Source organism: Magnolia sinica, chromosome 3 (genome assembly GCF_029962835.1).
Source record: "Magnolia sinica isolate HGM2019 chromosome 3, MsV1, whole genome shotgun sequence".
NCBI lineage: Eukaryota > Viridiplantae > Streptophyta > Magnoliopsida > Magnoliales > Magnoliaceae > Magnolia > Magnolia sinica.
Genome location: NC_080575.1, coordinates 32,537,497 through 32,609,585, shown reverse-complemented (window position 1 = coordinate 32,609,585; position 72,089 = coordinate 32,537,497). Strand labels below are relative to the sequence as shown.

At 38.4% G+C, this 72,089-nt stretch overlaps 1 protein-coding gene and 1 non-coding gene across 2 annotated transcripts; both read right to left on the bottom strand.

Annotated features, from left to right (window-relative positions):
• Positions 1-41,395: 41,395 nt before the first annotated feature.
• Positions 41,396-42,841, bottom strand: LOC131241499 (uncharacterized). The gene has a single exon (XM_058240279.1). It carries the CDS (start codon positions 42,345-42,347, stop codon positions 41,529-41,531), a length of 819 nt encoding a protein of 272 aa, XP_058096262.1. The 5' UTR covers positions 42,348-42,841; the 3' UTR covers positions 41,396-41,528.
• A 12,134-nt stretch (positions 42,842-54,975) lies between these two features.
• Positions 54,976-55,082, bottom strand: LOC131241858 (small nucleolar RNA R71). The gene has a single exon (XR_009169424.1). It is a non-coding gene; the product is annotated as a small nucleolar RNA R71 (small nucleolar RNA).
• Positions 55,083-72,089: the final 17,007 nt, after the last annotated feature.

The following is a 72,089-nucleotide window of genomic DNA, read 5'->3' as shown; positions in this document are numbered from 1 at the left end:
GTAATGAATAATGTAGGGCTTCTTTTCTTTTCTCTAGCCTAAAACCGTCCTAAAAGCATAATCAGATGCATCGCAAATAAGTTTAAAAGGAATGCTCCAGTCGGGTGGCTAGATGCTAGGTGCAGTAATTAACATGCCTTTGAGCTTAGTGAAAGTTTCCTGGCATGGCTTAGTCCACTCATATGACACATCCTTTTGAAGTAAATTACATAGATGACGAGAGGTGAGACTAAAGTCCTTTATGAATTGTCTATAAAACCTGGCATGTCCTATGAAGGATCGCACGTCTTGTATGTTCTTGGGTGGAGGTAGGTTAGAGATAAGATCGATTTTAGCCTTATCTACCTCGATTCCTTTGACGAGATGATATGTCCATGAACAATTCCCTTACGAACCATGAAATGGCACTTCTCCCAATTAAGTACTAAGTTATTTTCTTCACATCTTTTCAACACACATTTAATACTCTCTAAGAACTTGTTGAAAGATGGACTGAAGACAGAGAAATCTTCCATGAAGACCTCTAGATATTGCCCCACCATGTCAGAAAAGATACTCATCATACATCGCTGAAAGGTGGCAGGGGCATTACATAGTTCGAATGGCATCCTTTGGTAAGCAAAGGTGCTATAAGGACATGTAAATGTAGTCTTTTCCTAATCTTCAGAGGCTATCTCTATCTGATTGTAGCCCGAATACCCGTCAAGAAAATAGTAATAGGAATGACCAGCTAACCTTTCCAAGATCTAATCAATGAAGGGCAAAGGAAAGTGGTCCTTCCTCATGAAGGTATTCAATTTCCCATAGTCAATGCACATTCTTCAACCAGTAGTAACTCTAGTTGGCATGAGTTTATTGTTGGCATCGGCTATGATTGTGATTCCAGACTTCTTAGCAACCACCTGAGTTGGACTCACCCATTGACTATCAGATATAGGGTATATGATACCCACATTCAATAGTTTAAGAACCTCGGCCTTAACCACTTCCTTCATGAGTTTATGATTGTGGTTGCTGAGAAGTCTGCGCATTATCCTTAAGATAAATGCGATGAGTACAAATTGAAGGGTCAATTCCCTTGAGGTCCACAATCGTCCATCCAAGGGCTCCCTTTTGCTTAATGAGAGTAGATATGAGCATACTCTCCTATTCTGGCTCAAGGTGGGATGAAATCACCACCGGGTATGTCTCATCTTGACCTAAATAAATATATTTCAAATAAGAAGGCAAAGGTTTTAGGTCAAGCTTCGGTGCCTTGAGGTTAGATGGCAGAGACACTTCTTCGGTTTGAGGCAATTCTTTAAATTGTGGCTTCCACCAGTTAACTTCAAGTACCGGCGCAGAATCAAGCATGATAACCACCTCTGTAATCATGTCATCATCAAAATCATGGGAGTAGGCCAAGCACATCTTTAGAGAGTCAGAGGATAAGGTCAAAGGTGTCCTATCTTCCACAAAAGAGTCAATCTGTTAAATATCATATAAACGATCATCATCCTCTAACCATCTGCCTGTGTTGAAAAAGATGTTTAACTCCAATGTCATATTCCCGAAATACATACTTATGACACAATTATTGCAATAATAATTACATTTGAAGTGGCAAGGAATGGACGACCAAGAATGATGGGAATTTTAGTGCTCATGTTACTGACGGGTTCGGTATCCAGGACGATAAAATCTACAGGGTAGTGGAATCTATCAATCTGGACCAATACATCCTCAATTATCCCTCTTGGTATACGAACAGAGCAATCAGCAAGTTGTAATGTGGTTAAGGTGGGTCTTAATTCACCTAATTCTAACTGCTTATACACCGAGTAGGGAATCAAATTGACACTCGCTCCTAAGTTAAGAAGTGCATGCTCAATTCGATAGTTCCCGATTACACATGATATGGTTAGGCTACCGGGATCTTTGAATTTCTACGGCACATCTTACTTTACGATGACACTCACTTTCTAAGTCAAGAAGATTTTCTTTTGAATATTTTGCCGCCATTTGGTCGTGCATAACTCTTTCAGGAATTTGGCATATGAAGGTATTTATTTTACGGCATCAAGTAGAGGAATATTGACCTTCACTTGTTTCAACACCTCTTGAATATCCTGAGAGTTAAAGAGAGGTTTTGGTGCAACCAACCGTTAGGGGAATGGAACAATCAGCTTCCCTTGAGATTCTGGTTCCAATTCTTGTGGAGCAGTGCTAGGTCTATCATCGTTATCCTCTTCCAGGTCCTTAGGCTTTCCAGCCCTTATGGAATAGATTTATCAATTATCTTTCCACTCCTAAGAGTGGTGATAGACTTAGCTTGCTCCATCTGATTTGAAGAGTTTGGAAACTTATCTCATATTGCGGTTTAGGATTGGGGAGAGGTTGAGCAAGAAGCATCCCCTTTCCCCCAATTGGACTCCAAAGCCACTTTGATGTCTTGGCTGAGTAGCTCTTGATCTCGAATATGTTTTTGAACCAGATCCTCTTGAGGTTTCACTTGATTTGGAATTTGATTGAAGAAACCTCGAGGGGTAGTCATTTGTCCATTCCTCCAACTAAAGTTTGGATGATTTCTCCAACTAGGATTGTATGCATTGGAGGTAGGTCCATTGAAAGGTCTTTGATAATTGTTCACGACATTGGATTTCTCATTCAGTAACCCTCGGAAGGCAAGTATTGTTGGACAATTTTTAGTTACGTGAATGTTACCATCACAAATATCGCAAACAGTTTCATTAACCGTATCCTTCTTTAATTTCATGGCCTCGAATTTCCTTATGAGATTAGTCACTTTAGAATTTATATCATCGTCCTCTTTCATGAGATATATTCCACAGCTCTCCTTATATTGAGTCAGCCTAGACATGGTGCTTGATTTAAGATTTGTGTCCCATGATTGTGCATTTTTAGCAAGTCTATCCAAGTAGTCCCACACATCATCGATATTTTTATTCATGAACTCCCCATTGCACATCGTCTCAACCAGTTGGCACATGAAAGATGTCAGTCCATCATAGAAAAAGTGTGTAATGTGCCATGTTTCAAAATCTTGTTGTGGGCATGAACTGACAACATCCTTGAACATTTCCCAACAGTGGAAGAATGTTTCATCCTCCTTTTGGGCAAAGTTCATGATTGATTTTCTAAGGGTGTTCGTTTTATGATGTGGAAAAAATTTCTTTATGAACTCCCTTTGCATATCATTCCATGTGCCAATAGATCTACGACGTAGTGAATGCAACCACATCTTAGCTTTCTCTTTTAAAGAAAAGGGAAAGACTTTCAGCCTGACTGTGTCTTCAGATACGTTTGGAAAATATAAAGTGACTATGATCTCATCAAACTCATTCAAGTGTAAATATGGATTTTCTAACTCAAGCCCATGAAATTTAGGAAGGAGCTAGATCACCCATGGCTTGATATCTATGTGTTCCGTATTCTCAGGAAAAACTATGCATGAGGGCATGTTCACCCTCGCCGGTTGTAAATAATCTCGTAAAGTACGAAGCGGGGGTGCTTGATGCACCTCATTCTCATCCTGGATGTCCTCCACCCTAGGTTGGGGTAGAAGAGGTTGGTTTGCAGTCATCACTTCAGTTAACTCTGGGGATCTCGAGCGGTGTCTAGTCCTGCGATGGATAGTGAACCCCTCAATCAATCCTCCTTCAGTCAAGAGACGTCGAGTGTTATCACGAACCCACTTGGGCATGAAACACTCGTAGCCCTCAATCACAGATTCTAAACTAAACCTAGAAAATAAGAAACTAGATAAAAATCTAGAAATAAAGAAAAAAGAGTTGGAAAGAAGTTACCAAATTCGAAGTTCTTAAGTTAAAAACTTGCAAAACAAAACAAGTCAGTTTCTAAAAATAGAAAGTCTAAAATTAGAAAGTTCCTAAAATAGAAAGTAAACTAGTTTCTAAAAGTGGAAAAATTTCTAAAAGAAAATAGAAAATTTCTAAAACAAGTTAGGAAAGTTCTAAACCTAAATTAGAGGGTAAGTTTAAAAAGTTCTAAAATAAGAAAGTTTCTAAAAATAAAAATTAAAAAGTTGAGTTAGTCTCTAAGACTAGAAAAAGTTTTTTTTTTTTTTTTTTTAAAGAAATAACTAACCTAGTTTCTAAAAATTAATAAGGAAGGTTTTAAACCTAAATTAGAAAACAAGTTAGTTTTTAAAAACAAAAGAGAACCTTTAAAAAAAAAGTTTCTAAAGATAGAAATAAAACCTAATCCTAAAAATAAAAAGGAAGAAAATTAGAAGGACATTACCAATTTAGAAAGCTTATATCAGAGTCTTACAAAACAGGAAAATTAGGTTAGTTACTAGAAATCAAATAGAAAAAACCTAAATCTAAAAATAAAAAAATAAAAAAACCTAATCCTAACCCAATTCTAAAACTAGATAATTTCAGAAAAACGTAACTGTCAATCCCCGACAACGGCGCCAAAAACTTGTTCACACCCCAAGTATAGGGTTGTGATGTAGTAATAATCTCGGTAAGACTGAGGTCGAATCCACAGGGACTAAACCTTGTATATAATCTGAAAGTAACTTGAACTAGAACTAGGCGAAGATGTAATCTAAATCAGGAAATTTTAAGCGAATAAAGGTGAAATCTTAACTAAAACTTGTGAAATTCAAAGGTGGGAAAATAGGGATTCTAAGGATCCACTTGTAGAGATCAGAGAGATCTATGCTTGATTCATAAACACAACAGGATTCATAGCCCTATCATCATCTAGATGGAAGATACTTCATTAAAAATAATTATGAACGTCCTTTGATCTAGTCATTAATGGATAAGAGGTATAAGAATTGGACTTGATTCCATCACAAGGCCATGCCCATGAGACAAAGCAAACAACATAATCTAACCAATCCACATCCATCTGAGAGAGTTATGAACATTAGGAAGGGTTCCATCATCCAACCATGTCGAGGAGATGATGGTGAACAATAGGGCCTCCTAACTTCATAATCATAATAATGAAAAGGACATGCTCAAAGCTATCACAGATCCATTGTAATTTAAGTCACAACAAACCATTAAAAACTAAAGGCATTCCTTATAATCAAACTAGAATCAACATTAGTTCATCTTAAACCTAAATCAAAAGTCATAAAGAAAAATCTCCCATCTCACTACAAGCTTCACCTCTTACCCTATCTAAGAGGTTTAGCCCATCATAGACATGGTGAACTCAAATCTCTTAAAGGAAAACATCAAAGAAACAAACTAAGGAAGGAAGAAAAAGGAGAAGAAAAACTCTGGTTGCCGTCTCCATGATCTCTCTCTCTCTCTCTCTCTCTCTCTCTCTCTCTCTCTTCTCTTTTGCTCCACGGCTGATTGGATGCCTCTCTCATCCATCTCTCCCTCTCTTTATAGGGCTGGTAGGTCAGATAGAATGGTCGGCTGCGTAGCTTTTACGTAATAAACAAGGAGTTTCTTGAAACTCTTTCGCAACAAAATGCAAAACGACTTGTGTTTAGAGTGGCTTTGGGACAGCAGATCGTCCCAAGATCTTGTTTGACCTTCATGGATGGGGTCGTGGCCCCCTTCCTGAGCTTTTGGACGGTTCAGATCAAAGATTCAACCATCATCTGGGCCATACAACGCCTCGCAACATTCGAGAAAATTGGACATGCATAGGGTGCGAACCGTCCTGCTTTGAGATGCTCGATGGGCCCTACAGTGATGTTTTTAGATAAATCCACCCCATTCATTGGATTTCTAGCGCGATTTCAATTAGAAAGGAGTAGTTTTGGTTGAGTTTTGGTGTGACCCACTATATCAACTCACCTCGTCATTCATCATGCGGTTTTCATCGATATACATGTGTACATGTGCATGGGAGCGAAGGGAGTCCATGGGTATGGTCGGTTAGGCCTCTTGGATGCAATGGATGATCCTGATCGTCTGTGCGGTGGACGGTGGTGGCCCACTATCAATTTTAGTGGACGTCTGTCCATTGTTTCCGGAAGGAAGATGGTGAATAGTAGGAATTCGGTCGAGTCAAGGACCCTTTGACCAAATTCCGGGTTTGGTTTGCAGCTAGTGTATGTATGCTATGCACATGCATACTACTCAAAGTGTGGTCCATAGTGATGTCTTGATACATCTGCTCCATCCATCATCTCTCTCATCCGATTTAAGGGGTTGAGACCAAAATTGAAGCACATCTAGATATCAGGTGGGCCCCAGATTAGTGATTTATGGGCTAATTTATCCGTTAGGCCACTTTCACAGAGATCCAATAGCTAAAATTCAACGTGTATGGTTAATTTAGGGTCCTCAGGCCATGTATAAAGTTTCGAACCAAAAAGATGATGGGAACCTTGTGATCTTGCATTCAAGATGACTTTCAGGCCCCTTTATCATTGATCTCTTGATTTTCTCAGATCTTTTGCATGTAAATTCTTAGATCTTGACCTCCTACGATCTGTCCCTAACCTTGGTGATTTTTGAGCATTAAATCCATGCCTTTAGCACCCTTTTTCAATCCACGCTCTTAAATTCACCTTGCAATAAAAACATGATTAAAATAGGACGTTAAAGATTATCATGTACGTAAAATCAAATAATAACTGGGGTCTAATATGCAATATTTAACCCTCAACCTAGAACAATATTTTGATTACATGGTAGTGTTGGAACATAAAAAGGTGAAATTAGTAGCATTTAAATTAAAATCTGGTGGTTCTAGATGGTGAGAGCAATTACAACTCTAACGTGCCCAACAGAACAAGGAGCCCACCTGATCGCGGCCCTAAATGAGACTCCTTCTTCAATCATGATTCCTCCATAGTGATTACGAGCAAGTATTGTCCCAACAATACCAAAATTGCCGATATGGAAATCAAACCATCACAGATTGCACCCAAGAATTCCAGCAGTTAGCAATGAGGAATGATCTGTTAGAAACTGAATAGCAGAAGGTAGCACAATTTATAGGTGAGTTACAAACGACGATTTAGGACCAAGTTCAGATGAACCTAGTCAGGACTATAATTCCGGTGGATGATAGAACTTGAGCTAAAGGGATCCACATGGCTTCTAATTGCGACTGTTGTCCTCCTTCACTATCACCCCACATGAAGACAATCGACTATGTCTTCTCCTTAGAAGACATAGCTTCGAAGGCATGGGATCATTTTCAACCCATGTTTAACATTAATTCTTTGGCACATGACTCAAATTTTGGTAGAGTAATCAGGTGGTGGGCGTTAACTGCCCCATCTGACTGTTGGCATATGTTGAGGGGTCTCAACCCCGCTTTCATTTTTTGGGAAATTTGGATGTCTAGAAACACCACTTACTTTGAAGATTCCTTGATTTTCAGAGCCAAGATGATTGCTAGCGTCCATCACTAGATCACCCTACTCACCTCATCCCTTCCCCTCCCCAAGGTGGTTAAGTGTGCTTCGGCTACTGCCCTCTCAAATTTCTATATTGATGGGGTGAAAATGTATTTAAGGAGGGTCCAAGTAGTCAAATGGATAAGACCTAAGAGGGGCTGGGTTAAAATCAACGTTGATGGTTCTTCGCTTGGGAACCCAGGCCCTTCAGGGGGTGGCGGCGTCAGTAGAAGTAGTTAGGGTGACTTCTTGTTCACCTTCTCATCCGGTTATGGCTTTGGTTCCAACTCTCGAGCCAAGATCAGGGTGATCTGGGAGGGCCTCTCCCATTGCACGAAGTTGGGTTTCACCAAGGTGGAGGTTGCGAGCTACTCCAAATCTATCATAAGGATCCTCTCCATGAAATTGTCTCTCGTGTGCACCATGTGCTAGTGGTGGGCCAGGGTCAAGGCGCTCATGAAAATTATGGAGGTTTCAATTTCTCATACCCCTAAGGAGGCTAATGCCGTAGCTGATGACCTAGCTCAAATGGGTAGTGATGGCCAGTCTCGCAGATTTTTACAATCTCAGGTGGAGCTCCCCTCTATTACCAGAGGCCTTTTATTTCTGGATAGGGTGGGCTTGGGTACTGTGAGGGAGGGATAATTTTCTTTGTTGCCTATCTTTCTTTTCTCAAGATAGGTGGTCCTATCTGTTTTGTTGATAGGTTTGCCCGAAAGCTCTTTTATAAAAAAAATCATAGGAAATTATTGAAATTTTGAGATAAAAAAAGAAAAAGAATAAAAAAAGTATTTGGGAAAAAATAGAGAAGAAAGCATTTAAGAAATTCCTAAGCATCTACCATGCCCGGAGCAGACGATAGATCAAGGTAAATTAAAAAATACTTCTTTATTTAAACCATAAACTATGAATGATCTAACATGAAGATCATAAACTTAAATCAAAGTAAAATAAACATTAAAACAAACTACAAGCTTCACCTCTTAGCTCTAGCTAAGAGATTAGCCAACCAAAAACATGATTGAACTAAAACTCTTAAAGAAAAACATGAAAAACTAACTAGAAGAAGAAGATATTGGAGAAGAAGGAGAACTCTTTGAAGCACCAGAACTCATTGCTCTACTCTTCTTACTCTAATTCGTCCTTAGAAAGTCTTAAAAGATCCCTTTAGATAGGTTCGTTCAAATCGACTTTGAAACCACCTCAAATTTACGCACTCGAGTTACGCTTTGGATGCAGTTGACTGACTTTGGTCACACCGAACATTGCCTTCAGTCGCACCGAACTAACTTGCAATCACAGCCGAATTAACTCAATTTGTATCTAGACTCTCTATCTACCTTCAGTCGCATCGAACATCTCTTCAGTCACACTGAACCTGGCTTTGGTCGCATCGAAGTAATCTTCAATTGTAGATGAATTAACTTCGAAATCCATCATTCATCGCTGGACCGTTTTGTGCACTTTTGGTTGGACCGACAATTGAGCCAAACAGTCTGTTTTCTACTATTAAACTTGTAATTTTTCCAGTTTTTTTTCTCCTTTTCACTTAGTTTTCTTAGATCTTTAGCATGTAAATTCTTCATTAAGCGTCTCCAAATCTCCAAGCCTTCACTTGGTAATCTTTTGAGCATTAAATGTTTCCTTTAAGCGTTCTTTTCTCCTTAGCTCTCAAAATCACCTCGCAAGAGAAAACATATGAAAATATATCGATTAAGCGCATTCATGTGTTCATAAAACAAATTAATAATAAGGGAGAAATATGCAATATTTCACATCAACAGTTGGTCATGCCCTTCGGTCTTTCGAACACACCTAATAAATTCATGAGGTTGATGAACCAAATTCTGAAGCCATTCATTGTGTGGTTTGTAGTGGTCTACTTCGATGAAATTTTGATATACAATTAAGACAAAGCAAGCCATATGGAACATGTCAAGCAGGTCCTTTAAGTGCTCACCGAAAAAAAATTGTATCTCAATATGAAAAATGCAGCCTTTTGACCAATAACTTGATGTTTTTAGGCTTTGTCATGACATCTATGAGCATTCGGGTGGATGACGAAAAGGTGAAATCCATCAGAGAATGGCTGGTTCCAACAACCATCCATGAAGTATGGAGTTTTCACCGGTTGGCGACATTTTATTGTTGGTTCGTGAAAATCTTCAACACTACTGTGTCACCGATTATAGATTATATGAAGAAGGGACTACTTCAATGGACTAACGAAGCTGATAAGAGCTTTGCTGAAATTAAACACAGATTGTCCAAAACCCTAATTCTCATACTTCACAGCTTCGACAAACTATTTGAGGTCGAATGCGATGCTTCACATGTTGGAATTGGGGGAGTTCTGTCATAAGAAGGCATGCTGATAGCCTTTTACAATGAAAATCTTAGTGATGCACATAAAAAGTGGTTGACGTAAGGTCGAATTATATGTAGTGGTACTAAGCACTACGACATTGGCGACATTACTTAATTAAGGAGGAATTCATTCTTTATACAGACCATTAAGCTCTCAAATTCATTAATAGTCAAACTAATGTGAATTGTGTGCATGCTAGTTGGATTTTATTCTTACAAGAATTCACATTTTTGTTAAAGCATAAGTCTGGGCAACATAACAAAGTGGTTGATGCACTTAGCTGACGTACAACTTTGTTAGTCACCATGAGCAATGAGGTTAACAGTTTAAAATGCCTCAAAGACCTGTATGTTGATAGCGACGACTTTAAGAACATGTGGACTAGATGTCAGGAAGGTCAACCCAGCAACCAGGATAGATTTCTCTTTAAAGGAAATAAATTATGCATTCCCCGGAGTTCAATGCGAGATCGTATCATCCAAGAGCTATATGAAAGTGGCCTCAGCGGTCATCTAGGGCGAGACTAGACAATAGATCTCTTGAAAGAATGTTATTATTAGCCACAGTTAAAACAAAATGTGGGAAGAGCAGTGCAACGGTGTCACATGTGTTAGGCATCCAAGGGGCAGTCACAAAACTTGGGATTATACACTCTATTGTCTATCCCCTATGACCCTTGGGAGGATTTTTCTATGGACTTTGTGATAGGTCTCCCATGGACCCATAGTGGTGTGGATTTTGTCTTCATCATAATCGACAAATTTTTTTAAAGATGAGATATTTCATACTATACAAGAAAATTCTCGACGTTACGTATGTTACAAATCTGTTTCTCTAAGAAGTTGTTCGGCTACGTGGGGCCCTAAAATCCATTACCTCATATCATGACACTACGTTCCTCGGTCATTTTTTTGATGGCTTTGAGGTGATGATTTCTAATTATAGTTTAGTAGTGCATATCATCTACATACTGATGGATAGCCTGAGGTAGTGAATCGTACACTTGGAAACCTTATACGATGCATTTGAGGTGATAAGCCCAAACAATGGGACTTGGCCTTGGCTGAAGCAGAATTCGCGTTCAATAACATACTGAATAGTTCCACTAGAAAGTCCTATTGAGTGTTAAATATTGCATATTCTCCCCTATTTATATCTTGGTTTTAAGAACATGATAATGTGTAATGGTATATTTTATACATGTTTGTATTGCAAGTGAATCTGAGAGCTTGGATTGAAAAGAATGCTAAAAGCATGGATTTGATGCTCAAGAACTACCTAAGCAAAGGATAGATCTTAAGAGACCTAGAATGAAGAATTCACATGGCAAAGATCCAAGGAAACCAAGTACAAAGGATGAAGGACTTGAACGACGTTAGAATCCGCAATAGAAAACAGACAGGTTCGGTTCGACCAAATTGGCACAAAACAGTCCAGCGATAAACGATGAAATTCAGAAGCTAATTCGGTTCAATCGATGGACAATTCAGTTCAACCAAAACCTAGTTCGGTCCGACCGAAGGGAGGATTCGGTGTGACCGAAAGTGCATAAAAATCTTTAGCGTTGAGAAGAGTTAATTCAGTTTGACCGAAGATTAATTCGGTCCGACCGACAACTTAAGTTTGGTCTGATCGAACACAACTCGGTCCAATTGAAATCGGGAAACTGCTGAAATAGAATCATTTCCAAATTCAGACTCGACTTCAGATTTAACTTCGGTCTGACCGATGCGTAACGCGACTGCACAAATTAAGATGCTTTTGCGATCGAATTGTAGAAATTCTAAGTCGGTGCGTAAGGTGGAGCTTCACAACAATAAATAGGAGTCCATAGGACGTTTCTAAGCATCATCTAGAGTTTGAGGAGTGGAGCCAAAGGGTGGAGAGCTGCCACCAAGAGTCTTTTTGCTTCTTCCATTGTTGTTTTTATGCTTTATTCAAGAGTTCTTAGTTCAATCATGTCTATGGTTGGCTAAATCTCTTAACTAGGACTAAGAGGTGAAGCTTGTAGCGTGATTGGGATGTTTACTTTACTTTGATTCATGTTTATGTTGAACTCCATTGATATCTATAAATGCTATTCTATCTAACTCCTATGATTGTCAAATTTTGTAGTGCTAAAACCTCTTGGAATCTGTATCTTGTGTAACTCATCTTCATATTCAAGATCAAGCAATTCAAGTACAAGTTCAAGATGTTCCAATCCAAGATTCAAGCAACACAAGTATAAGAATAAGAGATTCTTATACAAATTCAAGTAGTAGATCAAGTTTTCAAGCTTCAACTATATCAACACAATGTGCATTACTTCAAGAATTCAAGCTCAAGTAATCTTCTCAAGCTTAAAGCTCATTTACTCAAGATGAAACACAAGTCACAAGTACTTCAAGTTCAAGCTTCAAAATACTTCAAGATGTCAAGCTTCATGTACTTCAATATCAACTATCAACTGAAGCGAATGATGTTTCAATATTCAAATATCACATATAAGGTATGAATGACCCTAGATTGACCATATGTTAGGTCATATGGATTGCATACTTAATTTGGGTCATTATATAATTTTATAGGCTTTTTCTCGACTAGTCTTAGCCTATGTTCGACTAGTCCTAGTACTAGCTCAACCAGTCTAAGAATTTCCTCGACCAGTCCAAGGTTTGTTACTAAATTTCAGAATTTTTTGTTGGACCCTCAACCAGTCTTGGAGATTGCTCGATCAGTCGAGTGAACAGTGATCGACCAGTCGAGCAGGCTCGACTCAAAGTCCAGTAGCCATTTTTGGTCCCACTTGACCAGTCGAATGTAGGTCTCGATCAGTCGAGCATGCCACTCGATCAGTCGTGGAACGGTCTTATCTTATCGCACCTAAAATTTTGAAATCTTATTGGTCCTTCGACCTGTCGAACTGACCACTTGGCCAGTTGAGTGAACAGTAATTTTACTTATAAATTGAGGACGATTTTCAGAGTTTTTCATTCAATTCCAAGATAATCAAGACACCACTCTGAGAGATAATTTTGTGATATTCTTAAGCTATATTGTGTTCATTTAATATTTTTTTAATTTAGCTTTTTGCATTTGATTTTAAATTCTTTATTCCAATCTTAATTGAAGAAGGAATTTAAGTTTTCCCCTTTCTTGAGATCAAAATCAAATCAAGCTAGCCCAAGGTGATTTAATCTAAAAATCATTTAGAACTTAGAACCTTTTCATGAGTGTGGACATTGATCATCTACACCGAATTGGTTCTACCGGGCTTCATCAAAGAAGAATATTCAGATAAGTATATTTACATTTTTGTAAATCTTTTTTTGGTTTTTTTGAGATTGTGGTAGAAAAATCTCTCTTTCTTTTTTTGGTTTGTCTGAAGTGATCTAGAAAATCTCAGTGTGTGGGGTTTTTGAATTGTGTAAGCCTACTAGAAAGACACAATTGTGAAGTTTTTAGGTGAACCTCAAAAAACCTATTTTATAGTGAAAGACAATATCCACTGTGTGAGGATATTGGGAGTGGAGTAGTTGTGTGGCTGTTTTTTTAACAGTTGGTGTACACACAAGTGAACCACTATAATTGCTGAAGTTGTGAATGGTTGAATGTGCCTAAGTGTGTGAATGTTGTAATTTATTTTTTCATCATTTCTAATGAATGATTATAATTTACTTTCAGTACATGTGGTGAATGTTGTAATAACAATAAAATTTTATTTCTGTTTTATTCTTTATTCCTCTGTATCGGTTTGAGATTTTGATACACAGACCGTTCTAGAAATCAGGTTGTCCTAACATAAGCAATTGGTTTTTGGTGTAAGGTTGTCCTTAGAACAACATCTGCATCAACCTCTCAATACTTATGCATTTGAGGTTGCTATTCATTTTTGCTATTTGAATCGTTAAGTGCTATCATTGTTAATTTCTTTCTTATTTCACATTTAAAATTTTAATTTGGTATAGTCCTATTCACCCCCCTCTAGGACTCTTAGCTCGGCCTTTTCAAGTGGTATCAAAGCCTAATAGTTCACTTTAATTTTTGAATTAATTTGCTGAGCTAATCGATCTGAGCTTTTTAAGATGTCAAATTTTGATAGTCTTTCAGTCACTAGGCCTCCACCTTTTGATAGCTCCAATTATGCCTATTTGAAAGCCAAAATGAGGATTTTTTAAAAAATCCATGGATGAGAGCGTGTGGCAAGCCACAGTGACCAACTGGATCCCTCCTACCATTGAAGTGACTGGTACTGATAGATCTAAAACTGTAAAAGTCACACTTTACTTTTCTTGTACCGCTCTTCAGAAAAGTGAGAGTAGTGCCAATGCAAAGGCTTTAAATGTAATTACTTGCACACTATCACCGGATGAATTCAAGAGAATCATATCCTATGATATTGCAAAGAAAGCCTGGGATATCTTCAAAATGACACACGAGGGTACAACAATTGTCAAGAAATCTAAAGTTCAAATCCTCACAACTAAATTTGAGGAAATACGTATGGAAGAAAGTGAAACGTTCATGGACTTCTATACAATATTGAATGACATTGTCAACTCTATGTGGGGTCTTGGTGATAGGATCCCATAAAGTAAAGTCTGTGTAAAGATACTGCGCTCATTGCCTGAACGGTTCAATTCAAAAGTAACCACGATCCAGGAACTTCGTGATACGGATAATATGAGGGTAGAAGAATTAGTTGGTTCTTTATAAACATACGAGTTAAACTTTAAAGCTCCTAAAGGTAAATCCATCACCCTTAAGTCTTCTAAAATTATTTCTTAAGAAAATAGTAATAATTCTAATTTAGAAACTTCTGAAGATGATATGGCTCTTTTAGCTAAAAAGTTTTACAAGATTTTCAAATGTAAAAAGAGGGTTAATTTGCAAAAACCTATTGAGAAGAAAAGATCTAGATCTAAAACTTGGAAATCTTTAAAAGACAGCCAATGCTACAACTGCCATGAATATGGGCATCTAGCAAACAAATGTCCTAAGAATGACATGTTTAAAAAGAAAAGTACGTTGGCTACATGGGATGAATCTTCCTCCTCTGAAGTCTCTTCTGAGTCAGAAGATTCTGAAATCGAGTCGGCTAATGATGTTAAAGCCCTAATGACACCAAGTTCACTTTTTTAGATAATGATGTTTCAATCAGTGAAGAAAATCTGAATAGTGACCATGAAAATGAAGAAGATCTTCAAGATGCTTATGATGCCCTATATAAGGAAAGTTGCAAAATTGTTGTAAAGCTAAAACTTCAGAAAGAAAAGTTTTCAAAACTAAAAGAGAATTTTGATAATCTAGTCTTAGAAAACTCACACATTTCAGATTGCTTTGAAAAAAATAAGTGTGACTTAGATTTCAAAACCTCCCAAGTTGAAAACATAAAATCTGAAAATGAAAAGCTAAAACTGGAAGTCTCTTCACTTTTGAGTTTGAAAGACACATGGGGGTATGCCCAAGGTGATCCTAAATTAGAAAAAATTTTATTTGGATCCAAAAAATGTGGCGATCGATCTGCATTGGGCTATGATAAAAATATTCCTCCCAAATATAAGAATACTCCACCTAAATTTGTTAAAGGGGAGTGTTCTAACTCAAAAAGGAAAAGTCTGAATCAATATAATTCTAAAAATGCTAAGACCTTTCAGACCTTAAAACCTAAAAGCAACCATATCAACTATAAAAATCAGAATCGTAATCCTTTAGCTGAGAAGATTATTGATTTACTTAAGGAGCTCTTAAAATCTAACTCAGTGGGTCAAACTTATAAAAATTATAAACATAAGAAGACCAACTATACTCCTAAACCCAAAACTGTAATGAAATGTGTCCCTGAGGTTTCTTGTTTGGTTGCCCACACCGCTTTCAAAGCTTTAAGCCATTCAAAGTGGTACCTAGACAGTGGTTGCTCTAAACATATGACAGGTGACAAAGGTCTGTTCACTAATCTTAAAGACATGACTGATGGTTCAGTCACATTCGGTGATGGTAGCAACTGTAGAATTATTGGCCAAGGTATGGTTTAGCTCTTTAACCTCCCTCTATTTGAGAATGTTTTATATGTAGAAGGGTTAAAACAAAATTTATTATGCATCTCTAAAATATGCGATAATAATCATAGTGTAAAATTTACTAACCAAGGGTATGAAATTTTAAATAAAAATGGTTCTGTAATATTAACTGGTCGCACAACTTCTGAAAACTGCTACATTGTTTGTGATTCAAGCTCATCTAATCTATTGTGTTGCCTGGTCCAAACCGATGAGACTAAATTATGACACAAGCACGTAGGACATGTACACTACCGCAACTTGTATAGATTGAGCAAAAGAGAATTGATAAGAGGTCTACCTAAAATTCAAAAAGTGGATAAAATAGGTGGCGAGTGCCAGATTGGTAAACAAACTAGGAGTGTTCACAAAAAGGTAAACTTCAAAGCCACATCTAAGCCACTCGAACTTCTCCACATGAATCTCATTGGACCAACTAGAACGGAAAGTCGAGTCGGCAAGAAGTAGATTCTAGTGATTGTTGATGACTTTACCAGGTATACTTGGGTAGTCTTCTTAAGAGAGAAATCTGAAACTCTTAATGAAGTAAAAAGGATACTTAAACGTATCCAAATGGAAAAAGAATCAAAAGTCTCTAAGATCCATAGTGATCATAATTCTGAATTTGAAAATAGCGGTTTTGAGAAATTTTACAGTGATCAGGGAATATCACATGAATATTCTACGCCTAAAACACCACAATAAAATGGGGTAGTGGAAAGGAAAAATAGAGTGTTTCAAGAAATGGCAAATGTAATGTTAAACAGTATAAAGCTTCCTAAAAATCTTTGGGCTGAAGACGTAAATACTACTTGTTATATAATTAACCGTGTTTATACTAGAAAATCAAATAGTAAAATGGCTTATGAAATATGGTTTGATAAGAAGCCTACTATCAAATGCTTTCGAGTTTTCGGCAACAAGTGCTATATTTTACATGACCAAGAAAATCTAGGTAAATTTGATACCAAAAGCGATGAAGGGATATTTTTAGGGTATGCTTTGAATAGTCGAGCGTATCGGGTTCTTAACAAGAGGATTGGTGTAATTCAAGAGTCCATTAATGTGGTTATAGATAATCACTTAAATACACCTATCTCAAGTTCAGAAAATGATGAAGTTCTTTTAACTGATAAACCAGACTCTTCATCAAGTCAAAATAACTCTAAACTAAGGACAGTTAAAGACCATCCATCTAATCAAATCCTTGAAAATCCTCTCACTGGTTTGTGTAATCGTAAACAACTTAAAGATGTGTAACTACGTGTGCTTTACATCTCAGATAGAACTGGCTAATGTAAAAGAAGCTCTTACCGACGAAAACTGGATTGTAGCAATGCAAGAAGAGCTCAGTCAGTTTGTAAGAAATGATCTTTGGTACTTAGTTCCAAGACCAAAAGATAAACACATTATCGGAACAAAATAGATTTTTAAAAATAAGACTGATGAACTTGGTAATATTATGAGAAACAAGGCTAGGCTGGTTGTACAAGGGTACGCTCAAATAGAAGGCATTGATTATGATGAGACTTTTGCCCCAGTAGCTCATCTTGAATCAATCAGACTATTTATATTCATTGCGTGCTTTAGAAATTTAAAATATATCAAATGGATGTAAAGAGTGCGTTCTTAAACGACGATTTTCATGAAGAAGTGTATGTTGAACAACCAACGAGTTTTGAAGATCCTATGCATGCTAATCTTGTCTACCGCCTGAAGAAGGCAATCTATGGTTTGAAACAAGCTCCCAGGGCATGGTACAAAAAATTGACTAAGTTTCTACTAAGTCATAACTTTATAATGGGAAGGGTTGATAAGACATTGTTTGTAAGGAAGCACAATGATCACATACTAATAGTACAAATCTATGTTGATGACATTATCTATGGATCTACCTATGCTAACATGACTGTTGAGTTTGCGGATCTTATGAAGTCTAAATTTGAAATGAGTATGGTTGGAGAACTAAACTAATTCATAGGGTTGCAAGTCAAATAGCTCCCTGATGGTTTCTTTATCTCTCAAACCAAATATGCTTTGAACTTAGTTAAAAAGTTCGAATTTGAGAGTGGAAAAAATTTTGATACTCTCATGAGTACTACTCTAAAACTCTCTAAGGATTCAACAGGTAAGAGTGTGGATCCTAAGTTGTATCGCAGTATGATAGATAGTTTACTTTATTTAACTGCGAGCCGACCTGATATTGCTTTTAGCGTAGGAATTTGTGCCAGATATCAATCGGACCCTAAAGAGTCCCACTTGATTACTGTTAAGCGTATTTTGTGATATGTCGCTAGTTCAACTAATCTTGGTCTCTAGTATCCACATGATACTAGTGTGCAATTAGTTGGTTACACGGATGCTGATTGGGCTGGTAATATTGATGATTGTAAATCGACTAGCGGTGGTGTTTCTATGTCGGGAACTATTTAGTTTCTTAACTAAGTAAGAAATAAAGTTCCGTGTCACTGTCCACAGCTGAGGCTGAATATATTGCTGTTGGTAATGCATGTACTTAGCTTGTGTGGATGAAAAGAATGTTAAGCAATTACGAAATTGCGCAAGAATCCATGGTTTTATATTGTGATAATTCAAACGCAATTAATATCTCTAAAAATCCAATTCTGCATTCACGAACAAAGCATATTGACATTAGATATCATTATATTCGTGAACTGGTGGAAGACAAGATAATTTCATTGGATTATATTCCGACTGAGACTCAACTTGCAAACATATTCACAAAATCTCTCGACAAAAACAGGTTTGCAAAATTGAAATTTAATCTTGGTATGTGCAATATGAACTGATGATTTGTGTCTTACTATATCATAATGTATATATTTATTATTTTAAAATTTTAAAATTCAAATTAATGAAAAATTGTAAAATTTCTGTGCTACATGACCAGTCAAGTACACACTCGACTAGTCGTGGCTCGACCGGTCGAGTATGTACTCGACCAGTCGTGAAACTGGGTTTTGCTTTTTATTTAAGAAAAATCACTTTTTTCTTCATTTGGTCCTTCTACAACAAGCCCTACCACGACCGGTCGAACCCATCTTCAATTCCTCTATGCTTGGTGCATTATTTTCAATGTCCTTATAGATTTGAGTTATTTGATTTTCTATTTCCTTGTTTGTGTTGTTTATTTCAAGGTTTATGGTTGTTTGGTGGGTTTTCTAGCTATAAATCATTTTTGCTTGAAACCCTTCTTACCTCTTTTGCAATCCTTATATTTCTTGATTTCTTTGTTGCAATGGAAGGTAGAAACAAGAAGGATCTCATGGTCCCTCTTCTTCTCGTCCGGCTTCTATCATGGTGCGCCATCTTCAGTCACCTGAGGACGATCCTAAGTTTGTGCGGGATATTCTCTTACATAATGTGATAGTAGAACTGACTGTTAACATTGATCATTTAGTTCCTTTTAGTATTCTTTCTCTTCTTCAATCTGTAGAATGGGAAAACATTTTATATTGGGGTGGTCCTGCATTCCATTCTATTGCGCAAGCCATGTATGCTTGTATTACTGACTTCTCTACTGAAAATCTTACATTTACAATTTCTACTAGAGAAGGTCCAATTGATGTGGACCGTCACCTCATTTCTGGATTAATGGACTTTCTAATAAATGATGACGGTATTCCCATTAGTTTGCTTGTAGCAAAATCTTCTGAATCTGAGAAGCGAATGCTCACTAGAGTTTTATGTAATATGGATGCGGAATGGAGTACTGGGGATGAGCTCGATTCCAAGTTTATGTTACCCAGATATAGAGTTCTTCATAGATTTTCATTTCAAATGTCTATCCTAGATCTGGTAACAAAACTGAGCTTACTACATTTATGGTTCGTATTCTTCATTCTATCATTTTTGGAGTCCCTATGTTTCTTCTCTTATTTGTTATATCATGATTCAATTCTGTCTCCACCCATGTCACAGTGATATACCTTTTGCTTATCTTATGACTGTATTAGCCACCCATAGTCTAGTGGTTAAGCCTGTTGGAGAAGCTCTCATTCATTATCTACCATTCAACAACTCTAACATTAACAAGATGAATTTGAAGTTGGCCCCAGGCCAAGTTGATGTGGGTGCTGAAGGAGTAGCTGAAGCAAATGAAGAAGAAGATTCTTTACCTCCAGATGATGTCAATATGGATGAAATTTTTAATGAAATTGAATCTGATTCTATTGCCGATCCTGATTATCAGCCATCTGATTTTGATGCGCGTTTGTACTCACTTGAGGAGAAGGTTGAAGGTATGCATGTTTTCCAAGAAATGCAATTTAAATATATGCGCAAATATCTTAGGCGCATTAACAAGGGACTTCATCAAATTGATCCTTCCATACCTGCTCCTTCTTCTAGTTCAGATTAGTTTTGAGTATCTGATATGTAATAACTTTTAATACTTGAATTTTTTCTTGTGATTGAACATGTTTTTAATAGTTATCTTGTCTCTGTGTTATCTTAACCTTACCTCTCTCATTACTCTTGTATTTCCATCATCATTTATAGGTTCTTTCCTTTGTCATATAGTGACAAAAAGGGGGAGAATTAATCCTGACATGCCTATTTCATTATGATAAATGTGGAGAATGAATGTGGAACTGTGGAGAATGTGGTTAGGTGATAGGCAGTAATTTTTTTTTTGTAGCAATTTTTTCCTCTTAGATTCTATGCAGTAAGGTATTAAGAGTATTGATTTGCTATTTGTAACTAGTGCATGATTCTTTGACCAGGTTGTAACTGGTGCATGATTCTTTAACCAGGTTGTAACTGGTGCATGTTTCTTTATTGTGCATATATGATATTTTTATTTTTATTATTTTGTCACGAAATTGACAAAAGGTAGATTGTAAATATTATTCTATCTAGCTCGTATGATTGTCAAATTTTGTAGTGCCAAAACCTCTTGGAATCTGTATCTTATGTAGCTCATCTTCATATTCAAGATCAAGCAATTCAAGTACAAGTTTAAGATGTTCTAATTCAAGATTCAAGCAGCACAAGTATAAGAATAAGAGATTCTTATACAAGTTCAAGTACTAGATCAAGTTTTCAAGCTTCAACTATATCAAGACAATGTGTATTACTTCAAGAATTCAAGCTCAAGTAATCTTCTCAAGCTTAAAGCTCATTTACTCAAGTTAAAACATAAGTCACAAGTACTTCAAGTTCAAGCTTCAAAATACTTCAAGATGTTAAGCTTCATGTACTTCAAGATCAACTACCAACTGAAGTGAATGATGTTTCAATGTTCAAATATCACATATAAGGTATGAATGACCTTAGATTGACCGTAAGTTAGGTCATGTGGATTGCATACTTAATTTGGGTCATTATATAATTTTATAGGCTTTTTCTCGACTAGTCTTAGCATATGTTCGACTAGTCCTAGCATTGGCTTGACCAGTTCAAGAATTTCCTCGACCAGTCTAAGGTTTGTTACTAATTTTCAGGATTTTTTGTTGGACCCTTGATCAGTCCTGGAGACTATTCGACCAGTCGAGCAGGCTCGACTCAAAGTCCAGCAACCGTTTTTGGTCCCACTCGACCAGTTAAGTGCAGGGCTTGACCAGTCAAGCAAGCCACTCGACCAGTAGTGGAACGGTCTTATCTTATCGCACCCGAAATTTTGAAATCTTGTTGGTCCTTCGACCTATCGAACCGACCACTGGGCTAGTCGAGTGAACAGTAATTTTACCTATAAATTGAGGATGATTTTCAGAGTTTTTCATTCAATTCCAAGATAATCAAGACACCACTCCGAGAGATAAGTTTGTGATATTCTTAAGCTATATTGTGCTCATTTAATATTCTTTTTAATTTAGCTTTTTGCATTTGATTTTGAATTCTCTATTCCAATCTTAATTGAAGAAGGGATTTCCAGTACTCGGGTGTTGCCATTTAATTTAATTTAATATAAATACAAAAAAAATAATACAACCTGAATATATATACTATGGAATGTTATTTATACATTTTATAAATATTTAAAGTTTCGTAATAAAAATATATAACTATAATTCATGTTATATGCATATACTTACAACAGCATTAATATAAATTACGAACTATAAAATCTGTAATACATAAAAATGAAATATACTGGAAAAATTTAATGACTTATATAAAATTTAAAGCCTAACACATACATGACCATACAAATCAAATACAAATAATATATATATATATATATATATATATATATATATATATATATATATATATATATCTTTACTTACTGATATTCATATAATTTATATATATTAACAATTTGTGGTAATATAAAATATATATGACAAAATATATAAAGAAAAATAATAATAATAATAATAATAATAATAATAATAATAATAATAATAATAGTAGTAGTAGTAGTAGTAGTAAACATTAAAACTTATTCTAGTAATAGCATTTAATATTCTAAATCCATAATGTAGGTGGTCTCGATTGCCTGAATAAATCCCTTAGACCCTTTTAACCGTTGTCGTTCAAATTCGATATGATCCGACCGTTGGATTGGCAGGAATCCACCAATACGACCCAAATCGAGTTTTGAGCCCCATCTAGACCTTAGATCTGCCTCACATTTGGTCTAGGGCCCCTAACTGGACCCGTAAAACCAAATGAACGGTGTGGATTTCATCGAATCCACTTGTGGACCCCACATTCCCTTACACGTGTACACAGTGCAGGAGCACCAGCTGTGCACTGAGCCAAGGGGCTCGGTCAAACGCCACTGACCCGACGGTTTCCATAAATGGGAAACACTTCCCACCTGCAGCCGTTTAAAATGACTCATTTGTGTGTTTTTCCTCCCATGTTTGATTAGTACGTGGGCCACCATCTCATCCCAATTGAGAAATCCAAACCGCCCATCTGACAGAGGGTCCACGCCTAACCAAAACCCCACCTATTTCACACGATTTCGACACACGTGCAGGCACAAACCTAGATGCAAACATGCTGTGTGCTGTGAATTCCTTCCAAAAATGGAAAACTTCCGTTTCCATTTCAGTTCGCCAGGAGGGTGATCCGTGTGAGGATTTCTCGTCCAATTAGAGACCTCTATTTCGGAGGGGTCTTGACCACCCATGCGCCACTCACATGTTAGGGTTGTCGGTGGAGGACCGATGCCAAAACCACCTACCCGCTAGCTGTTTTCCATGAAACTAGAAACCAGGATTAGATCCCAGCCCTTCGTTTGCATCCAACGGACCTAACAGCGTTGGTATCCCTACAAAAAGGGAGAGAAAGCGTCCCTTCTTCGATCCTTCTACAAAACACCATAGAAACCAGCCGTTTTCCTATCCCTTTGAACCCACTAGCTAAAACCCCTCAAAGCTTCGACCTCTCCATTTCAGAAGCTCCCCACTGTCAATCCAGAGCCTCCACTGGAACGGGATTCAAAGAAGATCCCTCCATTTGAAATCTTCCATTGTTGGCATGTCATCTTCCCCACCGTTCAGCCGCACCGAGTGTGAGTCAGGCCGACCCTGAGGTCCCTTGCTGAACGTTCCATTTGGAAAGGGAAGTGAATGAAAGAAAGAAGAAGAAGGAAGAAGTAGGTGCGTGGGTGCGGTTCGTCGCACTACCTCGGCCCAACCGAGTCGCTGGCCATGTGCACAAGTTGCTGCCAACTTCGAACTGAGTTGGGACTGATCTAGGGCAGCGACCCTGGTGCCATATGAGATTTGGGTCCCCATCAGATGGAAGGAGAGAGAGAGATGGGAGCAGGTAGACAGGAGAACGGTTCCTGTTTGTGTCGGCCAATACTGCGAGTCCAGCAGTTTGCTGGCTGTGACTCTACCTCGAAGGGAAGCAAGGAAAGAAAGAAAAGAAAGGAAGGAAAAGAAGAAAGAAAGAAGAGAGGAAGGAGAAAGAGAAAAGAGAAGAGAGGAAGAAGAGAGAGAGAGGGAGAAGTCGGGTTGCGTCTGACTCAGCTGAGTCAAGTCGGAAATGGCCGAGTCTGGCTTATGACAAGCTGCCTTGCCATCAAAACATGGGTCGGAGTGTCCAGCAACGTCACAGAAAGGCGGGTTTCAATCACTGTGTGAGCCGAGTTAGATGTCGTCGGTTCACGGATCGTGTTTGGGTTCGAGATGAGCTAACTCTCTCTCGACGTATGGAGATGCCGAACTGACTGACCGTGACGCCGCTGATTTCAACTGATGGAACCAACCACTCCCATTTAAATCAGCTTGCGCACCATTCAACAATCCGAGATGCCAGGATGCATATATTCCACTTCAGCCGCACCCTAGAGACTGTCGAGATTTAACGCAGCTGGGTCTAGTGTCGTGTTGGGTCGTGAGTAGCCAAGCAAGGTAAGGCCTAACCAATTCAGTATATTCCATAAGTCTATTAAATGTAGGAACATAACTACAACATCTTTATCCTAGCTAATACTAATCACAATACTAATATTATCAATTATTTTCTAATGATTACATTAACATTGTTACCATTTCCAATGTTATTAGGATTATTAATATACTATATATGGTTGGACATTAGTAGGTTGTTATACTAAAACTAGTCATTATAAGCAGATTTACAAGTATTAAGTGGTAGTATTTTATCAACCATTCTTAAACATTTATCATGAATAGTGGATTTTACTAAATGATATCATTACAAAGATTACTATTGCTACATTAGCTAATGATAATTATAACACCCATGTTAATAAATACTTTATAATTATTGAACTAACTCTAATGATATTAGCATGCTACCCATCACCTGAGAAGATTATCTTTAATAATAGACTACCTTATTTTGTTCCCATTATAATACTTATTGATACCAGGGGTGCAAATATTAACCATATCATTAACATCAAATTTCGATTAACCATATTATTACATTGTGTTTAAACCACACATACGTCATAGTACAACTCCTAGGACTAGACCCTAGGATGAAACCCAAAAAAAACTAAGTAATCAAAGCCCTAGGTTATAATAATCTAGACCATGGGCACTTTGTAGAACATTGAACTTATGTACAACTTCACCATTCATGGTAGGATTCGATTCTAAGGGTGCACGCGCTTCCTAGCAGCCCTAGTTGGCGTTGGCAATTCAACTCGCAAGGTGATGATTCTTCCCCTTGAGCTTTCCATCTTCTCATTAGCTTAAGTTATAGTTTTTATTAAAAATTATAATTGACATCTCTCTCTTATAATCACATGTATTAGCTGGTGGAAATTGAATTGCTATATTGCCTGCTTAATGTTCATCCTGTATATTTGTTCATGCTTTGAATTATTTGTGTATTGCTTATGGACTTTAAACTGGTACATTAGTGGGAAACCCCCACCTATAAATGTACACCCATACTTGGGATGTAACTCGACTGGTTGTGATTAAAATGGACCTTCGACTTAGTAGTTATTGAGTAATGGTCTAAATGAATCATTGACGTGGGCCTACCATCCAGGTTTATTGTGTCCAAATGGTTTTCAAGGATGGTCTTTTATCGCATGGTTTTGACACTCGCCCTATGAGGCCTATTTTGATAATTGCCCTATGTGGCTTGTTTGATATCGCCCTATGTGGCTTTGTTCTGATATTTTCCCTATATGGGTTCGATGTTTTATACTGTGTAACCATACGATGGTAAGCCCCATATGTTGTAATATGATTGGCCACTAGTCGACGAGTTTCCATTAAACATCCTAAGATGGTAGCCTCATGAGCCGGGGATGGTGGTAATGGGACACTATGCCCGAGCTGTCGGCCTATGCGGGCCATGTGCTCCCCGTAGTGACCTTTGAGCTTATCTAAATTGGCTGGTTGTAAATGGACTAATAATGACTTGGCTAATCATGCATGCATGACATACTACGACGGCTTGGATCATTATGCCCATGCGATTACGCTGCGAGTTGCGCTAATGACCAGCCGATCGATTTATGATGATGACTTGGATCACTCATGCCCATACGATTACGCTGCGTGTTGCGCTGATGACCACTCACATCTTTGGGTGACGACCCCATTGCCTGTCTGGATGTTTTTCCTGGGGCACCGACCGTCCGGATGATTTACCCGGGTCGATGATTGCATTCATGCATCCATGCACCTAATAAGACTGCATTTACTCTGTTTTGGTTGTCTGGATGTTTTATACTATTTCTTACCTAATGCGGCGGTGTGTAATCTTGAGGGAAATTCACACTGAGTTGGCCACTCATCCATTAAATATAAAACCGTACAGGTAGTACAGGTGGCTTAAGTGATATGCATGTTCAAACTTGATAAGAAGCAGGGTACGATCACCAGGAATGCTTGACTGTATACTTGGAGGAGCTGTGTGATCTTGCGGCTTATACTTATATGCTTTTTATTATTTCTCATCTATTAGATTATGTAATTCTTGTACTTGTTAAATTCAGAAACATTGGTTTGTATAAGTCATTATGGGCAGCTTCTTGTAAATTTGAATGATAATGAAATTTTCCTTTATGTCGATTTGTCCACACTACGCTCATTTGCTTACTCTGATGAAGGAAAAAAAAATGTACATTCGAATTTGACCATCCTTTAAGGTTAACACTCAGGTTTTTGCATTTGATTTTGAATTCTCTATTCCAATCTTAATTGAAGAAGGGATTTAAGTTTTCCCCTTTCTTGAGATCAAAATTAAATCAAGCTAGCCCAAGGTGATTTAATTTAAAAATCATTTAGAACTTAAGAACCTTTTCATAAGTGAGTGTGGACATTGAACATCTACATTGAACATTTACACCGAATTGATTCTACCAGGCTTCATCAAAGAAGAATATCCAGATAAATATATTTACATTTTTGTAAATCTCTCTTTTTTTTGAGATTGTGCTAGAAAATCTCTTTCTTTTTTGGTTTGTCTGAGGTGATCCAAAAAATCTCAGAGTGTGGGGTTTTTGAATTGTGTAAGCCCACTAGAAAGACACAATTGTGAAGGTTTTAGGTGAACCTTGAAAAACCTATTTTATAGTGAAAGCCAATATTCACTGTGTGAGGATATTAGGAGTGGAGTAGTTGTGCGACTGTTTTTTTAACAATTGGTGTACACACAAGCGAACCACTATAATTGTAAGCCCCGTATTCTAGCTCGTACCGTCCCGTAGGCTTCCGTGGTCCTCCTGGTGGAATTTCGGCAACCCACAATGTTTTATTGGGAGTTGCGCGCGACCCCGAGTGGTATCCCGTATTCCAGTGTCAGCTCGACCCGAGACCTATACCCTTGCGACCGCGCAGTCGCTGCGATTCCGACGCCGCGTCTCGCTCGCCGAGGCGATACTCAGGCCAGGAAATGTGGGCCCGCGTTCGGTTCGAGAAAACACTGCGCGTCGCAATTTCTAAGAGAATCTCTACCTTAAATGTCACATCAATCCATTAATCAAGTTTAAGTACACAACCTTACTTAGCCATCCCCTTTTCACCAACAAGGCATGACACCCATTCTTTTTTTCACCCAAAAGTCAACATGCACCATCCCTCTCTCCCATCACCCATCTCTTTCTCACTCCTCTCTCTCTCATCTCTCTCTCATTCTCCAAACAACCCCCAAGAGCTCCAACGTCCATGGCTTCCATGGTGGAGCTTGGTGTGGCCCACTCTCTACCACCCAATCCCACTCTCCAAAATCAATCTCCACCGTTCAAATGCACCATTCGGAGCTCTAGGATGCATTGATGGAAGAAGAGGTCCAAGCAGATCAAATGTGGGTGCCCTTTCTTCCTCCTTCTCTTTTTTCGTGTGATGTGTGGCCCACTTGGATGGACACCACCTTGAGGTATGTTTCACCCAAACCATCCAAATCATGTGGACCTTACCTTATGGTGGTGGAAACACACAAACATTAATTGATTTAAGAACGGTGGGCCACGCTCATGTGGGACCCACCCTGATGACACGTGGGCCACCTATACGTGGGACCCACCATGATGATTGTGTTATATCCATGCTGTCCAGCGTCCAGGGGACGCTGGACAGGGAGCGGCCATGGAGTGCATGTACTGTTACGGTGGTGTAAAAAAAAAAAAAAGAAAAAGAAAAAGGAAGAGTGCTTTGGGGTGGGCTGCTCATGCAAACCCCACCTTGATGTATGTATAAAATCCACGCCGTCCATTTGACTTCTCAGCTCATTTTAGGCATTGAACCAAAAGATGAGGCTGATCTGATAATCAAGCGGGCCATACCATAGGAAATAATAATGTTTACCGTTAAAATCCGCCTAAATGTTTTTATTCGCCAAAAATATGCTACATTTCGGGCTTGTTTGGATGGTCTTGGGGTATGGAAGCCAATGAATGGAGCGGATTTTTCTGATGAGGGCCCCACCTGTGAAAATCCGTAAGAAAACGGCATTCAAAAAAAAAAGAGCCAACAGCAACAGCAGCGCTGCCACTGTCAGTACGTGCAGGCGCTGCCTGCGGCTGGCGGGCGGGCGGTCTGGCAGGGCCGCACGGCCCTAGTTGTGGGCCCCACCGTGATGTGTTTCGACCATCAACACCATGAATTTGATGGGTCCCCACAATCCAGATGTCCATCCCAAAAATCAGCCTTATACGGGACTCAGGCGGGCCACACCATCTAAAATCATGTGAAAACATGCCTAAACATATAAAATCATTTGGTGGGGCCTACCTGAGTTTTGGATGTGATTGAAACTTGATTTGGACCTCTAATTTTATGGGACACATATAATGGACGGAGTAGATCTGGTTAATGTGGGTCCCACCTAGGATAAAAGAAAAAAAAATATGCATGCATGTACATTGACGTCCAGACTCTCTGGACGTCCAACGTTAAGTAGGGAGGGTCCCATTGGCCCCAATGGTGGACCCTACCATGATGTATGTTCTACATCCACGCCATTCATTTAATAGGTCCCCTTTTTTGATACGTTGGTTTTAAAAATCAGTTATAAAAAGTTCTCGTATGGCCCACACCATCATCTTTCATGCGGTGGTATGTCAAGCCACATGGAATCAACTGCTGGGGTCCACATGCAGCTTGGATCCACCTGAAACTCTGTTTGGACCCTTAAATTGGTGGGACACACACAATGAATGGGTTGGATTTGTGAACTACATCATGGTGGACCCCAGGATCACATAACCGTACCAAAAGTTTGGTGGACAAATAAATATTACAGTGGCTCAGTCCACGTGACTTTATAAAGAGGTTTTATGGCAAGTAAACATTACGGTGGGCCCCTGGCCCATGTGACTTTATCAATAGATTGGATGCAAGTAAATGTTGTAGTGGGTCCAATGTCATGTGACCCTATCAACAGGTTAAAATAATAATAATAATAATAATAATAATAATAAATAAATAAATATTGTAGTGGGCCCCAGGTCTATATGACCTTAGTAACAGGTTGGGTGCAAATAAATATTACAGTGGCCCAGGTTGAATGCAAATAAATATTACAGTGGCCCAGGTTGGATGCAAATAAATATTATAGCGGGCCCTAGGCCCATGTGACCCTATCACCAGACTAGTTTGGATGGAAAATAAACATCATGTTGGCCCCAGTTTGGATGGACAGTATGTTGGGCCCTTGTTTGGGTGGAAATTAAAAATTTTCGTGGGTCTTACTTAAGACCCATTTATGTATGTGTTGTGTCCACAATTGTGGACCTCCATAACGGGATATGTGACTTATCTATGCCTTCCATCCCTATGGGACTCACCACGATGCATGTGTTTCATCCAACCATCCAACCATTTTTGGAAAAATGATTTTAAGGTTTAGGATGAAAATAATACAGATTTATTTATCAAGTGGACCATAGTGTACGGTGAGGATTGAACGGCTATCTTTAAAATCTTGAGACCTTATGATTAGATTAGATGGGAAATAAATGTTATGGCGGGCCTTGAAAATTTTAGTAGTGGAAATCATTATCACCACTTATATTTGAGTGTGGCCCATTTGATATACATGGGGCCCATTGGTGTGGTCCATTTGATGTATGTATGACCATGTTATGAGGCCTACTTTGATGTATGTTGTGGCCCATTTGTCAGGCCCACTTTGATGTATTTTTATCCACGCCATCTAGGGTAGGCACCCCATTATGATATATATCAGGGCTCATGGGTCGAGGCCCATTAGTGCTGCCTATTTGATACAACCCACTTAATGTGTACGAGGCCCATTAGTGCGGCCCATTGATGCAAGGCCTATTGTGACATGTATTGGGCCCATGACGCGTGACCCATTTGATGCGTATAAGACCCATGGGTAGGGCCCACATATTATGTATTTGAAGCCCATGAGCAGGGCCCACCTGAGGTTTATATATGGGCCCCATTAATGTGGCCCACTTGTATTTGAGGCCTACAGGTAGCGGCCCATGGGTCGTGGCCCATTGTGATATATACTCGGCCCATACGTTGTGGCCCATTGAGATGTGTTTCTGACCCATTTAGTGAGGCCATTGTGAAATATTCCTACTCATGTGATGAGGCCCATCGAGATGTATTTCTGGCTCATTGATGCGGCCCAATGATGCCACCCACCGTGATGTGCATATTAGGCTAATGGAGCGGCCCAATGTATCGACCCACGGTGATGCGTAGGCCCATGTGCTGCGCGTGCAAGGCCCACCTGTGATGACTATTTGAGGCCACCTGTCGGATATTTGGGCCCACCTTATGTTTGACTCTACATGGGCCACTACTTGGGAGCAATGTTGGTTAAATGTCCACTTTGATGGGCGATGATGGTTAAATGTTCATATTGTGACCTTCCCATAGGCCATGTTCGACCAATCAACGAGGCTGATTATTGACCGATTCTGATTGACGTGACTGATTTGCCGATTCTGATATTCGACTACCGATTATGATTGTTGTGGTCGATTGGCTGATTATCAATCAAGGCCAATCATCGTGGCCAATTGTGGATTTCGATTGTGATGTATATTCTGCCCGTAGGTTCAGGTCCACTATGATGTATAAAGGCCCATGGACGTGGCCCATTGTGATGTATATGTAGCCCATGTGATGCGTATTAGCCCCATGTGACGCAGCCCATTATGATTGTACGAAGCCCATTGTGGTGTGTTTGAGGGCTAGGCTATGAAGCCATTGTGATGTATGTTAGGCCCATGTGAAAAGCCCATCGTGATATGTATTAAGCTCTTGAGTAAGGCCCATGGTGTTCTATATTTGGCCCTTGTGTGAGGTCATGGGTCCACTATATATTAGGATCCATGAGGGTCATTCCTTGGGGGGCAATGTTGGTCAAATGTCCACATTGTCGGGGTCGATTGTCGATGCCAGTTGCTGATACCGATTATGAGTATGTGACAGCATAGCATCATGATACATGCCCATATGCATCATCTGCATGTTTGTTATGAGATGTGGTTATCATTGCATATGTCATTGAGCATGTGGTTATGAGACTCCCTGATAAGCGAAGGTTATCTCACATGAGCGCACGGTATGCATAGGATTGATGCATGACTGGATTGTATGACTCATGCATCTCGCATTATGATTACTGTACGCCCTAGCGACATCAGGGGTGTAGCCTCCACAGGCATATTGTGGATGGCCAGACGGGACACCGAAAATTTATTTTAGCATCGGGCTACCATAGATGGCCCTGGGTGAAAATTCCTAAACCCTCTTGGTACCAGAGGATGCCCCAACGTCAAGACCGAGTGGATATATGAGCGCCCGAGTGCCGAATACCAGGAGGCCGCGTCTGCCACTGTGTCGTAGTCGGTTGGGAGGGGGTGTGGCCTTACTCGCCCGAGAGTAGAGGGCAATACTAGGCTGAGTTTGACCAGCTCGTGAATGGGTCCGCTATTGACGTGCCGGATAGGTATTGGCAGACTATTGGCCAGGCAGATAGTAAGGTTTCTTACGCTCACTTAGATTATGCGGTTGGGAGAGCGGCAGTGCCATTTGGAGTGTACTAAACCCCGGTGATGATCCCAAAGATGAACTGTACTGATATGTGGACTTATTGAGCAGGAGTTGCATAATCATTCATTCATTCATTCACTATTCACTCGGGTTGGTGGTGCGCAACTATTTGTTATGTGTACCTTCGCAATGGCCATGATTTCGATTGCGGCGCGCGACCAACCTAAGATCAGGAGTTTACCACATTGAGTCTGACTATCCAAATTAGGTATGTGACTGGTTTGGATAGAAGTCCCTTGTGATAGACCCCATAGCCTGCGATACTACGTACTACCATCCCGACTTCACACTCCAGCATGGTCATTCCATTCGCACCGCATATTGCATTACATCCACGGCGTACGACATCTTGGGTTACTGTGCTTCTGCATTTATATGGTCTAGATATGGCTGACGTATTTGTGAACACATAAGGAATTATATACCCCATTGCATTCTCGGCATTTGATATTTGGCTCTTTATGACTCCTCGTTTGCGTAGCTGTTATATATTGCGTATTCTGATATTGATTGGCTCATGGACTTGCTCATATTTCCGCTTACTCTGTTATCGTATGATCTATGATCTTGTGAGTATTTCTGTTTACTCTGATAATTCCTACTCTTGTCAGTATTTCTGCTTACTTAGATAATTCATGATCTTGCTAGTATCTTTGCTTATTCCGATATTGTATGATTTATGGATTACCAGTACTTCCAGTTTGTATGATAATGACATTGTATTGAATACTTGGCACTTACCTTGTGCACACACTTACACCACCTTCGAAGCTTTCTATAAGCTTATGCACGATAGATGCGTGCAGGTGTTATTAGGTTGCAGCAGCGTTGAGCTTGGAGCGTGCAGTTGTATTCTGGAGCTTTGATTTCGATATATATATTTTCCCTTTCAGCATTGTACTCAAATGATTATATTAGTGGACATGTGATGATGATGTTGCCTTTGTCAATTGGGTAATCTAGTGGTTATGCTTATTATGAGTTAAATGTATATACAAAAAAAAAAAATCCTCCTTGTAGGATCCCAGGATCGGAATCTGGCGTATGGACGCTAGGACTCGAGAATGGGGTACTACGGAGGCTGTCGGCACCGGATTCAGTAATCGGGATTCCTGCGAATCCGATTTCTGGGTTTGGGGCGTGACAATAATTGTTGGAGTTGTGAATGGTTGAATGTGCCTAAGTGTGTGAATGTTGTAATTTATTTTTTTAGCATTTGTGGTGAATGATTGTAATTTACTTTCAGTACATGTGGTGAATGTTGTAATAGCAGTAGAAATTTATTTCTATTTTATTCTTTATTCCTCTGTATCGGTTTGAGATTTTGATACACAAACCGTTCTAGGAATCAGGTTGTCCTACCATAAGCCATTGGTTTTTGGTGAAAAGTTGTCCTTAGAACAACATCTATATCAACCTCTCAATACTTATGCATTTGAGGTTGCTATTCATTTCTGCTATTTGAATTGTTAAGTTCTATCATTATTAATTTCTTTCTTATTCCGCATTAAATTTTTTAATTTGTCATAGTCTTATTCACCCCCCTCCTCCCCCCCTCCCCCCCCCCCCCCCCAGGACTCTTAGCTCGGCCTTTTCAATATCTAGTTAATTTAAGGAATATTTTCAATTTTCAATGGTTTATTTTGACTCAAATTACAGTAGACGTTGCTATAGCTTTGAGTATCTTCTTTTTTTATTTAAGATTGTGGGATCGGTAAATTCTGTTCTTTGTCATCGTCTCCTGGGCATGCTTTGGTGACGGAATCCCTTCCAAATCTTCACAATCCTCTTCCATCGAGGCTAGATTAATGAGAAGTTCAGAGATTTGATCATCTCTCTTTATAATTGGATAAGATAGGACTCTGATTCCAATTGTGTCTCTTGAATCAGAAGGTAGCATCTTAATAGCTACAAGTGTATCCTTGGCACCCTAGTTCCCATCTTTAAATTTATAAGCTTCAATCAACAATCATTCACAATTACTTCCTTTATTCCAGATTTCTAATTTAGTTATTCTTCTAGTTCTAATTCTAGCTACTTTTAGAATATGCACGAGTTTAGTCCCTGTAGATTCGACCTCTGTCTTACTGAGATTATTACTATATCACGACCCTACTCTTGGGGTTGTGAACAAGTCCCCATTTGAAATGTGTACGGATGAGTACCTCGACACACCTTTGATTTGGTTCCCTTGCCCAAACTCTCGAGCATGAGCAACATCACAGAACATATGGCAGACCAAATCATAAGAGTACATGCTAATGTTCAGGACCACTTGAAGGCATCCAATTACAAGTACAAGGAGAAGGCTGACATGCATCGGTACTTGACGGAATTTAATATGGGTGACACTATGATGGTTCATTTGCGTGAAAAGAGATTTTCGATTGGGACATATAATAAGATGAAGAACAAGAAGATTGGACTGGTACCCATATTCTGTAAGATCAATGACAATGCTTATATTGTTGATCTTCCTGAAGATATGTAGATTTCAAGTACTACAACATGGCGGACATGTACGAGTATCATGAACCGAATCTGATGAACAATTGGAGGACGAGAACTTTTGAAGTGGAGGGTACTGATGTAGGATGGGTCGTGGACTCATTCATGGCTAAGATGGATGAAAGAAAAGAAGCCAAGAAGGATCGAACACACCCATTGTAGTTCACCAATCAACAAATTCTGTTGATATGTCAAAATTCTGGCAAAAATTCCAGATTGATTGTTGTTTGATTTTTGCCTGTTTAGATAGGTCGATAGATCTTCTTAACAGGTCAAAATCTAGTTTAATAGGTGGAAAAATAGGGTTGATAGGTTGAAAATCTCTGAATTTTGGTTTAAATCATTGGACACTTTTTAGTTGTTTCAACCTGTCAACTCGACCGGTTGACGACAGGTCGACAGGCCTGGGAAATTTGTGCGATTTTCTGAATATGTTTCCTAGTTTGATTAAAACTCTTTGATTACAGTTTTAGGGTTTTCTTAGGTTATTTCAAGGGTTTTAAACTTGTTTTTATGATTCATTCTTTTTTAAAAAAAAAAATAAAGATTCTTTATATATTATATAGAAGAGACAATTTACAAACATTTGGCTAAGGCCACAAGGCAGGAAGAAACAAGCGGGCCCTGACTATCATCTAGCAAAGAAAATTATAAAAGGAAAAGGAAAAGAGGCTGAGGCAGGGAGAGGAGGATTGGACGGAGGTAGACTCGTCAGCAGGAAGAGAATAATGGGGCTTGAGGGGGGTTGGGTGGAGTAGAAAGGGCAATTACCCAGCACCTTTCCTGATTTTGCGCTGCCTAATCTGGCCCATGCCAGCTTTGTCTAAGATGTGATTGCCTCTAATTAGACGGGGAAGGTCAGAAGACCTGAGATAAAGACGATTGGAGGAGCCGCTGCTAGCGAGATTAGCAAGACCATTCGCCACAGAGTTCCCTTCACCGAGCGAATGAGAAAAGCAGATGTTCATGGCTTATGTTTGCCGATGTATGTAGCCAAGGAAGTACCAGATGCTCAAGCCGCAAGAAGAGCAGATGTTCAGGGCCTGGGTTTTTATGATTCATTCAATAAATTAATTTCTTAGAAAATTTTCTTATTTCTCTCGTGAATTCAAGATTTTCTATCGTGGATTCAAGGTATTTATCAATCGAGGAAGATGGTGATCGACCTCATCATGTTCTGTCCTACGCGACTTGATGATGCAATCGTTCAATACAGACTAGTTGGAACTGAGTAATGTGGCAAAAATATGTCATTAGATGTGTGGGGCCATTTTGGCTAAGTACTAAAACATAAGTGTCAAAAAGTATTTGATACAAGTGGGTGGTGATCAAAGAATGTGAATTCCATGTCGTTTTCAATCAGTAATACCTATAAAGAGAAGAACACAGTGATAAAAATATTAACAAAAATGTGTAGTAGTGAGAGAGGTAATCATTTCTCTTAATTCTCAGGGGAGCTCCAAGAGAAACTTGAGGATGCTTGGTGTTAGATGATGTTGGAGTTAAATTTCACCTTTTATTGGCAGGCCAAGGTTTGTCAAAGAGGAAGTGCAAGAGAGTAGAGAGACATCTTCGATCAGATTCCATAAAGATAAGGATATATAAAGACTAAATTTATTCGCAAAGACCTTTCTAAGACACAGTTGACTTGACTCAAAAAAATTTAAAAGCACTCCACACAACATGACTTGAATTACCAAAATAAAAATATTTACAAATTTTCCTTCCTAAATATTAAAGCTGTTCAAAACATGGTAGTACTTGTTGGAATTCCAAACCAATCTGGTGCATCTTCCCCACTATCCATTGGATTCTCAAGGAGAGTAATTGTTGGAAGAAGCTTCCAGCAACCAAGTGCATTCCTTCATGTGGCTGTTCAGTTCCAGATGCCTTGAAATAAAGAATCTTTTAATATATTTTTGGTGTCTGTTATAGAAGTTAATACCATGCCCCTATAGTGTAATTTAAAAGGGCATTTTTGTCTTTTCACCTTGGGAAAAAATGTCTATATAAGGGAGCTCCTATAGTCCATTTGTAATCAAGTCAGTAAGCTTGAAAGCAACAGTAAAGTAGCAAAGTTTCTCTTCTCACTTTTCTTTGTTTATTGAGTTCAAATCTAAGGCATAGATAAAGCCAATGTGTGTAAGGCCCCCCTCTGCCAACAAACTGGTATTAGAGCCAAGTTCTTCTTCTACAAAAAGTTTCTAGCAGTTTTCAATCAAGTACAGATTTTTCTGAAGAAAAAAATTTATTTATGAAAAAAAATCAAATTGCAGAGCCAAGTTTTTTTTTCTTTTTAAGTTCCTTGGTTGAAGTTGCTAACATTTTTTTTTTTCTAGCCAAGAAAAGAAAAATTCTGTTAAAAATAAAAATAAAAAATAAAAAAATCAGATTTCTGCATCTTTTTCAGGCAAGAAAAATCAGATTTCAAGAAAAAAAAATTCTGTTCAAGGAAAAATTAGATTTCAGCAGATTTTTCAGCTAAAAAATAAAAATAAAAATAAAAAATCAAATTTCAAAAGTTTTTCCAGCTAAGAAAAAAAAAAAAAAATTTAAAAATAGATCTTCTATTCTATCCTTCTCTTCCTTCATTTAAAAAAAAAAAAAAAGTCATTCCTTCTTTAAAAAATAGAAAAGATGGCTCGCACAATTCAGCCGCAGGTTCCTAAGTTGTCAAAGGACAACTATGAAAAGTGGTGCATCCAAATGAAGGCATTGTTCGAGTCGCAAGAACTATGGGAGATCGTCACCGATGGGTATGTAGAACCCACTATGGAGGAAGAAGCCACCTTCACCAACGAAAAAAAAAGACCGCTCTAAAAAATCAAAGGAAGAAAAACAACAAGGCTTTGTTCCTCCTCTATCAAGGGTTGGATGAATCAACCTTTGAAAAGATTGCTGAAGCAACATTAAGCAAGCAAGCTTGGGATACCCTTGACACCATCTTTAAGGGTGTTGATCGAGTGAAGCAGGTTCTCTTTCAAATACTAAGAGCTGAGTTCGAAGCGGCGCACATGAAGGAAGGTGAAAGTATCTCCGACTACTTTTCACATCTAATTGTTATTATTAACAATTTTAAAAGAAATGGTGAAAAATTTGAAGACATACGTGTCATAGAAAAGGCCTTGCAATCTCTCACAACCAAGTTTGAGCGTGTGGTTGTGGCGATCGAAGAATCAAAGGACTTAGAAAAACTATCCATTGAAGAACTGATGGGATCGTTGCAAGTGCATGAGCAACGAATGTAAAAAAATGATGGTTCAATGCTTGAACATGCCTTAGAGTCTAAGTTGACTCTAAATGAACAAAAGAATGGCCATACACAATGAGGGGGTCATGACACTAACAATCGTGCAAGAGGTAGAGGGCGTGGATATCATCCAAGCCATCAACAAAATCAACAAAAGTTTACCAGTTTTCGTGGAAGATGAAATAGTAGAGGCCGGTTCATACGTGGTCGTGGAAACACAATGAACGTTCAATGCCACGATTGCAAGAAATTCGGTCATTATGCCTCTGAGTGTTGGAGCAAAGTGGATCAAGATGAACGATCTAACTATGCTGAAGTATCACACCATGAACAAGAAGACTCCACACTCCTCCTCGCACAAGAAAAGGCATGTGAACGACCAGATGTGTGGTATCTCGACACTGGTGCAAGCAATCACATGAGTGGTAATAAAGAACTGTTCGTGGAACTCACAGAAAGAGTTCGTGGCGACGTGAGTTTTGATGAGTCATTAAAGGTATCCTTGATATGCAAAGGAAAAGTTAAAATCTATGAGAAGAATGGTGAGCCAAATTACATCTCTAATGTGTATTACGTACCAAATATGAAAAATAACATCCTCAGTATCGGCCAACTCCTTGAGAAAGGGTATGTCCTACACATAGAGAACTATTCTCTCTTTATAAGAGATGCTCACAGAAGACTTGTGGCTCAAGTCCAAATGGCAAAGAATTGCATGTTTCCGCTTCATATTAACACAAAGGCTAAGAAGTGACTCTATGGAATCGTGAAGAATGATTCATGGAGATGACATCTTCGCTTTGGGCAACTCCATTTAAGTGGCCTTAAACTCTTATCCTCATTAAGCATGGTGCATGGCTTGCTGGCTATTGAAGCTCCAGAACATATGTGTGAGCCGTGCACACTCGGCAAGCAACAAAGAAACTTCTTTCCAAGTGGAGTGTCCAGAAGAGTAAGGGAACCACTTCAGTTGGTTCACACTGATATTTGCGGACCACTTGAAACACTCTCTCTTGGAGGTAATAAATACTTTATTACATTCATTGATGATTTCAGCAGAAGACTTTGGGTGTATTACATCAAAGAAAAATCTTCCGCTTTCACTATCTTTAAAATTTTGAAAGCTCGTGTTGAAGTTGAAAGTGGTCACAAAATTAAAGTACTCAAATCTGACAGAGGTGGAGAGTACACCTCAAATGCATTTCGAGATTTTTACAGGGAACAAGGCAACACACAACAACACACTTCAGCCTACACGCCACAGCAGAATGTCATTGCGAAACGGAAGAACTGCACCATCCTCGACATGATAAGGACCATGTTCAAGGAGAAAAGTTTGCAAAGAATTTTTGGGCAGAGGCAATTGCATGTACTGCCTATCCGCTCAATAAGTGTCCGACCAAGAGCGTCAGAAACATGATACCACAGAAGGCTTGGAGTGGCTACAAACCAAGCGTGGCGCACCTAAGGATCTTTAGGTGTGTCACCTACGCTCAAGTTCCAAAAGTAAGAAGAAGGAAGCTTGATGATCGTGGCGAAAAATGCATCTTCATCAGCTACAGTGAAGGATCTAAAGCCTACAAGCTCTACAATCCACTAACCAATAAAGTAGTGGTGAGTAGAGATGTAGTCTTTAGTGAGGAAGAAGCTTGGAAATGGAATGATGAAGAATCGACCAAAGATATTCAAGTCGAAACAGAAGAACATGAAGAAAGACATGACTATTAAGAGAAAATGCCCGCAACACCTTCTTCGGCTACATCATCAGTACACAGAAGTCCAGAGTATATTCCATCACTCCTGGAAGAACTCCATTAAGTTAAAATTCATCCAGCTTGTCCTCACCCATGGCACCTATAAAAATGAAAAGCTTAAGCGACATCTATGAGCAAACTGAAGAGGTCAATCTTTTGTCTACATGCAAATCATGTGCCTCTGACGTTTCAGGAGGCCATAAAAGAAGAATGTTGGAGAATCACTATGAAAGAAGAAATTCATGCCATTGAGAAAAATGACATATGGGAGTTGACTACACTTCCTAATGGCTAGAAAACTATTGGCGTCAAATGGGTGTACAAGATCAATCGAAATGTTAATGGTAAAATTGATCGCTACAAGGCAAGGCTCGTAGCAAAGGCCTATAAACAGAAGTACGAGGTGAACTATGAAGAAGTCTTCGATCCTATTGCTCACCTTGACACTGTGAGGATGATTATCTCCCTTGTAGCCCATCACAGTTGAATGATCTACCAACTAGATGTGAAATTTGCATTCCTAAATGGAATTCTAGAAGAAGAGGTCTATATTAACCAGCCTGAAGGCTTTATTATGCAAGGGGAGGAACACAAGATGTATCGACTGAAGAAAGCCCTCTATGGGTTGAAGCAAGCTCCACATGCTTGGAATGCACGCATCGACAACTATCTTCAAGAGAACGGCTTCACCCAATGTCTATATGAGCATGTAATTTACATCAAGAAGAATGCTCATGACGATATGCTTATAGCATGCCTGTATGTTGATGATTTGTTGTTTACAGGAAACAACCGATCGATGTTTGATGAATTCAAGAAGGCCATGTTTAAGGAGTTCGAGATGACCGACCGAGGTCTGATGTCCTTTTTTCAGGGCATTGAAGTAAAGCAATAACATGGTGGCATCTATATATCTTAGAAGAAGTATGTCAAGGAATTTCTTGAAAAGTTCAAGATGGCCGATTGCAATGCCGTAAACATGCCTGTAACAACGGGCTTAAAACTGACAAATGACGGAGAAGGAAGAAGCGTTGACTCGACTATGTTCAAGAGTTTGATTGGAAGCCTAAGGTACTTCACAATCACAAGGCCGAATATCGTCTATAGTGTTGGGCTTCTAAGTAGGTATATGGAAGCACCAAAAGAATCACACTGGCTAGCCGCAAAAAGAATCCTCAGGTACGTCAAAGGAACAATAGAATTCGGTCTTTTCTATCCATACGATGAGAAGCAATGCTATATGGATACTCAGACAGTGATTGGGTAGGTGACCAAGATGAAAGAAAGAGCATCACTGGCTATGTATTCTATCTTGGAACGACTACTTTCACATAGAATTTGAAAAAGTAGAGTGTAGTCGCCCTGTCCACATGTGAAGCAGAGTACGGGGCAGCATCGTCCACTGTTTGTGAGGGAATTTGGTTGAGAAACTGCTAAAGGAGCTGAAGCATCCGCATGAAGGATCCACAGTCATATATGTGGATAACAAGTCGACAATCGAACTAGCCAAAAATCCAGTGCAGCATGGAAGAAGAAAACATATTGATACCTAATACTATTTTTCGAGAGATCGTGTGAAGCAGAAAACGATGAAATTAGAGTATTGTCATACTACGGAACAAGTGGCGGATATTTTCACAAAGGCATTGTCAACAAATGCATTCAAACGACTAAGAACAATGCTCGGAATGAAGCCGGTTTTGGTTTGAAGGGGAGTGTTGGAATTCCAAACCAATCCGGTGCATCTTCCCCACTGTCCGTTGGATTCTCAAGGAGAGTAATTGTTGGAGGAAGCTTCCAGCAACCAGGTGCATTCCTCCATGTGGCTGTTCAGTTCCAAATGCCTTGAAATGAAGAATCTTTTAATATTTTTTTTTGGTGTTTGTTACAGTAGTTAATACCATGCCCCTATAGTGTAATTTAAAAGGGCATTTTTGTCTTTTCACCTTGGTGAAAAATGTCTATATAAGGGAGCTCTTATAGTCCGTTTGTAATCAAGTCAGTAGGCTTGAAAGCAACAATAAAGTAGCAAAGTTTCTCTTCTCACTTTTCCTTGTCTGTTGAGTTCAAATCTAAGGCATAGATAAAGCCAATGTGTGTAAGGCCCCCCTCTGCCAACAGTACTCAACTGAATTACTAGACTGGTTGAAAATTTTTGAGTTTTAAACCCTTGCTACTGCTGTTTATACGTATAGTCCTTGTCTACTAACAGCAAAAACTACACTAAGAAAGACATGAAAAGAGTACACACATACATCATTACACCACATAAAATCTATAGACTTCAAGCACGCCCTTGTCACTCAAGCCATCATCTCCTTGTGATGGAATTTATGGTCAGCTGATGTTTCTTTCTTCTCTTGGTCACTGGTCATGTCCTTCTTTATTCCCAGCATTATCATTATGTCCACCCAACACTTCTTGATTTTATCCTCCAAACAGACTACAAAGATGACACAGTGGTATAATAGAACTAGGACAATGGTTCCCAACCAACTATATAGAACATAAGGTATTTTTTTAAGGGCGTCCTTATGAACGACGGTCAGTGTGCCAAATGCAAAAGCCATACCCATAGAGAACAGTGTAGCCCACATGCTGATCACCATGACCCAAGTTGTAAACCGGCGCCTAAGTGAAAACCCACTCAGAAGAGATAGAATGATTGACAGAGCTGCAGAGAACGCGATGGTGTCGAAGTACATGAATATTTGGAACAAAGTAAGGTTGATGTTATTATGAATGGCTGTCCCAAGTACAACACGAGACGGATCAATGGAATGCTTGGGAGATGGCGCTGGAGAAGCTGAATTGGTATCTGGTAGATCCTGCCAGACACCTCCAGGAGGGTTGATTGCAGCCTGGAATGTAACTGCTACAATCAGTGTCGCCACCACCATCAATGTGTTGTTCATTTCATTTGTCCAGGCTTGGTCTTTCGGGTACCAAATGTTCCAGTTCAATGAAAAGCTTCCCCTGCCTCCTGCATTTTGAATCTTATCGCTGATTATGGTGTTAGGGGGGCTGTTTCTTTGTGAGATATCAAAGGCAGTGTAGCCATATTTATTTTTTACGTTCAAGACATCCTTCACGTCTTTCTTCTCAAGCAGAAAATCCAACATCTGAAAGAGAACAAAAGAGTTGGGATCAGTCAGATCTGATATCAATACTCGAGCAGCAAGCTGTTTCCTTCTTTCCTTCTATTGAAATAGTACATTTTGCCCCATAGGGTAATATGATGGGGTGGCCAGAAGCATCGATGTTCTTGATAAAAGTTATGCGGAATGGATGATTCTCGCCATAACTACATAGTATAGTTGAACGTAGAACATTAAAAAAGAAAATTTTCAATGGCTCTGCAACTCCAAAATCCAATGCCAGTACTATCACTGAAGCGTGATTATTGTGCCGTAGCTTAGGGGAGAGGATTAGGTGCGGCCCAGCCTCACACAAGATGGTGCCGCCCTTACCGTGGGGCCCACCTTCATGTATGTATTCTATGTCAACACCATCCATCTGCTTTTCCAGATCATTTTAGGGCATGAACCCAAAACTGAACCAGATTGAAATCTCGGGTGGATTATACATACCATAGGAAACAGCAGTGATTGACCATTATAAGCTTATTATGTGCCAGGGAAGTTTTGGATCAAATTTAAGTTTTTTTTTTTTCATCCAGGTTTGTGTGTGACCTTATTAAGAGGTTGGATGGAAAAACATTACGGTGGGTTACAGGAAGTTTTTAATGGTAGGGCATACAATCACCACTGTTTCCTATAGAACTGATACACCTGAGATATGGATATGCTTTTTCGGCTCATACGCTATAATAATCTTGCTAAACGGATGAAAGGCGTAATATAAAATACATTGATGGAGGCAAGGCCCAAGGGAGGCACCTAATCTGTTCCCTAGCTTATTTACTGTAGCACCATGTGAGATAAATCGTTATAACTGTGGAATCATCTAGACGGTACTTAGGCGCATTGATGACAGATGCCTGAAATCCTCCGTGCTACTGACAATACTCTGTGGGCCCCGCATGGTGTATTTTTGTTTTATCCAATCCGTTCATATATTTTTAAAGATCATTTTAGGCATTATAATAAAAATTAGAGATATAATATCTCCAGTGGACCACACCACAAGAAAACAGTGGAGATTGAATGCTTAATATTTAAAAATTTCTAGGGCTCACTGTAATGTTTATTTGTCATCCAACCTGTTGGTTAGGTCACGCACACCTAGTAGAATAGAAAAAAAAATATTAATCTAAAACTTTTGTGGCCTTTAAGAAGTTTTTAATGGTAAGTGTTCAATCACCACTCTTTCCTTCGGTGTGGTCCATATGAGATTTTGATCAGCCTAATTTATGGTATTATGTAATAAAATAGTCTTAAAAAATAGATGAATGGAATGGATAGGAAACATACATCATTATAGGCCCCACAGAGCACTGCCAGTAGCCAGCTCGCTACGGACGCTGTCAGTACGCAATCCGCGTCTGTCGATTGTGTGTTGTGCCACGCTCCACGGGCTTCGGCAGTGTGTTGATCGTCTTTGGTCCTTAGTCATGACTCAGTATCCATTGTAGTGTGAATGCGGGGTGTGTGTGAGTGCATGTGTAAAAAACGTTCAATAAATCTCACTATTATGTATGTGTTATATCCACACCGTCTATCTATTTTTTGAGATCATTTTAGGGCTCCACCAAAAATGAATCAGATACAAAGCTCAAGTGGACCACACCAAAAAAACAGCGGGGATTGAACCCTTATTATTAAAAACTTCTCAGCAGCCATAGAATTTTTGGATCAAGCTGATAGTAGTGTTTTCCTTTTCATCCAGGTCTGCCTGCCCCCCACCACCTTCCGCTTCCACAAAAGGGGAGCGGAGAAAGAGAGGGGATCGCCAACATACCCTGTTGTGTGTGGCACATCACACAATCAGCTTCCAAAAACAGGGGAGCGGAGAAAGTGAGGGGATATTTTCTGGAATTCATACTTGACTACTTACAAAAGTAGACATACCACATGCTATATGCAAAAGAAGAAAATAATACTGGTTTCTTGACAGGCAGGGTAAACTTGTATGAGGAAAATAGAATTTGGGAAAGGTAGATCTCGGCATATCATATGAAGCGTGAAGGATATACCTACAAAGGAGAGGGCCCTACAAAGGAAAATAACCCATACGGTGAGAAATGTAGCTCAATTAAATTAGTGCACTAGCCTGATATTTATTTCATCTCATATTCCCAGGGTAAACTACATGATGAATGACCTGACATGTAAGCCATCTAACAAAGCCAGCTGTTGAGAAATCCATTTCATGGAATCTCTTTTCTAATTAGGGCTCTCTCTCTCTCTCTCTCTCTCTACTTCTAGGGTTTGGGTTCTGGGTTTTTTTCTCTCTCCTCTTTTTAATACATAGATTCTGCAATGGAGATGGAGATTGAGAAGGTTGTTTGCAGGAATGGTGGGGTGGTTGATTGGGAGAGGGTTTTGGGTACTGTCATGGAAGGCGTTGTGGCTGAGACGGTTCTTGTTGCTAGTAAATCTGTTATTTGGCTTCTCTTGGCGATAGGTTCCCTTTCTAATGAAATGTTGGTGCTACCTAAAGAGGCTGATACAAATGAAGGGGATGCAATAGCGCTCCTCAGGAGAAGTACATCTGAAGTTGCTCCTGAGAACAAGGACGATGGTGAGACGGACAACGATGACAATGATGGTGAGGATGAGGAAGTAGATGAAGAGGATGATGATGATGATGGTGATGATGATTTATCGGGGAAGGTGACGACAATGATCCCGATGATGTGGAGGCAAATGGCGAAGGTGGCAGTGAGGACGAGGATGATGAAGAAGAAGACGAGGATGACGACGGGGACGATGAGGAAGATGAAGAGGACGAAGAAGACGAGGAAGAAAACGTGCAACCACCCTCTAAGAAGAGGAAGTGAATGAAATGCCAGGTTCTTTTTTCCTTTGAATTAGTTAGTGTAGGAGAGGAGAGCATAGGAAGGTTTAAGTTTGTTGGGAGTCTTTTGACGGTAGATTAGGAAATTGGGGTGTTGTGAATGAACTTCTTTCTCTTCATGTTACAGTATATTACGATGTTAGTTACTTATCTTTATTCAGTATATGCTGATTTCTATTTACTTTTTTTTTTTTTTTTTAAAAGGAAAAAAGCCAGCTGTTATGCTCGCTCCCGCATTATAGATGATGAATGGCCTGACATGTAAGCCATCAGTGATACATGATCGAAATCCAACCGCTACAACCCCGCTGTAAAAGTAGCAACACGTCCAGATGTATTGTAGCAAACTTGCTCAATGCATCCAACTATTTTTTACTTGGGTCGATACCATAATTTTTTATCAGTATGTTCCCTCACACGAAGGGAAATGAAAATTAAAGATAATGAGAAAGAAAGAAGAAGGGTTGCCTGAGTATCTTCTGTAGCCAAAGCGAGGAGGTGGAACACCGTGTTGCCGTTTACGTCCTTGGTCTTCATAAGCTTTTCATCCTTTTCTACCAAAAATTCGGCGACATCTAAAAGGTTATTCTTTATGCAGAAGTGTAAAATTTGTTCTCCTCCAGCAGTATCATCTCCATCAAGTGACTTACAGATGTTTTTCTGCTTGCTATGAACCGGATGAAGCAGCTCCAACACGCCAATTTTCCGATTCAAAGCAGCCAAATGGAGAGGAGTTCTTCCTTCCTTGTCATGGAGGAGACAGAGAGAAGGGCTGATCTTCAATAACTGAACTACTATGCCTTGGTAGTCTCTGGCCGAAGCTACATGCAAAGGGTAAGACCCACTTCTGTTAGGTTCATGTGCGAGTGCTGGATTCTCTCGTAGCATCTCAGTAGCGCGAGCAACGCACCCTTCTGCCAATGCTACGTGAAAGGGAGTCTCGAAGGGGAAAAGGCCATTATGGATGATTCCTTGGAGGAGGTGGGGGTCATCCTTGAGGGGATGATGAAGGGCAGCTACATCTTCATCAGCCATGCCTTGTACTGCACTGGACTCGATGGTTACAAATGGGCTGTACCACAGAGATATAAATAGCATGTATTGGAGTAGAAATGGGCCCAGCTTGACAGCTCCACTGAGTTGGTCGGACGCAGATTGCATATAACCATGGATTACAAGAACCCTATATAACAATTACTTACGCATAATGAAGAATTGGCATACCCTTGTTTCAAATGCAGTGGTTCTTTGTAAGTTCCAAGCAATCAGCCACAGAAGTGGACCGCACAGGTGCCACTCATCTGGAGCACACATTGGATAGCATGTACTGTGATCAGTCTGTTTTACAAAACTCAAGACTAGTATACTTGTCACGTGATGCACGATACATTGAGTCTATTGGGCTTTCTTTCCTGGACCGCACATCTGGGGAGCTTTTGGACGGAAGCGAAAAGTTTGATAACATCCGTTTTGGCTTTTCTTTTTCATAGGCTTTGGCTGTGTCACTGCTTGTTGGTGTGTTTTTATTATTATTATTTTAAATTCCGCTGTAATTATAAATATATTCGATGGTGCTCCACCTTTAATTTTAATTTAGTAAGAAAAAAATTGACCCGCCTGGATCAGGAGGCGAGCATTTTTATTTTATTTTTTTTACTTTTTAAAATCTGGGCATTTACCCTACCTTGTTAGTTGTGAATGGCCCAGATCTCTCACACGTGCCTGTTGCACAGTGGGAACCAGGAATAGTGATATTCTGGGGCACAAACATGTGTGGACGTTCGAGTAAGATTGAGGGACCCGAATCCTCTTTAATAGTGCATGGAACACCAAAGCTCTGTGGACCCATCGTATTGCCTAGTGGCATCCTGGCCGGCCATCAAGTGTGCTTGACGCAGGGAGGGACGTGATGAGGACCATCTTCCTTAGGGATAACTACTCCAAATCTATGGAGCTATCTCGACTCCTCAGAGAACTTCCTCAAACTTAATAAGAGAATAAAATAGAAATAATTTCTAATAAATTTATTGATAGTAAAAAAAATCAAATTACAATCCTTAAAATAATGAGCTCAAACCTAGTACCTACTTTTAGAATCAAACTCCAACTCAAACTCCCTTACTCCCTTAAAAAACGGGACTTACTATAAATAATAAACTTATTATTTATATACAATCATGATTCCTACTATACTTCATGGTTTTCGTCCAAAAAATAAAAAAATAAAAAGAGAGAGAGAGAGAGGGAAAGTAATTGTCCAATTTGTCCTAACCACGTTATTTCTAAATCCTTTTCATGTTGGGCATGACTCCTAAAACTCAAATGATCAAAAGTTATTATCAAACTAAAATTTACTATTTAAACTAAATATGAAATTAAAAGGGCTTTTGATCGTCGATCTAATGGAATCTCGCAAATTCGGCATGGGAAACCCGGCCTAACAGAGTTGGTTGGTTAAATTAGCTTCTCTTACCCCAAAATCAGATATGATATGTTGAAAAACTCATTCCAATTTGCGAGATATGACTGTTTTAATGTTTTCACGATCTTGATAACTTTCCTTCCGATCAGGCCTTCTTTGGTCTTGTAAGTGCTTAGCACACATGAATTGTCAAATTTTGTAAGACAAAACTGCTTCAAGGTCAAATCACAAGTATGAAATCATAACTATTCTACATACCTAAAGATCAAATCGAGATCAACTTACGATCAGCTCAAGATCGGCATATCTTCTCAAGAAGTTGTCGCTTCAAGACAAGATCAAGTCAAAGTTCAAGACAAGTTGTCCCATATATTTGCTAAAGCACAGGTGGTAGAACCCTAGAAAGACCTTAGGTTTAGGTACTTTCAAATGGTCATTAAACTTGAATTTTAACAATGTTTTTCCTCTAAAATTCGGCCAACCTAACTTCTGGTTCGGCCAGCCTAATTTTCTCGGCTTACCTAACTTCAAGCTCGGGAAAAATAATAAATTTTGTTAAAAATTCGGCCAGCCTAAGTTTTGATTCGGCTAGCCCAAGTGAGTTTGGGTCAAATTCCAGCAATCCAAACTTTTAATTTTTGCAATAATTCGACCAGTCAAATTTTGGATAGATCTTATCTCGCGCAATCTGATAGTCGTTGGAACGAATCTGGTGGAATCCAGCAAGGCGAAGCCAACCTTAGGCTAGTCGAATTTCCAACTTCTTTGGCTATAAATAGAGGCTTTCTCTCATTCTAAAGAACAACGAAAATTCACTCTAATCCTTCTACAAGAGAGAGAGAAGCTTAGGGAAATCTAAACTTATGGCGAGTTAATTGGTCTGGTTTATGTTCACTAGAAAACGGGGCTATTTGCATCATTAGACCGTCTCTCTAGGACCTTCAAATGAAAGATTTTCTTGATAAATCCGGCCCGCTTCCGCCTTCTGCGGTTCTTACCATTCTGTCCCAACAGGACCTTGACTCCATCTTCCAAGGGGGGCATTGTTTATCTGAAGGCCCTGATTCACCTTTCTGGCCGAGTAACCCTTCGGGTAGTTTCACCGTTGCATCGGCCTGGGACAGCATTAGGGTGCGCAGGCCCGGCACAACCTGGGAAGATAAAATCTGGAGTGTCAAAATCCCTCCAAAGATATCTGTGTTGATTTGGAGGATTCTCAAGGGTTCACTTCTGGTAGATGCGAGTGTCCAATCCCGTGGCATCCACCTCGCGTCCCACTGCTGCTGTTGCATTGCCAATAATTCTCAAAGACTCAGACCTACGGTTGAGACGTCAGCCCACTTGTTCTTATAGAGCCAACATGTGAGAGAGGTTTGGTCCCACTTCTCCACCATTTTCGATGTTCACATGGCCCCTTTATCCTCACTGGAAGGCTGGTTGATCCACTGGTGGAGGTCCCGCTCTGTGAATGGGCCATCGACACTGTTCAAGAATATTTTACCTTGTGTTATTCTTTGGGAGCTTTGGAAGAGTAGAAATGCGGCACGCTACGATGGGGTGCTGATGAAGGTGGGGGTGCTCATCTCCCGCATTAGTGGCTGGGTTCGACTCTTCATCAACAGATGGGGCATTCCGCGTTCGCGTCTGGATACGTCTAGCAGGGCTCTTACAGCCACTACAAGAAATCCCACCTTGAACTTTGGATATGACTCATTTTTGGATACATACTCTAAAATGATCCTGCCAAATGGATGTACGGTGTAGATATAATAAACACATCATAATGGGCTCACACAATTTTAATATCCTTTTCATGGTTAGTACCCTTAATGGACTCAAGGACTGTTGGAGTCTTCTAGGTGGGCCACATTCCTATACAACTGAGGTCGTTGGTGTGGGGTACAGCAGCTAAGTAGCCACCTCACTGCTGACGCTGTTAGTGCCAATTACGTCCACAGACAGCTGCTGTACGTGCAGATCCTGATCCTGAAGTTGATCTATGACAATGACAATGAAGCGGACTAAAGCATCGCCATATATGTCCACCTTTCATTCACATGTGGGACCCGTCGATGAGGCGGACTAAAGCATCGCCATATATGTCCACCTTTCATTCACATGTGGGACCCATCGATGACTAAAGATTCGCCTTTGGAAAATAAGGACCTGAGTCCCGCATCTGACAGGTCTGCATTATTGATGGGTTAGGATTGCATTGTAACGCTAGGATGGTAAGTGGGACCTACGTTATGTTTGTGATAAATTCACCCCTCGATTTGTTTTAGAGCTCATTTCAGGACATGCACCAAAGAATTAGGTAACTCAACTGAGCCATGAGAGAGGAGAACTGGAGAAAGAGTTTCTACTGTTGAAACCTTCCTGAGCTCCCTTGATGTTTTATGCCATCCAAATCATTTATATAAGGTCATTCCTAGTGGGATAAAAATAAAATTTAAAATTAAAATTTAAAAAAAAAAAAAAAAAAAAAAAAAAGCCGGGTAAGAAACTTTTGTGGCCTTAAAAATGTTTCAATAAATGGTTATTGAATCCCCGTTGTTTCCTTTTGTGTGGCCCACTTGAGTTTTGGATCTATCTCATTTTTCAGTCACATGTCCTAAAATGAGCTTGAAAAATGAATGGATGGGTTGGATTTCTCACAAACACCAAGGTGGGTCCCACCTAAGCATCCAGCACAAGAACTTCCTGGAAAAGGCTTTCACAAGAAATCCGCATTCATGTTGTAATGTGGTGACGAGGCAAGTTCTGTAAGCCCTAGCACGATGTATCTGTTATATCCACATCGTTCATTCATTTTGCCTGATCATTTCAAGGATCGAGCAAAAAAATAGGCCAAAGGGATAAGGTGTGCCCCTACCATACCTAAGAAGGTGTAACCCTTCACTTGGGGCCGGCTTTGATGTATGTATTTTATTTATATCCACATTGTCCATCAGTTTTGATAGATCATTTCAGGACATGAGATCAAAAATGAATATGATCCAAATCTCAGGTGTACCATTTCAAAGGATACTGTTGTTATTGAACTCCCCACCATTAAAAACTTTCCATGACCTCCATTAGTGTTTGAATAATGTTCATTTTCCATCCAATCTCCTAATAAAGTTTTTTTTTTTTTTTTTTTTTTTTTTAAAAATTAGGATGAAGTGGAAGACAATTATACGCTTAATCAGAAACCTTTGTGAGCCACACGAAGTTTTTAATGTCCAATTATCACTATTTTCTTGTGAAGAATGTCCTCCCCGACACGCGTGCAACACAGTGCTGGATATGCAACATGCGATGGAAGAATGACTTTCACTGAATGCTGTTTTTGTTATTGTGTGTGGTTGACTCTTTGAGGTGGTAACGTCGACTCTATGTATATGATTTATTTAGCTCATCGTAACTTTCTTGGTTATGCGATAACTTTTCAATGTGGCCAGGATAATATGTTTGAAATGGTTGGAGTCACCCACTAGCCGATTTGGTGAGATAACAGTTAATGGTCGGTCAGATCCTTAAACTTACTAGGTAAGGCCGAAGAATCAAGAAAATCCTTCGATCTGAATGACTCATGTGATTAGCGTGCGATCTTAAAGGTCTACGTAAGGGTCTGAGTTACGAAAGGAGTTAGGCACATTCTCTTACCTACACTTGCATGTGGTCTGTACTTTAAGGGACATGTAATTTTTAGAAAAATCGTATATCCATAAGAAATGTTAGTCGTATGGCCACGGTACACATCACACTAAGAGAGGGTCAAACAAGTAAAAGAAAAGAAAGCACTTATCCTTGCTTTACAGGGCCAAAATTCTATGCAAGCAAACAAAATAAAATAAAATATATGCCAGAAAAATAAAAGATCCTATCCTTGCTTCATAAAGATGAGGCCCTAGGCAAGCAAACAGAATAGAAATAAATAAGCAAAATAGTAAAAGAAAAAGAAATGACGTTAGAAGGAAAGGGAGTGTGTGGATTGTACCGCGTTCTGAGCTTAATTGAGATGTGAGAAAAAGAAAAGAGAAGACAAACACCCTTTTCTTAATTTATTTTTTCAAGGGATAATCAGACGTCCCTAATCTTGATTCTACTCATAACTTGATTGGCTGGCTTTAATGAATTGGATTATTGTGGTTGACTAATGGCTTACTGAGATAGAAATATGGTAGTTGTAGAGTATCCTTGGTGGCAGAGTCTCCTCGTCGCTAGGGAACGGAAGCGAAGGAGTTTGGCAAAAATTCCTCAGATTGTTTTCTTCTGTCGTTTCGACCTCTCCTAGACAAGGGACGGGTGCTGTTTCAATAGGTCAAGAAACTGTCAACTCGCCAGGGGCCAATGGTTACTTGGCAACAATTTTTCATGTAAGAGAACATGTGTGAAAAACAAGCCATGCAAGGTGTCACATGATTGTTTGCCTTTGTGGCTGTGTTTCATAAGTAAGGTATTTACAGATGTCCCTCTTTGGCAAAGTTTGTTGGCAACTGAATACTACAACAAGTGGACACCCTCACTACTTAAGATAGTATGAGTTTGCCTCAACTGGCCATAGCATCTTGATTGAAATACTCGTTTGGTCAATGATTAATCTGAATGGCTCTTAAGAGTTGAGGAAGATGTTACGATTTGTCCTTGCGCTTTCTGTGGATTGACAAGTTATTAAGTGAGTGAACCAACATTGTAGCTAGACGGGCTTGCTTAGAATCAACCATTTGCAGATGAAATCCCTCCAACTCCTTCACATCTTGACTAATATGTGTGCATTGAATGTGCTAGGGAGTTGAATTTAGGAGTAGTTAGAGCCCATGTGCTTTCTATGGCCTTCTAAGGATAACGTTTTGGTTTGAAGTAGCTAAGTAAGATGCATGTATATATAGTTCTCCGGAGTCACCCAGAGGCAAGTATGGGTAATGGGCAGTTGTTGTGACTTAAATATTGCATAATTTCTCCCATTGATATCTTAGTTTTATGAACATAAATCCGATTAATATTCTATTTTACTCATGTATGTGTTGCAAGGTGAATTTAAGAGCTTGGATTGAAAAAGGGTGCTAAAAAGCATAGATTTGATGTCGAAGAATTACCAAGGCAAGGGATGGATCTTAAGAGACCAAGATTGAAGAATTCACATGCTAAAGATCCAAGAAAACCAAGTGAGGAATGAAGAGAATCGAGGATTTGAAGTAAAGAATCCTGAAATCGTCCTGAAAAAATGTATTCTGAAGCTGTGAAGTTTATTTTGGGAAACTGCGCAACAGGAAGTCTATTTCAAACGAACTATGCAGCGAGAAGTCTATTTTGAAAAAATATGTATATTTGAGGCGGTTTCTAGGGTTTTTCAACTTTGTACGAAAATTGGAGTTCCCTACTTATAAATAGGGCTTCCTAGGGTATTATTAAACATTATTAGAAGCATTTAAGAGCAATATTTAGGATTTTTAAAGGGTTTTTAATTTTATAAGTTATTTTTTTCTTTTTAGATCATTTCTATTTACATTTATTCTTTCTTGTTTCTTTCTTTCTCTATTCTAGTTATGTTTTTCTAAGTTCCTTCTAGCCCAAGCTAAAAGGGAAACACATGAGTTTAATAATTCTTTAAGTTATGATAATTGATTGTTTTAATGATAAGAAGAATGGTGTATGCATGTTATATATTATTTAGGTTTTATTTTTTATTTAGGTTGAGATCCATATGTTTCCATCATATGAGATCCACATTGATGGATAGGCTTACCCTAGATCAATCAGATTTCCTAGATAGGAGATGTTCTCAACCTGTTATATTTCTTTGATATTCATTATCCTATAGATATTGAATACTTAAAATCACTAGCGCTTGAGAATATATGTCAATGGTGCAAATCCATTATTTTCTAATCTTTTATATCATTTACTAAAATATTTAAACTGTTTTATTTTTCGATTAGGCTGACCACAGTGCTCAGATCCTAGTTGTGTTATCCAAGTCATCATGATTTTGGAACATTAACCTATGTGTGGAACTTTGAAGTTTGGGTTTTATTTTATTCAGTTAAATTACATCTATTCAAAAATCCCAAAATCAAATCATCAGTTTAGTTTTTATTACTTAGTTTGTTTTACATTTAATTTTTCTTTCTCACAATTCATCTCCCTGTGGGATCGACCCTGTATTCATGGGATACTACTTATGAACCTCTGCACTTGGAGGCAAGCAATCAAGTTTCTGGCGCCATTGCCGGGGAGAGACTAAGATAGATCAGATCTGTGCAAGATAGCTAAGGTAAGTTCTCTTCTAAACCCTCCAAATTTTCTGTAGATTTTTTTTTCTCTTTTTTTTTCCTTGAAAATAAATTCAGTTGGGTCTTTCAAGCACTAACTATGACATAAGGTTGCCCTGCTTGGAATTTTATCACCCAAGTGATATGGTTGTCTTACAGTTTCTGTTTGATCACAAACATCATCCACTGAATCTATTTTCCAGATTAGCATAGTTTAATTTCTGCATTAGTTTTACTTTGTTGATTTATTTATTTATTATTTTTTTTGTGGACTGAACCCTCATGGTCGGCCCTGCCGCCTGGGTTGTTGATTTATTTTTACTGTGGATTGAACCCTCATGGTCAGCCCTGCCGCCTGGGTTGTTGATTTATTTTGCTTTGTGGATTGAACTCTCGTGGTCGGCCCTGCTGCTTGGGTTGTTGGTTAAGTTTTTATTTTTATTTTAAGTATCATACTTACTATTTGAATTAGTAGTATTTGTTGTGTGGTGTAGATGATTTATATCCCGTTGAAGTAGGGATCAAAACAATCAACTCTCCTATGAAGGGGGACTAATTCCAGGCCTTGATCATTCACTTAGAAGAGGCACTCAACATCACTTGGATTCCATGGCAGACCTAGTTGATAATCCAAATCCAAATCTACCAGATCCAACTATAAATCAAAATAGAGAAAATCAACATAATCCTCCTCTTGAGGATGAAAATAAAGTTCATAGGAATGTGTTAAACCAACCACGGACTTTATGTGAACATTTACACCTTGAGAGATCAACTTTACCATCTTACATAGTGTTCCCTGCTCACATAGGGAACATTGATTTTAAACCAGGTGTGATTCAATTGATTCCTAAATTTCATGGCTTGGATTCTGAAAGCCCCTACTTACACGTCAAGGACTTTGAGGAAGTAATTGCAACATTACAAGTAAATAATGGCAATATGGATGTATTTAAGCTTAGGTTATTCTCATTTTCTCTAAAGGATCGGGCTAAAGTATAGCTCAACTCTCTAAGACCTAATACCATCACTTCATGGCAAGCCTTAAGTAGAGAGTTTTTGAAAAAGTTCTTTCTCGAGCACAAAACAAATGCACTAAAATAAGAAATCATGTCATTCTCCCAAAAGGGGAATGAATTATATTTTTAAGCTTAGGAGCGCTTCAAAGACATTCTAATTACTTGTCCACATCATGGTTATGAACCATGGCACGTGATTGATGCTTTCCGAAAGGGGCTCACCATGGATACCCGTCAGTTCATAGAGATGATGTGTGGTGGAACCTTTCTTCACAAAGATCATAATGAGGCTTGGGATTTTCTAGATATGTTAGTAGAGAATACACAGACATGAGATGTCTCTACTAAATCAGACCAAACTAGACCCACTCCTAAAGAGAAAGCGAGGATGTATGTCCTAAGAGAGGAAGACGACCTTAATGCAAAATTTGCTGCATTGGCTAGAAAGGTCAAAGCCTTGGAAACTAGGAAGGTTGATATGGTTAAAGCAAACACTTCCTTAGGTAATTTTTATAGCATTTGTGGTAGTACAGACCATGACACAAAGGATTGTCCAATAATCTCAGTTATACAAAATATCACAGATGAGTATGATCAAGCAAATGCTATAAATAACTACTAAAGGTCAGTTATGCAACCAATGGGAAACACGTATAATCCAAATTGGCGTAACCATCCTAATCTTAGTTGGAGGAATAGACCACAAATTAATGCGTCCAATGCACCTCAAATGCCTCCACAAAACAACTTCTTTGGTGCACCTAACAATGCACCATATGTGCCCCTGCCAAAGTGATCATCTGTGGAGGATGCATTGACCGCATTTATGAACTCTCAAGCTCAAATGAATCAGTCTCTAATCCAATCAAATCAGGAATTAAAGACAGTTGTGGCTAGGATTGAGACTCAACTAAATACTAGGGAAAAGGGCACACTTCCTTCTCAACTTGTGCCAAACCCTAGAAACACACATTTCATTAGAGACTCAAATCCAAGTGAGCTACGTCATGAACAAGCTAAGGCCATCATTACCTTGAGAAGTGGAAAAGAGGTCGATAATAAGATAATGGAACTGGTAGAAATACTAGAGGATGAGCCACTGTCTCAAGAGAATGATGAACCGGCTATGGTTCAAGAGTCGCAACAACAAAAGGATAAAGAGACTAAGTCATATGAGCCTCTAGTTCCGTTCCCATCTAGACTTCGGAATCCAACTGTCCCCATAAAATATCAAGAGGTGTTGGATGTGCTCCAAAAGGTTACTGTTAATTTCCTCTGCTTGATGCTATTAGACAAATTTCATCATATGCTAAATATCTCAAGGACTTGTGCACTATAAAGAGGAAATTAAATGTGCACAAAAAGTCCTTCCTTACTAAGAAAGTAAGCGCAATCATTCAACAAAGGGCTGTACCCAAATACAAAGACTCAGGAAGTCCCACTATTCCTTGTATTATTGAAAATTTCTAAATTGAGCATGCTTTGCTAGATTTGGGTGCAAGTGTCAACTTAGTACCTTATTCAGTTTACAAACAAATGGGGTTAAGCGAGCTTAAACCAACCACGATTACACTCCAACTCGCTGATCGCTCTATTAAGGTACCAAGGAAAATTTTAGAGGACGTGCTAGTCCAAGTGGAGAAATTCTACTTCCCCGTGGATTTTATTGTACTAGACACTGAGCCATGTGTAAATGCTAGCGCTCAAGTTCCCATCATTTTAGGCCGCCCATTCCTAGCAACTTCAAATGCAATCATAAATTGCAGGAATGGAATGATGAACTTGTCTTTTGGTAACATGACTCTGGGGTTAAATATTTTCAATCTATCTAAGCAGCCCATTAATAATAATGAAATCCATGAGCTGAATTTCATGGACTGCTTGATAGAAGAAGATGAATTGGAACTTAGTCTGACTGAGGAATTGATTCAAGTCTTTGGGGACTTAAAAAATTCTGATTTCGAAAAGTACTTGCTGAAATTTGTGATGATATTGAGAGCACTACCACTTAAGACATTGGTATGTACCAATGGAGACCGCGCACTCAAATCCTATCTATCAAGGACTCGCAACCTCTGTCATCACCAACCAATATTCCAAAGCTTAACTTAAAACCACTATCAAATGAGCTTAAGTATACATACTTAGGTGAAAATAAAACTTATCCTGTGGTGATCTCTTCATTTTTAGACAAGGATCAAGAGATTAAATTGTTGAAAGTTCTAAGGGATTACAAAGGAGCCTTGGGCTGGACCATTTCTAACATCAAGGGTATAAGCCCTTCCATATGCACCCATCGGATCCACCTCGATGAGGACGCCAAACCTATTAGACAACCTCAAAGGCGTCTCAATCCAAACATGATGAAAGTTGTAAAAAATGAGGTGATCAAATTATTGGATGTGAGAATCACTACCAATATCTGATAGTGTTTGGGTGAGTCCAACTCAAGTAGTCCCAAAGAAATCTGAAATAACTATTGTGCAAAATTCTAATAATGAACTCATACCAACACATGTCACCACTGGTTGGCGCGTTTACATTGACTATAGAAAATTGAACCAGGTCACAAAGAAGGACCATTTGCCTCTACCATTCATTAATCAAGTTTTAGAGAGGGTAGCAGGTCACTCCTTTTATAGTTTTCTTAATGGATATTCTGGATATAACCAAATAGAGATAGCCCTGAAAGACCAAGAGAAAACCACGTTCACTTGTCCATTTGGCAGTTTGCTTTCAAACGGATGCCATTTGGATTGTGTAACGCCCCAGCAACTTTCCAACGGTGTATGTTACGCATTTTTTCAAATATGGTTGAAAAGTTTCTTGAGGTTTTCATAGACGGCTTCTCTGTATTTGGGAGTAGTTTTGAGGAATGCTTCAACAATTTATCTCTTGTCTTGTTTAGGTGTGAAGAGAAACACCTTATCTTAAATTGGGAGAAATGTCATTTCATGGTTCAAAAAGGAATTGTTTTAGGCTATGTTATCTTCAAAAATGGAATCGAGAAAAATCGCTCAAAACTCGATATTATAGTTAATCTACCTATCCCCCAAACTGTTAAAGATATTAGATCACTTATAGGGCATGCTGATTTTTATAAAAGATTCATCAAGGAATTTAGTGTCATTACTAGACCCTTGACTAATCTTCTTCAAAAGGATGTTCTATTTAAGTGGACAGATGAGTGTGTAAGTGCCTTTAATAAAATTAAATCATCTCTTACCACTACACCTATCATACATCCACCAGATTGGACATTTCCTTTTGAACTAATGTGCAATGCAAGTGATTATGCCATAAGGGCTGTTTTGGGCCAAAAGAAAGATAAACGGCCCTACGTTATTCATTATGCGAGTAGAACTCTAAACTCAGCCCAAGTGAACTACTCAACAGCTGAAAAAGAGTTACTTGCAGTAGTTTTTGCTTTGGATAAGTTTAGGTCTTACTTGCTGGGATCCAAAGTGGACATTTTCAAGGACCACTTAGCTTTGAAATATTTGCTATCTAAGAAGGATGCAAAGCCGAGACTTTTGAGATGGATCCTCCTACTCCAAGAATTTAACTTAGAGATAAAAGATAAGAAATGAGTAGAAAACGTAGTAGCCGATAACCTTTCTAGATTAGTGTTAAACGATTCCACTGAGGAGATGTATATCCAAGACACTTTTCCTAATGAACAATTATTTGCGATCTCCCAATTACCTTGGTATGCGGATATAGTGAACTATCTTGTAACGGAAAAAATTTCATATCATTAGAAGTCACAAGATAGGAAGCATTTTGAAACCGAGGTTAGGAACTTCTTCTGGGATGACCCGTATTTATATAAATATGGGACTGATCAGATTTTTAGACGTTGTGTCCCAGAGGATGAAGTTCAAAGTATTATTTCCTTTTGTCACATGGAAGCATGTGGTGGCCATTTTTCTACTAAGAAAACCACTTCAAAAATCTTGCAATGTGGTTTTTACTGGCCCACCATGTTTAAAGACACTCATGCTTTCTGTGTTGCTTATTATAAATGTCAAAGGTTAGGAAGAGTGTCCCGGCGCAACATGATGCCTTCATCCCCAATTTTACCATTGGAGATTTTTGATTGTTGAGGTATTGATTTTATGGGCCCATTTTCATCTTCTTTTGGATTTCTTTATATATTGGTTGGTGTGGACTATGTTTCAAAGTGGATTGAGGCAGTTCTAAGTAGGACCAATGATAACAAAGTGGTCATACAATTCCTCAAGGAAAATATTTTTGCTAGATTTGGAACTCCAAAGGCCATCATTAGTGATGGCGGGTCTCACTTTTGCAATAGGACATTTGAGGCTTTTATGAAGAAATATGGCATCAAGCATAAAGTGAGCACCTCATACCACCCACAAACGAGTGGGCAAGCTGAGATTTCTAATCGGAAAATCAAACACATTTTAGAGAAAACTATAAGGCCAGATAGGAAGGATTAGTCCCTCAGACTATACGACGCTTTATGGGCTTATAGGACTACTTATAAGACCCCGATTGGAATGTCTCCATACATATTAGTGTATGGGAAGGCTTGCCACGTGCCTGTGGAATTAGAACATAGAGCTTACTGGGCAATAAAGAAATTAAACTTTGATGTGGACCAAGCAAGTAGACAAAAAAAATTAGAGTTAAATGAATTAGAGGAGTTGAGGAGAGATTCCTATGAAAATTCTAAATTATAGAAAGAGAGGATCAAAGCTTTTTATGACAAAAATATCCTGAGGAAGAATTTTGAACCTGAGCAAAAGGTCCTATTATACAATTCCCGTCTCCAGTTCTTTATGGGAAAGTTAAGATCAAGATGGACAGGCCCCTTCATTATGAAGAATGTTTATACTCATAGGGCTGTTGAAATTAAGAATCCATGTAATGGCAATGTGTACAAGGTTAATGGTCAGAGATTGAAGCCTTATGTGGAAAACTTTCATTTGGGAGAGGAGTCCTTCCCTCTTCATGAGCCAGAATATTCAGAATGATGCTTCTAGTCTGACGGAGCATTTCTGTAAGATTTGTATCATATTCAATTTTTTTTAGTGTCACATAGCAGGTGAGTTTTTTATGGTAGGTACTATCTACCCTTTCTTTTATTTTTATTGTTCTCTGCATTACATTATCATTACACTGGGGACAATGTAGATTTTAGGTTGGGGGGTGTGGATAGTCATCCATGTGAAATAGTCACTCATGTGAAGGTTTTTTTTTTTGAGTTTTAGTTTATTTTTTTATTATTTTTATTATTTTTAGGTTTCATTTAGGTTTAAGTTTATTTTTTAGGTTTATGAGGAATTTTTTTTTCAACATTTTCAAAATAATATTTTTATATACAAGAATGTGAACATGATATTTTACGAATTCCAAAGGCAAAGTTAATACTTAGTATAGGTTGATAGTAGTCAGAAATTCGATAACTAAAAATTATAGACTTGAGTTCAATTATCTAATCACTAGTTTAAAGTGAGTTGTAATTTGATGTACTGAATTCACAATACACCCTAACTAACTAAGTGAGGAATATGATATGTGAACTAGAATAACAAATTTTGATTCAAATAAGGTTGAATGAACTAGTACCATTGATATATGCTTAAAAGAGAGAATATTGAAAAAAAATGATGGAAAAAGAAAATTTTATTATAGAGCATGAATGCAATGACCATAACAATTGTGTCAGTAATCCGGAGTAAGGATACCTAAGTATCCATTATTGTTACCATTACAAGTACGATACCTTAGGTTATAAAGCAAATCCGATGGGAATCTTCATCTAAGGGTGGTATATAATAATGAGGATATGATGATAAAAGAAGAAATGATATGAAAAAAATGAGATAACTAGAGATTTCATATTCTTGGGATGATTAAAAGGAGTTAGGATAGGGAACATGCATATTTGTCAAAGTTAGACCAGTGTCACGAGCACCTAAGTATATTGGATCATAACTATTTTAAATTTTGATTAGGTTTCTGAACTCAAGGATGTAATGGATTAGGGAATTGAGATTCTAACTAACTTCAAACTTAGGGTAAATATTGTTTTGTTTTGGAATTCATATGATGAATGGAGGCATAATTGTATAAATTTCTAAGTGCTGAATTATTTTTCATGTTTTCAATATTTATGGGTAACGTTTCTGGAAACCCTCACGAGACTATAACTCGTCCACTAGGGGAAACCTAGGGGTTTAAAGGCTTGTTGCATATGCTAAATGCAATTGAGATTACCTATGAAAGTAGTGTAGTTAGAATTTTATTTTCATTTTAATTTTATTTCTAGAATTAATTTTTATTTTTATTTTTATTTTTCTTCGCTTATTTTGCTTGGGACTAGAAAAATGTTAGTTGGGGGATGTGTTGAGACTCAAATATTGCATAATTTCTCCCATTTATATCTTGGTTTTATTAACATAAATCCACTTAATATTCTGTTTTACTCATGTATTTATTGCAAGGTGAATTTAATAGCTTGGATTGAAAAAGGGTGCTAAAAAGCATGGATTTGATGTTCAAGAATTACCAAGGTAAGGGATGGATCTTAAGAGACAAAGATTGAAGAATTCACATGCTAAAGATCCAAGAAAACCAAGTGAGGAATGAAGAGAATTGAAGATTTGAAGTGAAGAATCCTGAAATCATCCTGAAAAAGTGTATTTTGAAGCTGTGAAGTTTATTTTGGGAAACTGCGCAGCAGAAAGTCTATTTCAAACGAACTATGCAGCGAGAAGTCTATTTTGAAAAAATATGTATATTTGAGGCGGTTTCTAGGGTTTTTCAGCTTCGTACGAAAATTGGAGTTCCCTACTTATAAATAGGGCTTCCTAGGGCATTATTAAACATCATTAGAAGCATTTAAGAGCAATATTTAGGGTTTTTAATTTTATAAGTTGTTTTTTTCTTTTTAGATCTTTTTTATTCGCATTTATTCTTTCTTGTTTCTTTCTTTGTCTATTCTAGTTATGTTTTTCTAAGTTCCTTCTAGCCCCAGCTAAAAGGGAAACACATGGGTTTAATAATTCTTTAAGTTATGATGATTGATTGTTTTAATGATGAGAAGAATGGTGTATGCATGTTATCTATTATTTAGGTTTTGTTTTTTATCCTCTTATAAGATCCATATGTTTCCACCATATGAGATCCACATTGATGGATAGGCTTACTCTAGATCAATCAGATTTCCTAGATAGGAGATGTTCTCAACCTGTTATATATTTCTTCGATATTCATTATCCTATAGATATTGAATACTTAAAATCATTGGCGCTTGAGAATATATGTCAATGGTGCAAATCCATTATTTTCTAATCTTTTATATCATTTATAAAAATATTTAAACTATTTTATTTTCTGATTAGGCTGACCACAGTGCTCAGATCCTAGTTGTGTTATCCAAGTCATCATGATTTTGGAACATTAACCCATGTGTGGAATTTTGAAGCTTGGGTGTTATTTTATTCAGTTAAATTACATCCATTCAAAAATTCCAAAATCAAATCATCAGTTTAGTTTTTACTACTTAGTTTGTTTTACATTTGATTTTTTCCTTCTCACAATTCATCTCCCTGTGGGATCGACCCTGTATTCACGGGATACTACTTACGAACCTCTGCACTTGGAGGCAAGCAATCTGCAGTTGCCTGCACATTGTGTCTTTATGAATCTCCCACGTTATTCATATTGGTCTTAACAAGTGTTCTTGACTATTGCCTTTTTGAATTATTCTTTTGTTATATGAGGCTACAAGCTTAATAATCTAGCTTGCCTAAGGCCTTTTTTTTTTCTTTTTTTTTTTTGTGTGTAACTGCGGTTATGACGTCCCAATCATGGCTCAGTGCACCATCCGGGATCTTCGGGTTGACATCGAAGGTTTAGGCTCGTCATCTCATGTTCTGCATATGATTTTGAAGAAAATTAAAAACTCCAAATTCCCTCAAATCAATTATTTCTTATGTGTTGGTACCCACTAAGGAGTATGAGAAACTGCCCGGTTATGGGATGTCATACGCATTTTTTTTAATTTTTTTTTATTCTTTAATCTTTTTATTTTCTCGAAATGAGTACTCACCTATAGAACATAGTCCCATTGGGTTTTTATTAAAGGATGTTTTTGAAAGCTTTTTCTAGTCCAGTTACTTGGAATAGATCCGTCCGATCTTAGGGTGAGCGTCATTGATCGATTATTTGGAAGTGACTCTGCTTGAGGATTTGGTGCAGTAGCCTTTATCTAGGTCGTCTTGATCCGTTGTTTTGAGCTTGGATGGGCTTGATCCAGATTATACGATTTAGATTGAGGATTTATGGTAGAAGTCTTGGGGGAATTTAATCCATTGTCCCAAATCTGAATGGCCCTAGTTGAATTCACTAGTAAAGATTGAACTTATTGCAAAGATTTTGGAGAATCCAATCCATCATCCATAATCTAGGTAGTCTTCATCGATCTAGATTAGTCAAGAATTGGACTAATTGCAGTGATTTTTGAATGATCCAATTCGGCATCCATCATTTAGACAGTCCTAATCGGTTAAGTTTAGTCAAGATTGGTTTTTATTTTGATTTTTTAAAATATTCAATCCATCATCCATCATCTAGACAACCTTGATCAGGTCAATATGGTCAAGATTGGACAAATGGCAAAGGTTTGTGAAAGATCTAATCCTTCATCCATCATTTGGATGGTCCTGATCGGGTCTAGATGGCCAAGATTGGGCTTATTTTGAGGCAAGGATTAGATAATACTTGGAGGCTAGCTTTTTTCGATGTAGATGACATGTTGGGGCCTGATCGTGATGTGTATCTAGCATAATTGTGGCAATGATTGGATTAAGGTGGGCCACAAGGCACTCAGAGGTTCAACGTTTTAGTCGGGTATTTGGTTAAATTACCAGAGAGACATGGAGAGGCAGTTTGTCTTCTTGTGCTCTGTGACTCACTATCCACCTTACTAGTCTTGCGATAATAGAGTATCGTCATTGGATCATTGTGCAATATTCAGTTTGTCACTTGCCTTGTTGGCTTTTTCATGGCGAGGATGAGGAGGATGATCTATTGGTGTTATGAAAGATCCCATAGGTTCTTGGTGCTGACGTTACTTACTTCCACCATTGCTGGTCATAGGCCAGCAACTGTCGATGCGATTGTTGCCCTTCATGGGCCCCTCGTTGTTCAGACGGCCCTACAATTTCTGAGCTAGTGGATAGTCAGGAGTGGATAATTGCTCAGCTTGGTAAAGAGAGAGTCCCTGGAGAGAGAGAGAGAGAGAGAGAGAGAGAGAGAGAGAGATCATGCACTTCTGTTCTTGCATAAGTTGGCACGTGATCATGCACTTCTGTTCTTGCATAAGTTGGCACGTGATTTTCACTTGGACATCCTTGAGGATCTAGTTCCTTCATATCCCAAGGGAAAGCATCCGAGGATAGACTGGTTCTAGGGGATGGCTTGTAAAACTGCTCATTCAAGCCATCCCCCAAAATCAATCTATCCTTGGACGCTTTCCCTTGGGATATGTAGGAACTGGATCCTCAAGGATGTCCAAGTTGAAACATCTGTCGGGACAAAATTTGAGAATTCCTGAAATGTCGCAATTTTCAATTTTAACATGGCTGAGGAGCCTATGTCAGATTAGGTGATGATCCTGCCTCCATTTTTATCTTGTTTGTTGTTTGTTGTTTTTGTTTTAGTTTTTCTTTTGATTTTTAGTTTTTTCTTCCTTCATTCATGTTTATGTGACCTTATCAATAGGTCAGATGCCAAATAAACATTAAGAAACACTACGGTGGGGCCTAGGAATTTTTTAATGGTGGGACTTTCACTCATCACTATTTCCCATAGTATGGTCAACTTAAGATTTGGAACAGCTTCAATTTTGGGCGGATGCCCTAAATCTGAAAAAACAGATGGACAACATGGATATACATATGGTTTGTTAAGGTGGCCCTCCACAGCTAGGGCCACACCCTTGGGTGCGGCCAGCATGCATCTAATCTGCTCCCAATAGGACACGGATTGCCTCGGACACCCCTTGCACAAGTTCTTATGCTTGGAAGATAGGTGGGGCCCACCATGATGTTTGTGAGAAATCATTACATCCATCCGTTTTTAAAGCTCATGTTATGGCATGTGCTTAATTAAAAATGAATCAGATCTAAATCTCAAGTCTACCTTATATACACCAGGTAAAAGTGGGTAGGGAAATGCATACAATTGAAACCTCCTTGAGGTCCACTTTGATGTTAATATGCCATCCAAACCAAAAATATTGGGATGAACTGAAAACATAAAAATAATAGCTTGATGGAAAACTTCGGTGGCTCAATGAATGTTTTAAATGTGTACGTTCAATCTTATCATTAGGCATACTCGAGATTTGGATGTAGCTCATTTTTTATAGCTCATATGCTAACATGGTGGGCGAAAAATAGATGGTTGTATAAATTTCTCACAAAAAATCACCATGGCTCCAGCCAGCTTCTAAAGCAGGAACATAGGAATCCGCGTGCAGCCCATCACGTGATTCACGTTAATCTGGGCCAGCTAGACTTTCTTTTCTGGTTGCACATTTGTCTGTCTTAAAGTGTAGGTATCCTTTGCCGAGCTTTTGGACGAAGTGAAAGGTGGGACGAGATAAGATGCGGATTGCATACTGACCCTGGAGAAGCCACTCTCTACGTACGGTGCCCTGTGGGACCCACTATAGTGTATATGTTTTATCCACCCGGTCCATCTATATTTCCAGCTGATTTCAAGGCATGGGGCCCAAAATGTGACAGATCCAAATCTCAGGTGGACCACACCATAGAAAATTGTGGGGATTGAATGCAACCATTAAAAACTTCTTGACGGCCACCAACGTTTTGGATCAAGCTGATATTTTGTTTTGTGTGACCTAATCAACAGGTTAGATGGAAAATAAACATTACGGTGAGCTTTAAGAAGTTTGTAACGGTGGGTGTTCAATCACCACTGTTTACTGTGGTGTTGTCCACCTGAGACTTGGATCTTTTTCGTTTTTGGGCCAGCTCATACTCTAAAATAATGATCCAAAGGCGGCATGAATGAAACACACACACCATCGTGGGGCCCATAGAGCATCGTCTGATTACTGCAGTGTGAATGCGCAGTCCGCGTCAGTAAGACGGGCCTGGAAAGCGCTATATGCAGGAAGATTAGGCTTTTTCTTCTTTTTTTTTGCGGGGTGTTTGGCAGATTCCACACTTCTTTTTTATCTGTTCTCTTATTGCGCTATTATTAAATTACGACCGACGGTGCTGCCTCGTTTATTGCAAAAAGTGAAAGCTTGACCAGCCTAGATGTGGTGGCCAACGTTATTTTACTCTTGGTCATTTTACCTATTTGATGAATGGCCTAGATTTATTACACATGTGCCCGTACCACAGTGAGAACCAGGAATCCTATGCTGGGGTACGAAGATGTGTGGATGTTAGGGATCCGAATCCTCTGTTACAGTGCGTAAATCACAAAACTCTATGGGCCCACCATGTTTCCTGGTGATATTCATACCGTCCCTCAGGTGTTCTTGTCTTGGGCCAATGATCAGGCGGAATACATCCCAACTTGAATGTTCTATTAGGCAAAAAATAACATTACTCAGCTCATATGAATTTTTCATTGGGATGATCTTCTCTAAATTCTATTAATGTAAGAGTTTTCACGTGGTGGACGAAGTGGATTTCACATGCACAATATGAGGGGTCACACAGAGCTGGGGTGTTTCATGCTCTACATGATGCACTTGCATTAAAATGCCACTTGCACCTTTAAATGCAGCAGACGTCCGGTGAATGACGTGTCTTAGCGAAACATAATGCGGCCTCCTCTAAAGATTCCCTTCGAAAAAAGGCTATACTAGTCAAACCGTGAGGAGGTCCACATGCACGTGAATCAGGTGGAAGCGGATCGGCTGGTATACCGCACACCAGCTACATAGCTGATGTACTGAAATTAGCAAGCTCTGTGGGTCAAATCATAAAGTATGTGTTATATCTAAACCACTCATCCATTTGGCGAGCACGTCTTAAGGTTTGAGCCAAAAAATAAGACCGATATAAATATCAAGTGGACAACACTGTAAAAAATAGTGATCGAATGTCTACCATTGAAACCCTTTTCAGGGTCACAAAAGTTTTAGATCAATATGAAATTTGTTTTTCCTCTTCATCCATATATTTTTAACCTTATTAACAGATTGGATGGAAAATAAACGTTATGGTGGACCCTACAAATTTTTTAATAGTGAAAATCATCATCCTCGCTACTGCTTTTTGTGTGGTCTATTTGAGATTTGGATATGATACATTTTTCGTCTGATGCTTTAAAATGATCTCGGAAAATGGATAAACAGTATAGATATAATAAATATATCATTATGGGAGCTATATAACTTTGATCTCATTTGAACTGTTCGTGCAACTCAAAGCTCGAGGTGTGTTCGTGCTCGTTTTGGCACGACACGTATCTACACCAGCTATATAGCTAGTGTATTGCCGTCAGCAAGCTGTGTTATATTCAAACCGTCTTACATTTGGTGAGATAGTCACAAGGCTTGAGCCAAGGAAAAAAAGGCAGATCTAAATATCAAGTGAACACGATGGAAAAGGAAGCGAGGGATTGAACGTCTACCATTGAAACCTTTTCGAGGTTCACAAAAGTTTTGGATCCATATGATATTTATTTTTCCTTTTCATCGGGGTCTTTGTGAACTTATGAACAGATTGGATGGAAAATAAACATTTGGTAGGCCCTAGGAATGTTATAACTGTGAAAATCTTAATCCCACTGTTATTTGTAGGGTGGTCCAGTTGAGCCTTCTACAAATTCATTTTTTTTTTAAAATCTCATTCTCTGGAATGATCCTGAAAAATGGAGGAAGTATATGGACATAATAAATACATCATTTTGGGGTCATGTGACTTTGATCTCCTTTGAACCGTCCGTATAACTCAGGGAAACGGATTGGCTACTCCCCCTAACAAGCCAATGGCTAGTGGTTGGTGCTCTGTGGGCCCTACCATGATGTGTGTGTTTCATCTATGCTGTCCATCTATTTTTCCGGATCATTTTATGGTATGAGACCAAAAATGAGGTATATGACAATTTCAATTGGACCACATTACAGGAAACAGTGTTGAATGATCGTCAATCATTAAAAACTTTTTGGGGGACAAAGTTTTGGATTAAGCTGATATTTTTTCGTTCCCATCATATTGGCCTGTATGATCTAATCAACAGATTGGATGTCAAATAAACAGTACAGTGGGCCTTAGGAGGATTTTAATGGTGGATATCCAATTACTATTGTTTTCCTGTGGTGTGGTCCACCTGAGATTTATATCCCTCTCATTTTTCGGATCAAACCATAAAATGATCTTTAAAAATGGATGAACAGAATGGATGAAACACATACATTATGGTGAGGCCCACAGATCACCGACCACCAGCCACGGGGCTGGTGGCAGGGGGAGTAGCCAATCCTTTTCCATAACTTGGAGCTCGAGCAGCGTCAGCGCTCTCTTGGCACGACACGTACCCACACGCTATATAGCTGGTGTGGGGTACATCAGCCAATCCGCTTCTGCGTTGCCGACACCACGCTAGTCTACGTGATTTATATCCACGCTATCCATCCGTTTGCCCTCTCATTTCAGATCACGAACCAGAAAATGGAGCATATCTGAAGCACAAGTGAATTGCACCAAAGGAAAAAGTGGTGATTGAACGCCCACCACTAAAAACTTCCTAGGGCACAAAAGTTTTGGATCAATCTGATATTCGACCTTATCAATAGATTGTATCACAAATAAATGTTACATTGGACCATTAAGAGGTTTCAAAAGTGGGTGTGATTATTCCCATTGTTTCAGGTGGTGTGGTCCATTTGACTTTTGCATCTCTTTCATTTCTAGGTTGGTGCCCTGAAATGATGGGAAAATAGATAGATGGCATGGATATGAAACACATACATCATGTTGACACCACAACCCCCAATACAAAATATGCTACTGCTTTAGATTTTATACTATTTAATCAGAGGTACATTGCATGTGCATAGTGCAGCAGTCTTTAGTACACTAAGATGCACCATATCATGCTGAAGTGTGACTTTTAAGATATTAATGGTCACCTTGGGTTCATCTTAATTCAATGCTCGTCTCTCTCTTACCCACTCCATTTAATATCTCTCAACCTCTCTCTATAAATATAGTTTTGTAAATGGAGAAAAGGCATTAGTGTACTTCATCATTTTTTTTCAAAATTTCTTGATTATCTTTAAAAGTGAGTGGATCCTCTTGTATATGATTGAGTGAATCCCCAAGTCAGCTATGATGTATTATCTTCCTCTTGTATATGATTGAGTGAATCCCCAAGTCAGCTATGATGTATTATCCTCTCTCTCTCTCTCTCTCTCTCTCTCTCTCTCTCTCTCTTCAATCAAAGCAATTATTCTCTCATTTTCTTCTCTACTATTTGCTTCAGCATTTTCTATTTTCTTGCATGTTTGATCGACATCATTTGGTATCAGAGCAAGTTTGGTTCTTAGATTGAGCTGAATTTCTTATGGCAAGAGGAAGAGGAAATCGAGCCGAGCGAACGACTTCAATTCAAGATGTTCATATTCATAAATAAATGAAAGAATTGAAGCATGCCAATAACATTCTACAATGCATGATGGGTGAGGTTTTGCGAAGACATCCCATACAAGCCTCCATAAGTATTTCAATTTAGATGGTTTCCATCACTAGCCAAAATCGTGAATTTGCGACATTTTTGCGATAAACGAAAATCTCTTGGTTTAATGACGGATTTAATCCGTCGCTAACGAAAAATGTCCGTCGCTAAGCCCGTTTTCAAAAATCCGGTCCAAACGTCGCAGAATTTCGCGATGGATTAAAATCCGTCGCTAAAATCTGATTTACGATGGATATGGGTCCGTCGTAAGTTAGCGACGGATTAAATCCGTCGCCAATTTTTATTTTGTGACGGAATATGATGATGCAAATTCCCGCCCAAATTCCAAATGGCGACGCTTTTCAGTTGCTTTTGCAATGGATCATGGTCTGTCGTAAAAGGATTTTTGCCTTGAAACATTAATTTTTTTCATTTTTTTAAGAATATGGTGGAAAATTAACTTTTTTTTGTAGTCTAATAATTGTTTTCTAATAGAATTTCAGTGGTTTAATTGTACATATTTGTATCTAAGATTATTTTTTAACAATTGATTGAATGCAAAAAGAAAATTTATTTTGTTTTTATATCAAATGAGTGGAATTTTTATTTTTATTTTTAATTTAAAACTAATATTTAAATGATTTGTAATATCACATGAAAAAGAATATTGAGAAGTTTAAAAAATTAACAATGTTTGAGAAAAAAATTAGATTTTGAAAAAATAAAAATTGTGATTTAATAAAAATCTATTTTGTGGGAACAAAAAAGAATATTGAATAAAGTTGATAATTTTGAAAAAAAAAAAAGAACTTGATTTCGAGAAAAAAATAATATCCTGAAAAAAAAAATTAAAAAGATTTTTAAAAATGTGAAAATTTTCACAATGTTGAAAAATGAAAATATTTTGAAAAATAAAATGAGAATTTGCATTTTGAAAAATAAAATAAATTTGACAAGTTCAATAAAAATTAACGAGTTCGAAAAAAATACTTTAAAATTTTTTTGGAGAAGTTAGAAAGGATTGAAAATTTTCAAATAAAACGCTATTAAAAAATTGATACTTTTACAAAAAACAAACATTTTGAAACGAAAAATAAAGAACTTGAAAAAATTTGTGATTTTGAAAAATAATTAAAAATGTTCAAAATTTGAAATTAAAAGAAAAAGTTATTTATAAAAACACTGAGATTTTGAAAAAAAATATATATCATTTTAAAAAATATAATTGAAATGTTGAAAACAAAATGATGCTTTTGAAGAAAAAAAATCGGCATTTTGGAATTTTTGGAAAAAAAAATATTTTAATTTGAGAAATTTTTTGAAAGTTTTAAAATAAAATTTAGAATTTGTATTTTATTTTATTTTTGAAATATTTTATGATAAAAATGATATTTTGTTAAAAGTTTTCAAAGAAAAATTAAGAATAAAAAAATATACATTTTGAAAAAAAATGTTATTTTTAAATGGAAATTGAAATTTATCTGTCAAAAAAAAAATATATTTTTTAATAAATTATTCGGCACATCCACTAATTGAACCTTTAACCATTTTTGGACAATCTAATTAGTTCAGACTGAAGAGTAAATAACTTCTGATGTTTAAATCAAATTTCACTCAAATTGTTGATTAATCTTGTATGCCCAATATCTTTTTCATATGTAGCTTGATCGGGGCGAGTAACTAGTCAAATTGAGGGTATGGATCAGTAAAATAGAGTAAATGAACCAGACATATAAAATGGGCCCAATATTTTGGTCAAAATTGTGACCCAACTTATTGACTCCGCGAGAACCTAAGAATTGATGTTAGTAAGTTTTGTGGGCCCCATCATGATGTGTGTCGAACATCAACACCGTGCATTTGATGTGTCCCCTTTAAGTTATGAGATATCTCAAAAATCATCCGTATACAAAACTCAGGTGGGCCATACCATCTAAAACCATGTTAAGACATCTTAAAAAATATAAAAGCGCTTGGTGGGGCCCACATTAGTTTTGGATGCGGCTGAAACTTGGTCTGACCCCTCATCCAAGTGGGACACACATAATGAGTGGGTTGGATATGTGAATCACATTTAGGCATGCCCAATATATGATTATGAATATTTTAAGGAAACCCCTCTCCACTACATTTAAGTGAGTTACTCAGTACCCTTAGCATACTGAGTAAACTCTGTGGGGTCCACCGTTATTTATTTAATTTATCCACTCATTTCATCCATGTTAATAGATAATTTTAGGTTTAGAGAACAAAAATAAAGCATATCCAAAGCTCAAGTGGACCACACCACAGGAAATAATGTGATTGAACCTCTACCATTGAAAAATTCTTAGAGGCCACAGAAGTTTTGGATCAAGCTGATGTTTGTGTTTTCTTTTCATCCATATCTTTTTTATATTATGAACAGGTTGGATGGAAAATAAACATTACTGTGGGCCCAAGGAAGGTATCAATGGTGGAAATCATTATTCCACACTATTTCATGTG

Excerpts from the sequence above, each read along its gene's own strand:
- LOC131241499 (XM_058240279.1), bottom strand. The coding sequence starts at position 42,347 with ATGTTGGATTTTCTGCTTGAGAAGAAAGACGTGAAGGATGTCTTGAAC.